Raw genomic sequence first — 72,089 nt, forward strand, 5'->3', positions numbered from 1 at the left:
ACTTCATGGTTTATTGTTAGTTTAGGCAACATTAAAAATTAACACACAGCCACACAAAAGCTCTTAGATTCTGAATTGCAAGCATTAAATTGCAAATGATAAACAAAAAAATTTTCCTTTCCTTCAAATTGCCTGCAATACTCTCTTAAAGTCTGAGCTTCATTGTCATCTCAAGACTCTCTTTGTTCCTAGTGAGCCTCATCTGTAGGTTTGATTGGTTTGTTTTTTTTCACATGGTAAATTTTTGTTATCTATTTTCTAATAAATCTTCGTTTATGACATTCACTATCCCGTAACAGCAACTTTTAGAGTCTTTTATTTTAACACTCAGTTATTTTACAGTTAATCACTGAATTGACCTCAAAGGGATCCAAAATATCCTGTTTCATGCACCGCCACTTCATTCAGTCTTTTATAACTGTAAAATCAATATACAGTTACAGTACTCAAAGTACTGAAGGATGTACACACAGTACACATTACACACCCTCCTACAATATGTTGTCAATCAGAGCAACCATGTCAGAGATGTCACTTTTGCTTTTTTTCCCCTTTATCACAAAGTACATAAAATCAAGTGCACTGTTGTGACAGATGCATACTGACTCGTTTCTGATTTCCCAACTTTTCATTTAGTGTGTTAAAATATTGACGTATTTTTATTCCAGAAGATTGATATTTTCTTCTTAAACTGTTGCTCAAGGCCAAGAGGCCCTGAGGGGTTGTGGAGTGATACTCTCATATGTCTTTATTGGCCCATGATTTACATTTTTCAGTCTTCTAAACTTCCTTCAGATGGTCACCTTTGTGATGAACTGACTCTTAATTAGCATTAGGATAAAAGAAGCAAACAAGCATGCCTGAACACTGAAACCTGCATGTCCCACACTCTTCATTTTCTCAGCATGCTCATTAGATGTATTTTGGACCACTTTCACTTGCTCTTTTGAAAACAAGTCCCAGGAATAGGCAATTGATTCCTGAAACATGTTACATGAGTAATACTGCACCAAGCCTGGGTCTCTTGTCTGTACATACTCCTCCAGTACAATCACCAAGTTTTGTACCTTCATTCACCTTGACAGACCTCCAAGCCATGCTCTAGAGTATGCATTGTGTACTTTCACAATATTATCAGACCAATACTCTGAAGAGTTGCAAAGAAGCTGTCAGGTGTTTTGAATTAAAATCCCTTGAAATAATACTTTTCTCCTACGGTTACAGGGTATTCCCTGAAGAAGATGCTGTACTGGTTTTGCTTGAAATAGCTTTAGTTTTCTCCATAGTGGTTAGCATGGGGCTGTGTTTTTTATTTGTCCTGAAAACAATGTAGACAACCCAGGGATGTTTTTGTTACTGCTGAGTGGTGCTTACACATTAACAAGGTCTTTTCTGCTTTTCATACTGCCCTGCCAGTGAGTAGGCTGGGGGTGCATGAGGAATTGAGAGGGGACACAGCTGGGGCATCTGGGATATCCCAGCTGACCAAAGGGATATTGCACACCATATGGCATCATGCTCAGCATATAAAGCTGAGGGAAGAAGAAGGAAGGGGAGACATATTTGGAGTCAAGGCTTTTGCTTTCCCAAGTCACCATCACATGTGATGGAGTCCTGCTTTCTTGAAGATGGCTGAACACCTCCCTACCTGTGGGAAGTGGGGCATGAAATCCTTGTTTGGCTTTGTTAGCACATGCAGCTTTTACTTTGCCTGTTAAACAATCTTTATCTCAGCCCACGACTTTTCTCCCTTTTGCTCTTCCAATTGTTTCCCCCATCCTGCTGGGGCTAAATGAGTGAGCAGAGGTGTGATGCTTAGTTGTCAGCTGGGGTTAAACCATGACAGACAACCAAAGCCAAATGCAGTGCTGAGGACATGACTAATATGCTATGGGTGGGAGTTAACCCCTGGCAGAATGGACATGAGACACGAGACAGTCTGTGCCATATGACCTATGGCAAACATTTCTTCCTTCCTTTTGTTTCATAGCCTAGATGCAAAACTTAGGTATGTTCTCAGGGTTCAAAGATGACTTTCAAGTTTTTGTTTTAATTTGTTTTGTTTTCTTTTAAGTTAGAAGTAGGTATCACAAGATTTCATTCCTCTGACATAAACCACAATTACTGAAAAGAGTCGATCATGTTAATAATAAATTTTCTCTTTGTATTAAGATACCATGTTTGTATAATATTAACTTGTCTAATACAAACCATTCATATCCAATATTTATTTGTTGGAGCTTTGGTAAACTTTCCCATTGTCTTGAACTCTAAGTGAGCTACAAATATTGCTTCTCACTGACTATCTTTTAGCCACACATTGCTTATTAGTTTCCTTTTTTAATCTTTTTTTTTACCTTCACTACTTTTGTGATTGCCCGTATAATATTACTTCATACAGTATTTAATGTGAATACCATTGCCAGTTTCCCTGATCATCTAGCTGAGCAATCTTTCAGAATAAATTATTTTAAAAATCTAATTGTTTTTTACTGGGTACCTCCATACATCACATATTCAGTGGCTACATATTCAGAAGCTGTGAATTTCTCCCTGCTTGAGTTCATTTTTTTTTTTTCATAAACACATCTAAATTTTTATTACTAGTACTCTCAAGAATGTTACTTTAAAAATATTCCTGCCCATGACAGTGGAGTTGAAACTAGATGATCTTTAAGGTCCCTTCCAACTGAAACCATGATATGATTCTATGATGCTGTGATTATAAATAATCACCTTCTCAACTGTCCTCTGGGACAGGCATATTATTATTTTTATTTTTATCTGAAAGAGAAGAAACATGAGGTACTTGGAGGATAAGAAAAATTGCCTCTAGTCAAAGAGTATTTGAAAGGGAAAGACACAAAACCACTTGAATATTTAGTATTTAATTTTTTTCTCTCCAGGGGCACAACATCATCTACACTGTACTGCTAAACTTTCAAAGAATCATTTTTAACTGTGCAAAGTGAGTATGATAGGATTGTAAAGCTATATCTGCAAAAACCTATCTACAAACAAAAAGAGTGACCTCAAAATAAATTTATTTTAAATGAGTATGAAAATGTGGTCCTACAGTTTATATTTAATTACTGTAACGTTTGTCATGGAAAATTGATTGTCCATGCGAGACAAGTGAACATGGTTGAAGGTGTCTATACGGGTTCATGTGGAACTTAAGAAATTTACTTTCAGGGAAGTTAAATGTATATGGACGAGCACATATAAAACATTCACATGATTAGTCCCAGTCCAGGCTTGTCTACACATCATAGAACTTGCTTTGGTTTTGATCCTTCTTTTCACATAAGGAAGTTAGGGAGCCAATTCTATGAACTAAACTAGGAAAGCAGTACAGATGATGTTTCCCTGTAAAATAAGCCTGAAAGGTCACGTAGACCACAGCTGTAGATGAATTAATTCCATATCAGCTCTGATTTTCTGCTTATGTTCTCCAAGATCTCCCCTACCAACTGTCTTGGCAACACAATCCAGGCCAATCTTACAGGTAGACTGGTTTTCCTAACATAAATTTTAATTTTTTCCTGCTTTAGCTTTTATTTTCCTGCTGCTGATGGATAAAGAGAAAGGACTATTATCTTTGCAACAGTCTTCTATTTCCCCTTTTTCGCCTAATCAAACAACTGTAACTCTTTCAAACTTTTCTGAGGTATTGCATCTTTGAAATGTCTTCTCTTACTTGTTGTTCTCCTAAGTCACTGCTTGATTTTCAGCCTTCTTGAGACTGAATTTCTGAATAAATAAGATTTTATTTGGGTTGTCCATAGCAGGGGACCAACCTACCTGTCTTTGCCTGAATTTGCATAAGGTATTGGAAATGAGCAGAAGAGATATAAGGTAAAGAGACTTATTTTTACAGATAAAAGGGGAAAAAAAACCACATAGAAAAATATGCAGGTGGTCTTCAAAAGAGCAATAAAAGAGGGTTGTCTTATATCCCATTCACCAAAAGTGTTGAAGTTTTCCATTAGGTAGAAATATTTGCAAAATATAAGGCCTAGAGCAACCAAAAACATGGCACAGGAATTCAGAAGGATTAACCATTTGTATAAAACAGAGGAACAAAAAATTTTTTAAAATATAAATTCTTTCCTATTCTTTATGATATTTTATACAGTCTTTTGCACTATTAATATTAAAATTAAAATAAAAAATTATTACATCATTTATTAGTACTGAGGGATTAAATAAATCACATTGCTACTCCCTTGCTTTGTCAGCCTAGGTTCATTTCCAAGGCTTTCCAAAGCTATTCTTCTCCGTGGTAACAGCAAACCAAGCTGGAATGTCTGAAAAGTTTTCAAACAGTAATGATTCTACCATTTCTGATCCAGTAAACTTTTTTTCAGTGAACAGTTTCAAGTCCAGATAATTTTATCTGAAGGGGAAAAACAGATTGGTAGAGTACATATGTCATTTGCCTCCTTCTTCTTAATCATCATAACTGTATAATGACTTCTTTTTACTAAAAGCAGCTGCAGCTTTCTTCCTTTCTATCTGGAAGAGTTAATGTCCATAGTAAAGGAAAATATCTTAAGCAGGGAGATTTCCAGGGTTTGTGATTTGCATTTTATCTTGAACTTTATTAATTCCTTTTGCAGAAACAAATTTTCACACACCTTTCCAGTCATGCAGGGTATTAGTGTATAAAGATTATTTAACTTATATCATATTCTTTTATGAGATTGGAATATGAAGACGTAGTAAAAATCCGTATATTACCAAAATTCTTTTTGGTAACAAAAGCCAAGAGGTAAAAAGTTTTTAGACTAAATTAATCCCCATATAATTATGATCAAGTTTAATGAAGAAAATTTAGATTGAGCCATAAATATTAGGCACGTAAGCTGCGAGAATAAACTCAGACCAGAATCACGTTAAATACACTTGAACAAACAATAATCTTAACACAAAGGTAATATCAAGAATTAAACAGTACTGAAGCAATAATTTTATTGGTTTTTTTTTGTAAACTGTATGACTTTAAATACCCTGGAAACTCTTATAGCTACTGATAAAGTATTATTTCCCAAGACAAGAAGTTCTTGCTTCAGCTTATTACCATAGGTAAAGCAATATATGGCACTCATATTTATCAAAAGTAAACTAATATTAGGTATATTACCATTATCTTAATATATATTTTCTTCATAGCTCAAAATATGCATTTTTCTATATCTTTCAGAAATATTTTTGAAACACACATGATTTGCCATTAAAAGTCTATCCTTTAAATATCTAATTTCTATTCCCTCAGGCTTGTGGATCAGAAGGAAGCACTTCCTAAAATACTTATGAGAATAATAGAAATAGCAATGCCCACCTTGTTTCTGCCTGATCTGAATATCTAGAGATAGTCACAATGTTAATCCATATGCAAAAGTATAAAAAGGGAAAGTTTCTTTCAGAGGACTCTCTAAATACCATCATGTCAAAACTCAGTGATCTGTGAAGCTTGTATTCACTGACTTGGGTTTTCTGAGTGTGAGAGCTTCCCATCTACCTCATTTAGAGGGAAACAGAAGTTTAAGAGGTACCAAACAGGCCCCAAACCAGAAAAGAGTCATAAAAATTTATTTACTTTTGTTGCTGCAACTGTCTAGACTTCCTACCACTTAAGAGCCGTCTTCTGAGGTGCCATGTGGGAAGTGTTACAGCGTGTAGATATTCTCCAAGGAGTTTTTTTAGTTCTACAGTTGACTGCATTGGCTTCCTGAGGACTGAGAAAAAATACTATATATTTGCAAATGGTATCAACTCCAATTTTGATGTTATTAGAAGCTATTCCAAGAGACAGTCTCTTGCAGATTTGTACAAGTACTTGTACTAGTACTTGTGGTACTCTATAAATAGAGTACCACAAGAGCCAGAATCACTCTCAGAATTCTACATTGCAGGGACCTAAATCCCTTCAAGAAGTTAGGCATACTCCCTGGTCCGTGTTCAACAGTGCATGCTCTGCTAAACATAGTTAGCAGAGGATGTAAACTTTTATACCCTTGCCTTCATTCTCTTAAAATGGATCATGTGAACTAACAGTTGATTCCAATGTGATTTAAGTATCAGACGTATGATAAAAACAAGCATTGCAGGGCAGCTGGAAGGAAGTGTTGCAAAACTGACCAAACCAAGAGGATAACATTTTTCTTAAATTACTTTGGTTAAATATATGCGTAAAGGATAAGCCTGTGTAAACCATTTCTGACAAAAAAACCAAGGTCCCAGGTACATACTGCAATCTCAAAAAAAAATGGTGCAATAAAATTAACAGTAAAAACCCAACCAATATTGCATTTCTTAGGTTTGAAATGCACTTACTGCTCATTATTCACAGAGACCAGACTGTCTTTATTGAAATCAAAGACTCAGACAGTGTCTGCAGATCACTTATTTAATTTGTTCTGAAATATAGAAGCCTTGAAATAATACTAACAGTGAATTTCAAGTAAACTTTTTTTATATGGAATCAATGTTTCCAAGACTGAAGGTATAGAATAGTATTAAATAAAATTTAAAACCCCTAATATTACTCAAATGAGTATTTTTTAGAATTATATATGTGGATTATATAGATTTCCAACAATACTTAATTGAGACCTGAAGGATCTATTTTCATGAACTGCCTGACATTTTTAAAATCTTACTTTTCTCTAAAGTTGGCTTGAGATAAGGCTGGCTGCTCCTGCCTCTTTGTGTAATCACATAAGTGAATTTAACCCTGGAAGGGAACAGCCATCTGTGTCTTGGTATGATTGTGTGGGAGGACACAATACTTGTTCTTCCACATAGCTGGTGCATTGTTGAGCCTCTTAAAGGTCATTTCCAAAGCAACGCTGGGGACTGACCTCTCAAGACCAGCGCCTAGATGACTGTGGGTTATGAAAATTAAAATGAGTCAATGCTGCTGTATCATCTCAGTTTTTGTCAGAAAAAAATCCCAGACTTGGGAAAGCCCCACCTTCCATCCATGTTTAACTCAAAGCTGCTCAGTTGATTTCCTACCTATTTAATCACTAAAGAGAAAAACACGAAGGCCACCAGTGATGGCATGAAGTTGGTCTCATCCATTATCCTTCCCTGCCATGCCAGTGGCCAGATCTAGTGTGTGGCAGCACCACAGAGCAGCTCACCTCTCTGCAGTGTTATTTGCTGATCCCACATCTCCAGCCTCCTCCCTTCATATGCATAAATTGCTTCCAAGTTTCATGGGGCAGACACTGATCTCTTCACTGTGGTGATCAGTGACATGAGTGACAGGAGCTTATGGAATGGCCTCAAGTTGTGTCAGGGGAGGTTTAGGTTGGATGTTAGAAAAAGCTTCTTCACCCAGAGGGTGGTTGGGCACTGGAACAGGGTCCCCAGGGAAGTGATCACAGTAGCAGGCCTAACAGAGTTCAAGGAGCATCTGGATGATACTCTCAGACACATGGTGTGACTCTTGGGAATGGTCCTGTGTAGGGCTAAGGGTGGGACTTGATGACCCTTGTGGGTCCCTTCCAACTCAGCATATTCTGTGGTTCTGTGATACCCCTTTCCTCAAGCTCCAGCTACACACGGGAACAGAGTTACAAGTATTTTAAGAAAGGGAGAGAATATAGCAAAAACATTGTGTTATTTTCTTGTGAATTCATATGTGTAACAATCCTTAATGAAAGGAGGCTTTGAGTAGGAGGGAAGCTAGCAGAGAATACAGACAGAAAAGTCCTGAGAAACTGGATGGACAGAAGACTGAGTGGGAGTTTCCTCTATGATTATGGTAATTAACAAGCAACAGACTTTATTGCCAGCTCTTATCTTATCCAGACATCCTCCTTCATACACTGTACCTCCATCAGGCAGAGTTCAGACTGCAAATTTTCTGAAGATCCCTTGACTCAGATTGCTTTCTAGCAAACCGCGAACTAAATTAGAAGCAGCAGCTATCTTTGTAATGGAATATCAATATAATATGCAGCTCAATTTTGACTGCAGCATTTCCCTGCTCTTCCCCCACCAAAAGCAACCTATTTCTTTTTTCCTTTTCACAAGAGGGAATTGCTTTATGGTTTCTGTCTCATGTTGCACAAGAAGCAAAGGTTATAAAGGTACCTTCACTATAAAGGTATCATCTAGAGTGGCTGATAAAAGCATAAATATTCATTCTATGGATGTGAGACTGTTATCAATTATTTTACATCATATGAAAACTGTGACATATACTTGTTGATTGGAGTGAGTAGTATGCTGAACAGTCACTTTGGCAACAAGAGGGTGGGACAGAGTGAGAGTACACAATGCCAACAAGAAAAAGTGTTGGTCCCAAAAACACAGGAGCAGCTTACTTGTTCCGCTGTTGTGGTTTTGTTGAACTGAAATGATGACAAACATAAACAACTCATTGGTGTTCAGGAAAAAAGCTAATAAATTTTGGATGCATGTGAATTTTTTTTAGACATGAACACCTATTAATGCATTTAAGCAAGTCTGTAGTCCAATTTTTTTTGTATGCTTGTGTTAAGTGACTGAAAAATATCTTAGAGAAGACTTTTGAAACCACACAATCTTTTGCTGTTTCCTCTGCAGCAAGTCTACTACAGACGATCACATGTCCACTGCGCTGCGTGAAATTTAAAGTCTAGGTTCAATCATTAAAGCATGAAATAGAAATCATAAAGTTACTTTTTGTGCAATTTTCATGCAACTCTTTTGATGGAATAGCTATAGAGATATTTGTAATTGGTAGTTCTGTTTTATTCATTTAGCACAGATAAGTGAAAAAAAGCTAAAAGATACTTTTCCTTTGCTGACTCTCTAGATTTAACTCTCTTTTCTGTTCAGCCATCTCTCTCTATATAAGTATTTAAAGAACTCCATGAAACCTCAAATCCTTATAAAAGTTTTTAGACCCCGTGGGTCACAATCTAAAGTCAACTTTTACAGCTACTCATCATTTCCAGCAAGACTCAGGAAACCTATTCGAAAATCCCAGGCAGAAATGAAATTGAATGTTTGGATTTTTTCACAACAGACAAAATTGTCTGTATCCAGCTTTTCAGAGTAGTTGTGCATAAAGTTACTTACACCTGCAACTCACGGAATAAGTTCATTACCTCAACTTTGTCTAAAAATCTGAATTCTCTCAGGCATAGTGTAACCATCTGGAACTATTCTCAATGTGAAAGCTGCATATAGCAATTAAATTAGTATCTTTTTTTATGATATCACCAGCTTGCAATAGGAAACTGGCATTTTTTCTTTATCATGGGCTTTGTATTTCCACTTCGATGTCATAGGATTTGCAAAGGCAAATAAATACTGGATTACAGTTCTAGCAGGCTTTTATGTAGTTTTTTACTTATGTTTAATGTTTCAACAAATTCCCAAATGTTTGAAATTTGACAAATCTGTGTGTCAACAGAAAAGGATTTCCTTTGTGGCACCGTTGTGACTCTGGAGGAAAAGAGACCTTCCCTTGCAGTGTTCTGCTATGGCTTGGCTAAGGATCCTTATTTTGGCAATAGACAAAAACTTTTCACTAGTCATACCCATGAAGGAGTTTGAATTCATGGAAGTCTGGGAAGAAGTACCTGCTGAATCATGAAAGTTTTCTCTGAAATCTTACCATTTAGGAGCTAGGAGAATTTAAAATAGAGTTCTACGGAATTAAATGATTTCTCTTTACTAACATTCTCTTGAAACCTGCTAGACTACTAGGGATAAAAAAGATCAGGTAAGACTATGAAAGTTGGAGAAAGTCCTTCAGAGCAGTCCCAAGCTTTTGGGGTTATTTTGTAGATTTCTCTCAATTTTAAACAATTTATATGTTGTATGGGTCATTCTGACAAAAATACAGTAAATGAAAAAAAAAAAAAAAGAATAAAGAAACAAAAAACCACCAGAAGTTCTACGTGACAGAAGGAAAAGGAAAGTACAAAAGACACTACTCGTGGTTCTTTATTTTTTTCTGTAACTGAAATTTTGGCAATAGGAATGACTTTGATTACAAAGAGAGCAAGCCCTACTGTCTTTTTTAGAAAGTCCCTGCATATTCTCATTCACTGAAATTTAATAAGTATTTCTATTCCCAGGAAGAATGGAAAAATAATTATTTAAGGAGAAATTAGACTATTATTCTGCCACATTGCACCTTAAGTTTAGGAGGGGAGGTCAAGGGGACGCAGCTCTGAAAACTAACACATCTCACAGAGCTGCACTGTATATCCCTGCGGGGGCCGTAGTGTGAGGGCAAGTCACAGATACTTCTTGAAATTTCCCTTGGATCATCTAGCAGGTTTCTGCATTGGGTTTGTCATTACCTTTCTCAATACAGGAAAATCCTACTGTATTACCAGATCATTATTCTCTGAACCAAAATTACAGGTTTCCCAAATGAAGAGAAAGTTATGGATTGCTTGATCAGTAAAAATATTTACCATCTGCATTAGTTTATTTAGGCAGCAAGGTCTGCAGTTAGTTGTCTTGGACAGCAAAGATTCGTAGGATATTTATATAAAAATATTTATATAAATATTTATATAAATAATATTAAATTTTGTAAAACTGCCTTCTACAGACTTCAGTCTTCACTGAAGTACATTTTGTTTCATGTTTTTTATACCATCAAGTTTATGTGTAAAATATATCTCAAAATACTTTACTATTTGTGTTAACATTGACATATACCTGAAATATCTACAAGATATAAATATACATAGATTCTTTGGCTGTGATTTCAAAAGTAATTAAATTTTCCTGATTTTTTTCTTTTCTTTTTTTTTTATATATAAATAATTATCTCTTAACACATTTACCACCAATATATTAGTTATGGATAAGTATTTTCTGTATTACCAAAGTTCACAATATTAAAAGCCACTATAATGAGGCCTCAATTACTTTGGAAATTATAATATCCCTCTACACACTTGGAAGACTAAACAGGAGGAAGCATTGCATTGCACCTTGTTTCCAATACCATTTTAAAGTATTTTTGTTGTTGTTATTTATTCCTGAGCAGTGAGTATATGAAGGTCAACATATTCTCTAAGTCATTGGAATGTTCTCTAAAACCGATTTTGCTATCTTAATGAATTAAAAAGAGACTGAAGAGAAAGTAGGGCATCTCATTTTAGGTCCAACAGTGGTTTAGAGCACTCATTATAAAGCCATCCAAAACAAGATTATCTTTCATATAAGGCTATCGTATTTTGGACAAAAATGTATTTAGCCTCTTATTACTGAAGTTTTCTGTCAGTGTTTTAAACCGTGAAAATAGAAAGAAGGGGAAAATAATCTGTGAACAGTTGCATATTTCAATTATTATTAAGAAAAACCTATGTTATCCTAGAGAATCTTGAACAGTTGAGTTTCCTGTTTGAAGGGGAATTTGTATTTCTGAAATATGATAAGTTCTGAATACATAAAAATCCTGTGTGCTTCCAATTTATTTTTATATTACTAGAACATATATTACATAAACTTAGCAACAATTATCCAAGTCTTTCCTGACAAGTCAGCATTCAGACACTGAGACATTTATTTATTCAAGGAAGAGGTCTCCTAACCAGACTTGTTGTTTGTAGATGTTATTACAAGAATAGGAACTTCTTTAAATCAAAGACAGCCATTTTATTCAAGACCTTTGTCCCAAACGTCAGTAGTTAGAATCAAGGAAACTTCTCTCACAGTACTGCTATTGCTGCAGCTTTTTTGTTGATGTTGCAGGACTTTGCATATCTGTGAAAGCACAATATGTAAGGACTTCATCCTGCTGCCTGATGAATGTGGAGCTCTTTGTAGGGAAAGAACTTTTGCCCAAAATGCTTTACAGACCCAGCACTCCCTCATGCATGGATTTGGAAGCTGTGACGCAACTCCCAGCCAAGACAATAAAAGGTCAGTGATCGGTCTGAAGGAAGCAATCCCACTCACTAGATAACCAAGCTGTTCAGTTGAGGCATGGGTAGGATATATTCTGCATTAGAACATTTGCCCTTTTCATTCAAAAATTAGAACCATTTCCTTTTCCATTGCGGCTCAATGGGTTTTGAGATGGGATCTGAGAACAGTCACAGGCTGTGGGCTGGCAGAGTCACATCATTGTAACTATTTTATTACAAAGATTTTACAAAATTTCTAGCCAACATAATACACTGACAAGTTCTGCTAGATCTGTATACCTGCAATTCCTCTTCTCCTCACAACCCCATGGTTTCTGCTGGCAGATGGAATGGACTTGTCACAATGATGAACAGTGTCCTTTTACTTACCACAGTAGAGTAGGTGCAGTACCAGCAGCCACCAAAGGTCTTCCTCAGGAAAATATGAACTGCTGGAGCAGACTGGCACAGGCACTGCTCACTCCCTTACTTGTAGAGGGGTGGGTACAAGTTCATGTTGTGGCTTAGGCCAGGCTGGCTGCACTTATGCTAATGGTAATTACAGAGCTGCAGACTGGTAACAGAGTTAAAAAAGACTAATAAAAAACCTGAGAACTATAAAAAAGAAATTTATAAAAACTGGTAACAAGGCAGTGGCTTGAAAGGAAGACCAAAAATGTAGGTCTGACTTTTGATATTTATAAGAAAAAAGTTTGCTCTTAGGGTGGAATAATATTGCACATCTGTGAGCTAGAAGCTCTCTCCAGTCCCCCTCTGGAACAGTTTTTGGGTTAATTTTCAGACTATGCTGGGTCCTGCTGCAGCTTCATATTTCTTCTGAAAATAATAAACAATCCTATGAGACCACTGAAAACATTGAGGAGGAGATGAAGCTGGAGTTTGATGGGGTAGAAGGTCATGTTATCAGTGGTTGCAAGTGTCACAAGCTGACCTGTTTGAAAATCTGATTGAAAAAGATCAATTTAAAACTGATATTTGTGATGAGAGACAGCTTCCAAAGTCCTACCACCAGAAGGGAGAAGACACAGATATGAAGGATCAGGGAGTCGGTTGCAAGGCCCCTGAGGGAAGTGAAGTCTTGGATATCAGAATGCAGAAATGATGAGGTCAAGAGCTATGAAGAGGTGTGATGCTGCAGAGGAGGAAAAAGAATCATGTATAAACAGATTGCAGAGGGATTGCCCTTCTGACTAACATTTGTTCCCTGATGCCTGATTTATTACAAAGACAAGAGTTAAAGAGTAGCAATATATTTCCCACTAAATTTCAAAATAAATTCTTGTTCAAGCTAGAGTATGGCTTGCATTGGTAAATTAGGACCTAGAGGCAAGGTCCTTAATTATTAATTGTTTTTCTGGTGCAATATGAGGAACATGTGCTACAACTGTTTACCTCCACTGAACAAGTGGGCAAACACAGAATTAGGAAAAGGGTCTTCCTGTTGTTCACATTTTTTATTTTAGGACTATATTCCCTGTATTTCTGTTCCATAATTCAATCAATTTTTACACATTTACTACTGATTGGGAGGCAGCAATGCCCTGGTATTTCATTGGCAGACTAGTTAGTTGAGGAGAAATAAAATTGTATTTCAGCTACAGGCATAAGTCTTCTCTGCATTCTCCCACCACCACCGCTTTAAATTCCTTGATGTTTATTAATGTTCTCTGCTTTGAAGTAAGCTATTTGAAAATATAATAAATAATATACTGCTTTTTATATATCAAGTAATTTACATTCATGATTTCCCACAGAGCTGTAATGTCACGGTATTTTTCAAAAATACAGAGATACAAGATTCTAAAGTATTTGCAGAGGTGATCCGAAGTAGCATTGTATTATGTCCCTCAGTTTCTCTGCTTAATGCCAGTACTCAGAACGACAAGCTTTCACAGTAGGGGGTACAAAAAGTCTTAGGGATTTAAACATAGCTTAAGATTCAATAAAAACTGCCATACAATAGTCAGTAAACACTTTTTCTAAAAAAAGACAACATTTCAGGTACCTATCTTAAGTATCAAGCAAGTAAGCAAGAAAGAAAATTTGCTAATACCAACACAAAAAAAAAGAATGTGGCAGAGATTTGAATAAATGAAATTCCACATCTGAAGACCCATGTCTCTTTTGACAGTTCAGTTAACATTAAGCAACACAGATGTAATTTATGATAGTTATACAGCCTGGCAATGTGAACAGAACAATCAACATGAGAAATGTCGACTGATAAGTGTTTGCAAAGTCCACACCAAATCTAATTCTCTGGATTCTGTTCTGTAGGTTTTTAAGCAGTTAGCACCCCACATCAATAAAACCCATGAGATACTTTGCACATTAATGCCCAATTTTTCCTCTATGTGAGATTTAATTTTATTCCTCTGCATTTTTTATTGAGTAGAGCCAGTAAAAGAAAAAAGACACAACTAATAACATGCTGTATATGTAGCCACACCTTTAATCTTTCTGTTTTGCTAAATATCAAGTAAAATTCCGTTAGAATGATCACTAAGTAGACAGACATTAAGTATTATACCTGCCCCAGACATACAAAATCTTTACTATTCCAATAAATTTTAAGAGACAAATTTTAAATTTCTCTTCTTGCTTTTCACTGAATCTAGATTCAGTAACTAACATTTTTTATTCCAATAAAGCTTCAGAGTTTTGAAAAATTACTTCTGGGCTTGTCCAGCTATTTTCTTCCTTTCCTGCACTGCATAGCTGGGTATCTACATCACAGGTAAAATGTGCCAGGATGCACATTCTTTATCTTCCACACCTACAACAGCAGTCTGTCATGCACACACAGGAGGCAACAGGAATATTGCAATGCTAACAAGCAGTGTTAGAGAAAAATGCAGTATTTGTGCCCTTTCACACCTTCTCTACCTTTTCCTTTCTAGCTTTATCGCTTAACTGAGAAGATAGGCATGTGTCCAAGTTGTAAAAAATTCCAGATTTAAATATTTCCAGTGGCATTTACTCAGCAGGGGAAGGTCCCTAGAATTGTCTTTATAAACAAACATTAATGTACTTCTCTGTTAATACAAATTTGAGTAATTCAAATGCTGGCACAGTATTGTAATAGGCTTTTTTGTCTTTCTTCCTGCATTTCTGTCTGTTCGGTATTTTGTATGCCTAACCATGAAAAATCATTTCTAAATTTGTTTGATCTGTATTAAGACTTTGTAAGGTCACGCTTGATTTAACACAATTTATTGTGACTCTTCCTGCTGAGTTTAATCATAGCAAGATGCAGATTTCTTTCTGCTAGTGGTAAAATTCAGCACAATCAGATTTGTCCCAGGCTTTGTACATCTGTTTTGCTAATCTATACTCTGCATAGTGACAAATACAAACCATGTAAGTCATAAATTTTGCTGACTCCAGTGGATATATGTGAAACACCTGAAGTGCTGCATGACAGACAAAAGTCAAAGGAGTTTTTAAAGCCTAAGATGGTGTATTCGTTCTATAATTATTTATATGCTAATGATTACCAGCCTCTGAAGACTTGAAAGGAGTTGAAGAGATTTATTCAGGTCCCCGCAGGATTAAACACACAGCCAGATCCTCATTCCTTTTGTTTTGTGCTCCTCTGGAAGCACTGACAGCCAGAAAGTCTGTTAAGTTGGACTGGTCACGATTTGGTGGGAGATGTATCAGCCCTTGGAGCTAAAGTTTCTCTGTAACACTTTGCAAAACCACAGGACTTTGTTTAAATTTTGATACTGATCAGACTAGCATAGAAATATCTGCGGGAATCATGTAGCAACAGGCAATTCAGATCAGGATGGGCCTTATATCCACTGTTTGATTGAAACAAGCAACATTTCTATTTTCTCAGTGGATTTGTTTCACGCCTAGTAACTATCCTATTTGTAATATTCACAGCTATAGATATAACCATGCTTCAGCTTCAAATTGAATGAAATTGAATAGTTGAATATTGAATTAAAGTTCAGATAACTGAGATCCGCTTTATCATGTGACCCGTGAAAAATATCTGAATGAGGAGCAAAACAAAAGACAATACTTTTTAACCAAATATAAGAAACTCCTCAAAAACTTCAGATTTATTTTTTCTTTCTTTTTTTTTCTTCCATATTTACTAGTTAATTTCTTTCCTATTATTCTCTATGAGATTTTGATGTTCACTTGACAAGATCAGTTTTGTCATGATGTCAATCACTAACATTGTAACTTTTATTAAAAACTAGAAGATTTGTGATGTAGGATCTCTCTTAAGAATTATTTCAGACTAAGTATCTGTCCCACTTCCTTCACAGAATGATAACTGCTGATGATAACAAGGGTAGAGCAATTATTATTGAACCCTTTTTATAATCTGGAATGTCTGTTATTACTATTCTGTATCACTCTAAAATATGCAGCAGTACTTGCTAAATAAAACTGAATTATTTAGTATAATTTATGAGATCTCTACAAAATTTATACTTCTAATGAACACTGAGGACAATTTATACATCCTCCTTGATTCTGTCTACCGCTTTATTAATCTCTTTACATCCAGGTTTTATGGGCCTCAGAGTTTGTGACATCAAAGATTAGTGGGTGTTTTATCTACAGGTTTTCTGTCAATAAATAATGAAAAACAATATGCTTGCATGAATGCAGCTTTCAATTATTCCTTCATACACAATAATTTTTCTTTTGTTTACCCCATGCAGTTTGCATCTATTAGGTTTTTATGTAAGCCTGAGGGTATTAAGTAACATTTTGTGGTTTTCTTTCCCCTTGTATTATCATCATCTACTAATTATCTACACACTTGCTGTTACACATAGTGTCCTCTCCCTCCCACATGTACACAGAGACACATGCTAAACTTCTTAAAACATCTTGTTTCAGCATTTCAACATTATATGACAGATGCCTTTCCTGTAACACCCTGGGATTGCTGTCTTCCTTACAGCTATAAAATCATTGGGTTTCTTGATCAAAATTCTTATATAGTGCTTGCCTTTTAGAATAAGTTTCTTTTAAACACTACTCCTTTTGGTATGAAAGTAAAGGAGACTAAAATACCAGCTTTGGAAATGTATCCACAAAAATCTAAAGTGTAGTTCCTCTAGCATATGCTTGTGAATAGGTAAATGAAGATGTTGAGAGTACTCTGTGGGCCAACTGAAAAATATCAAATGTCAAAAGAAAACTCTTTTTTTAATCCATTTTCTATTAGTTCAAACTGATATGGTAATTTTTTATCCAATATTGCCTAAAGAGATTGTACATTTTACACAGAGTTCAGAACTACCTCAGGCAATTCATGATTTTGTCCAAATTATTTTCTGTGGAAAAAATAAAATACTGCATTGGAGGATGTTTAGACTCAAAAACCCTTTCATTTTCTTAAACCAAATCGCAACATTCCCTCTGAGATCACATAGAATTTCTTCTTGACTGAACTGCTGGTCCTTTGTGGTTTGGGTGGATCGTCTCTTCGCTGCAGGTCTGGCCACATCCTTTGCCAGGTGGGTGCCTCACTCTTCCCTTGTGCTCAACTGATGTCGTGTCACAGGTCATGAGTTTGGCTCACGAGCCTGGCACAGGGGCAGCATTATGTGCTATAGACTTCACAGGAGAACAAAAGTTGAGGAGATAACAATTTATTGGAGAAGAGTTTAATGACAGGTGAAGTTCAATGATTTTTTTTCTTAAGTTTAAGCAGACAACTGAACAACCAAAGTTATCATTTCAGTTCCTAAAGAGCTGACTTAGCCTTTATAGGAAGCAATGAAATGAGATGTTAGAGAACAATTTTGGGAAACTTTCATGTTTTCCATCATTATTTGGAATAAAAACAAGAGGCAGTAAGGATTCCATGCAGTAAGGATTCTCTTTTTTTTTTTTTCTTGTACTCCTTGATGTTGATTTTTTCAGATATTTCCAAAAGAAAAGGGTTCTACTTTTAAAATTAAGTTTTTTGGTTACCTTTCATTTGAAAATGTGTTCTTACTTCCCAGTAAAATATTTATTGGAGTTTTTAAGAAAAAAGAAGTATCAGGACACATATGTGTTGCAAATATAGATATGTAGGTGTAAATGTTATGTAAATTGGGGGGGTTGGAATTGGATGAACTTTAAGGTCCCTTCCAATGCAAGACTTTCTATGATTCTGTGATTAATTCATGTATTGAAAATTTACTGTTGAAACAGGAAAAAAAGTTCAGGACTGATTTCTCTAGAGTAATCTACCTTATGTTAAAATTTTTCTTTAAGTCTTTTAAAAGAAAATGCTGTCAACCCTTATATTATCTAAAATTTAATTCTATTTGACTAACCATCTAAACTGCTTTGCACTTACCTGAAATTTCTATGAAAAAGTCAAGAAGAAAGCCTTGCAAGATATTTTTTTAAAATTTATTTTCCTGAGAGTTATAGAAGGATTTTTAATTGTGTCACTTTTAGAAATAACACAATCTTAAAGAAACACAACCAAAACCAAACCAAACCAAAGAAACCATAACTGAAGTTCATGACTGTCATGTTCAGGGGTGCGTGTGTCTTCATTTTCATTTTAGTTTTCAATTTCACTTTCATTTTCATTTTCTTTTTCTCTGGAGATGACATGGGAAAAGAAATTCAGAGCTAGACAATCTTTTCAGAGTTATCCATTCTGCGAATGGTACGCCTATAACTATCTGTCCTAACACTTTCCTTGAAATTTTGGAATCTGGGGAGTAACCACCACCCTCCTTGCTTTTAGTTTGACAAATTATGAATCCAAAGAAGTCAATAAAATATGAGTTAGACTATATAATCTCACCCATATATAAGCAATAAAACCTACTCCTTTCTAGATGGATCAAAACTAGCTTCATGAAAGATCTAAGCATATCTAAGTGTCAATTCTATATCAGGAGGAATCTTTAACTTTTCAGATTTTCAAAAGAGCTGTTGGAGTGTTGGGACCTACCTGCTGATAACAGTGTACAAGGACCAAACCTCAGCTGGTGTGAGTTGATACAGTTCTGTGGAAATTACTTTACACCATCACAGGCTTGCCCTGGTTGTTCAAGCAGTGTGTCCAATGAGAGGATGATCCTGCCCTGATAAATCTGACAGTGCAGCATGTCCTGAAATAAATTGAAAAATAGAATCGGTGTAGTTTATTAGTTCTGAAGTGGAGAGAAACTTCAATGGAAATACATACAGCAGCTTGCTAATGATCAGAATCACTGGATGTTAGGAATTTGCTTGAAGCTAGCAATACTTTCACAATATGATAGTGATTAGTTTTGTTGCTTGCTAATGTTTTGTTGTTTTGTATTTAAACTGATTCAATTTTTACAGTAGCAATGAACCATGTTTCTATAAAACACTTCTGTTGCAAAAGCTATGAGATATGGCTAAAGGAAAAATCTGATATTTCACTGCCTGAAGAAATAGAATATTTGATTTGTTCTACACCAATGTTTTAACACATGAAAACGTATGTATTTGAGGAACAGATTTGTTCTGAATGAAGCTCAAAAGGCAGTTTGTATGACTTGCATGACTATTTATCTAAGAGAAATGAACTTTTTGTCATAGAGAGAGAGCAACTGGCAAAGGCTGATATACCAATAGATAACAGAAAAAACAGATAGGTGTTTAACGCTGTGAAGGTATCTTCACAAAGTCATAGAATGGTTTGGGTTGGAAGAGACCTTTCCAAATCATCTAGTCCAACTTACACTGCAATCAGCAGGGACATCTTTCAGTAGACCAGATTGTTCAAAGCACCATCCAGTTTGGTCTTGAATATTTTCAATGACAGGACATCAGTATCTTCTCTGGGCAACCTGTTCTAGTGCTTCATTACCCTCATCATAGAAAAATGTATTCTTATGTTCAATCTAAAGTTACCATTTCTCAATTTAAACCCATTTCCCTTATCCTGTCACTACAGGCCTTGGTAAAAAATCTTTCTCTGTCTTTCTTTAAGCCCCCTGTATACATTTAAAGGCTGCAATAGAGTATCCCAGAGCCTTGTCTTCTCCAAACTGGAAAACCTCACCTCTCTCAGCCTTTCCTCATAGAAGAAGTGTTCCAGGCTTCTGACCATTTTTATGGTTCTCCTCTGGACCCACTCTAAAAGATCCATGTCTTTCCTGTGGGCCCCAAACATACATGCAGTACTCCAAGTGGGGCTTCACAAGAACAGCGAAAAATCAGCTCCACTGACCTGCAAGCCATGGTGCTTTTGATGCAGCCCAGGGTACAACTCGCTTTCTGAGCTGCAAGTGCACATTGCCAGGTCATGCCCACTCTCTTATCGACCAAAGCCCTCAAGTCCTTCTCTGTAGGCCTGCTCTCAATTCATTCACCCCTCAACCTGTATTGATACCGGAGATTGCCCTGACCTATGTGCAGAACCTTACACTTGGCCTTGTTGAAGGTCTCATCTCATGAGGTTCACATGGGATCACTCTTCAAGCCTGTCAAGATCCTCCTGGATGACATTCTTTCCCTCTAGGAAATCAACTTCACCATTCAGCTTGATGTTGCCTGCAAACTTGCTGAGGGTGCTCTCAATCCCACTGTTTATGTTGTTGATGAAGATATTAGTATTGATCCCAGCACAGACCTTGAGAAACACTACTGGTTATCCATTTTCACTTGGACATTGAGCCATTGACTATAACTCTTTGTATGCATCCAGCCAGCCAGTTCCTTATTCACCTAACAGTACATCTCTCAAACCCATCTCTCTCCAATTTAGTGGTCGGGGTGCTGAGGGAAACTGTAGCAGAAGTCTAGGCAGATGAGACCCGTAGCTCTTTCCTTGTCCACTGATGCAGTCACTCTATTGTAGAGGGCCACTAGATTATTCAGGCTTGATTTTCCATTGGTGAAGCCACGTTGGCTGTCTCTAATCACCTCTCTGTCTTTCATATGTTTAGGCATGTCTTCAAGCAGGATCTGTTCCATGTTCCTACTGGGCATGGAAGGCTGGCTGGTCAATAGTTCTCACTGTCCTCCTTTTTTATCTTTTTGTCCCTGTGATTATCTTGGCCACTAACTGGCAAGTATTATATGTCTGATTACGATATTGGTTGTATAAGATGAAATGCAGAGAACAGTTAATAGTGGAACTGAAGATACTTTCTTTCAGTTTATCTGACACCTTTATATCCACTGAAGAGGGTTTACTGATAGTACAACTCCTAAACATTGCTAAACACACTTTCTTTGATAAAAAAACCCGAGGAGGTCCTGAAATGGATCAGAGAGCTGAAAAGTTATTAAGTTTGAATGATCATGACTTGTTCATATATTATATCTAGAGAGAGAGAGAGAAAGTATGCATATTTATTCTTCACATGAACTTGATCGCACACCAGCACGCATTTGCCGTTTAAAAGCGTTGTTTTCACAAGACTGGGAACAACTATGAGAAAGAACAGGAACGTAAAGAGACTGCAGTAAATGTCTGTTTGACAATGGTTTGATACATATTTCAACTTCAGTCTTTAACAGGAGAAAATAATGTTGAACTGTGTAAAAAATATAATTCTTTTGACAGGACTTTAAAGTAGCCGTAATAAGAACTAAACTAAACAACAAATGTGTAATATAGGTGTCCTAGTTAGGACAACTGAGACCAGTTCATCATGGCATGGGTGTAACCCAAAACTGTGTATTCTATAGCCTTCCATGCCATTTCCCAGAAACTGTTGTTAATAGACTATTCCCACCCTCTGCCCATAGAGCTGACTCCTCAGGCTATAAACTAGGTGTTAAGAGGCCTGTGAGATAGGAGGATGCTCTTGTCCTCACACCCTTTGTGGAACTCCCCGCCCTGAGGGAAGCACTGAGCATTTCTGCCTGAACTGGAGGATATATAATCTTGGAGTCTTAGAACATTTTTCAACCCCTCGTGGGATCCAGAGGAAGACTGCAGCTCATCGCTCTCAACCAGACTTAGACCATCACTGGACTGCAATCACCACTTTTGACCAGACTGCAACAGCTCTCCCACCAGCAGGTTCTTCCCCTCTCCCTTTACTTTGGACTCAAGTGGGGCCCAAGGAACACCACTTTGTTCATGCCCCAGGGTACTGGGTTATACATTTGGGTTTTGTGGGTTAAGACCAATTGTTTGTTTGTATGATTGTACTTACTGTATTATTTTAGTAAATTGTTATTCTGACTTATAATCTCTCCTTGAGTTGAGTTCATTTCCCCTGCTGGTTAACTCTTAAACCAGCACAATAGGTAATATGAGACATTTTTTAATGTATATCCTAAAAATGTTACTTATTCAGTAAAAAACTGCAAATGATAGAAGCACTGGGGAGCTCAGTGCAATTATAGCGTTTTCACATGTGTATATGATACCCAAACCTATCCAGAAATAGTGAGCTCATATAATCTACAGGTCTTTTAAGCATATGAATGATCTCAGAGTAGGTGTTTTTGTTAGACACCTTAGTATATAGTACAGGGCAGTAAGGAAGGTGTCAGATTAGATGAAGCTGGGACAAGTTTCCCTGTGTATTTCATATATATATTTTTAGTAGCAGGTGTGTTCAGAAACACAGTTTGTATTGTGATTTTGTACATAATCTTCAGTTAAATGTGCTAGTTTAACAAACAGAAAGACAAGGGTAGCTTAGAGTCTGTAAATACCTGTTAGGAAAGAAATAGTTGACGGCTGAAAGTTCTACAATCATTTAGAAAAAAATACAGTTTCTTGTGCCTGAAAAGTGAAGGAAGATAAATGCAGTAACAGGGCACCTGCTCTTGTTTTGCTTGTTTGTTTGTTTTTTAATCCATAGAATACTCTTCCCTAGACAATACAGATGGTAGGCTTTCTTGGAGATATCTCTCTATTTGCAGATACTCAGTAATGTAACCCATCATGGGCTGCGTTCTGTCACCCTTTCCAGAAGGAGCCATCTGTAAGCAAAGCCCGGACTTCAAATTGTCCAGGTGCCTTGTTAACATATTTGCTGTTCCTGTCCAAAATACCCTTTGTCTAATGGACTCATAGCACCTTGAATTCAGCTGCAGACTTTGTAAATATCTATCTTTATTGATTCTATCTCAATCAGACGTAGAAAAATTTTTGTATCTGGCTTGTCCATACCCAGAAGTACCTGTTAGATTGCTGAGACACACTTGTTTTAAGGCATATCACAGACAGAACGTTTGCTTTTGCAAAGCTAACATACTTTTTATTGCATTACGTTTAAGCAGATATTCTCTGCACAGGAACTAAATACCTCCATGAATTCCCCCTGAAGGCTATCTTCCTCTACACAGGAAGCAAAGGTATGTGCCTATTCCTTAGAAAGACAGCTGCTTTACCATTTTAAAGTGTTGGTGAGGGACTGAGATTTTTTAGTTCACTGCATATGTGGAAAAACACACAGCAGAGATAACAGTCATTGTGCAGGTCTCTGTGCTTTTGTTACTCCTAAATGGTGTGGTTTGTATTAAAAGCCACATAAAGAATGTCACAAGAAGGAGTAAACACACTATTTCTCACTTTATCCACAATTGTTGTCCCCAGGGGCACAGAGCCCTGATCTTACAGGACTCATGATTGTGTTTAGGGACAAGGAAAAACTGCAGGAGACTTTTGCTTTTTCTAACATTTTTGCTTTATATTGCTGTCTTTTCAGCAATGTTATATGATACTTCAAAGAAATATTAAAGCATAGGTACATAGAGTAAGAGTTTGAGATGGCATCTTAAAATTACTATAAAGATAGCAAATAGCTATAATGAGGCAGATTTATGTGTGGTTTGCTCTGTACCTTTGCGTAGCATAATTGCATACAAAAAATTTACTTGTGTTATGTGACCATGATGTGCCTGAGGCTCTCCCAAGAGTTAAGTTTTTAACACAAGATGAAATTACAATGAACCAATGCCACATTGTCTAGGAGAGCTCTGTTCACAAAACTAGTGCTTCAAATACCATTATCATCTTAGCAGCAGGTCACAAGAGGCGTATTATTGTTTCATAGGATTTTATTTTTTAGGCAGTTGAAGCAAAAATTTAAGCAGAGATATTTTTGGTTTGGTTTGTGTTGGGCTTTTTTCTTTTGCTGTGAAAAATAAATTCTTATTTGATTTGCTAAAATATATATACTCCCACCCCTTCCCCCCTCAAAAAGTGACTATGTTTTTTCAAGGAAAATAACTTCATCTTTTCTTTAAAAAATGTTATTGTAAATTTTTATCTTACTCTAATTAACCTCTGTTAAGATTATTAAGTTGGTCGACAGTGTATCTATCATAACCAAATTACTTGAAGGAGTTGTATGTTAACAGAAAGAAAAATTAATATGAACTGCCCATTTTAGAAAGTGTTCCTTTAAACAGATGTGAACTAAGTCCTCAGAGAAATGTACTTTCAGTTCTTTTTACTGCAGCTTGCTCTACTCATGTTGTTACCCCATATTTCTCTTTTCTTGTCTAATCTGAAATCATTCTAGTCTCCCCTAAAATCACTCAATCAGCTCATGAAGCCACAAGCAGATGTAATCAAGAGTGTAATAAAAAGCGGAGTAAAACCTGTGGGGAAGTGTGTGACAGAAGCCTTAAACAAAGGAAGCAGTACACAATAATAAAAAAATGAAATTAAAGGAACAAGGGAGAAATGGTACAGAGCAGAGAAGGCAAGGAAATGTGTGGTTGCCTCTATTTTTGCCTGTAAATTAAGACTAAGCTACAGAAAGACATGCTTGGGGATTAGAGGCTATAATTTCAGTGCCTTGTCAATATGAGTGTGCAAAACCACTGGAGAATAATTTAATGAGTAGGATATCTCCAGGTTCTGATCTCTTCCACCTTAAAATACACTCAAGTATTATCATACAAGAAGCTATTTAGCCTCAGTTGATGGTACTTCATGTGAAGCAGTACTGAGCCCTTTAAAAAATCTCCTTCTGTCTGGAGAGCAATTGATGGAACCCCTTTTTTTTCAACTGCATTCTGAGGCAGTGGTGTGGGAAGAGAATCATAAGAAAGTACGGTGAAATGGAGAGTGACTTTTTATTATTGCTGGTCTTGCCATGCCATGACAAATGGGCAACTGAATAAAAAAGATTTTTTTTGGCTGTCTCACTCTCAAACTTGTGCAAAATTTTACGGTGATAAGATCTTGAGCAAAAACCCCCATTTCTAAAATTTATATTATTAGTACTAATAACTTGCTATTAGAAAAACAGCTTCTATACACAGTTATTGGTAGATCATTCTCTGATTCAGTAGCAAAACCTACTTGATCAAAACCATATTTCAATAAATACAATATCAGCCATTTTTATTTGACAGGTTTTGCTAGACATCATTTTATGGTGGCATTACACCACAATGGTGAGAAATGAGCTCTCAAATTTAGTAAAAAAAGTAGAACAACAAATATCCCAAGAGTTTTTTGGAGGTGGCAGAGAGAGATAGCTGGCCTGCCATATACTACACATGGGCAGTGACAATGGCAGAAAGAAATATTGCCAAAATACTTCAACTAAAAAAAGCCTTCAAGTATCCATATATGTGTCCCTCGATGGCTAGAATGAAATTCATCCAAGATGAGGTAGGTGAAAAGAAGGTTATGTATCATTGCTGTGGGAAATAACAGCTAGAGTAAGTACTTTTTAAATAATATATTTTAATATTTCCTGGCTGAAGGATAAAATAGTAAGCAGAACATAAAAATTCTTATGCAATAGAACTCCCCGGATTCTCAGGTGATGTTAAAAAATTTGAACTCTGTGGGGAGTTATGGCTACTTGGCTTGCTGCTTCTATCAAACTGTATTGCATGGCCATTTGAGGAATAGTTTCTTAAAGTTGCCTGTGAGAGTTCTATGCATTAAAACCATTAGTGTCTACCAAGATCTGAGTTTATACTCTACACTGTATTAAAAATGTTCTTCTAAATGGCCACAAATCCACATTGTGTCCATAGGGCCCAACATATAAAGTCAATATAATACTATGAGAGCAATAATGGTTTAAATCAAGGTGTATTGGTTCAGCATATATTCCACTTACTTGTTTGTACAGCTGATTACACTATAGTGTATCTTGCTTGAGCCAAACCCATAAAACACATATACTAGGAAAGGTGTTATAGTGTAGCCTGGTATTTAATGCACAGATCTTGTTCTCACAGCTGTTCTTAACAAGACCATTCAGACACTCTGTGTCTCACTGTGCCTCTGCTCCCTTTACCCCACAGTCAGATTTTGTTCATGGTAGCCCTTCCAAATATGTCCAGTTCTATAGAGAAACAACTGAAAATCATTTTCAGAAAAATAAAATCCATCATGGAAATCTTCCTTATAAATGCAAAATTAGTTTTTGAAGAGTATAAAATATTGACATATAGGATGATTTGCTATATGCCAGATGCTTTTTTTTTTAAATTTTATTTCTCTAATATCCTTAAAATTGGGTTACAAACTGTTACCCCTACAGTTTAATGTTACCCCTAAAATGGGTAATAGTGTCCCTTTATCAACTTCTTTCAAGATAAAAATTTAAAACAAATGTTCTTTTAAATTATTTGGATTACAGATAATGAAAACAGTAGCATAGTTACATTATTATCCAATATCAGTAACAATACCATAGGCCTTCATCTTTCACTTCCTGCAATTTTGTGTCAGAATAACTTAATTGAAGGACAAGTAAGATGTCTGGAGAGTGCTGGTTTTGAGGTTAAAGGCTTTACAAAAACATTAGTAAAACTAATGGCAGACATGCTGTATTGGTTTAGCTCTGACAAGGTGATGTCAAAGTCCCAGAAGTGTTCAGGGTCAGATATTTGTGATAAAAATGCTTCATCCAAAATTCAAGTTCATCCTTATGCAAAAAAAAAAAATCAGTGAGAAGCCAAGGAAGATACTTTTACAGGCAGATCCTAATACAAGCTGCAGGGCTGAGAAGGTCCTGCCCACACACACATTGCAAAATGCTACAGGCTGTCTCTCGGGAAATGAATAATTAAAAACTTTTCTAAGTTCACCCCATCAAGATACAAAATCGTTAAATAACTATAGCTTCTTTCATTTCTTCAGAAGAAAAGGATTGGTAATACAGTTTATTTTTGAGACTAATCAACTGTTGATTCAGGATAGTTCATATAGCTTCATATACAGTAAATGACAGTATATAATTTTTACTCTGAAGCAAATAAAACAGTTAGTATGGTAATTCCATTATTTCTGTCTATAATTACTGGCCACTGTGGTTACTATCTAAAAAAAAGTAAATCATAATTTGCCAGCAATTGCTGTATCACAGTATCTGTGAGACTATAGTTATTTCCTATTCTAAGGACTGAGAAACATTATATTTCAGATATCATGATCTAGTAAATGTTTCCAACAGGTGACTTTCTGATAGCAATCTGTATATTCCTAAAAATGCAAATAGCTGTTAGAATCAACCATTTAAATCATATAACAAATTGAGGATAGCAAACCCAAAAAGTTTAATCTTTTCCAGCTTGTAATGCAGAGCCAAATAAGCTGCTGAATGTGCCTCTTTGGAGGCAATTCTTTCTGAAAGCTCCCTGCTGAATCTGTGCAGCTGACTGACTTTGGGCTTTAGCTACTCTTAGGAGTCATTCACCACAAGCTGCCAAAACCTTCTATGGTTTTTTGGGCTGCCCCACCACTTTGCTTCCAAGCTCAAAAAAAAAAAAAAGAAAAACAAACTTCTATCAAACCTGACCTCAAAAAAAAAAAATCACTTCTATCAAACCTGACCAAGATCTAGAGATAGATACTCAAATCAGTCTTTCAGAGAACTTATTCTATATAATTGTTTTCGTCAAATAATCTTCTTTTCACTATTCCTTGTACATCTGAGTGACAGAGGATGTAGAGATCTGCCATTAACTAATGACTCTCAGAAAAAACTAACCATTGCTTGAAAGGCATCAAAATAAGACTGAAACAAAACAGAACTTGAGATCTCTATGAAATGCAGTTTCTGAATCAGCTAATTACACTTTGAAAGACAGCCATTAACCCCTGGTAAAGGGTCTTTATAATCTCAACAGTCCATGTCTTAGAGAAGTGTTTCTGAACCTTTTTAAATTCAAGGGCCACTTAACCTTTCTGCAAAAAAATCTAAGCATTGCTTTTTAGAGTCTCACCACAGTCTCATACATTCATTTACAACAGTTAAATCCTGTTCATTTATTATTTTCATTTTTATAATTTACCTTCCCTGTTTGTCAGCCTGTTTGGATTGTTAACTTATGGTTTGTCTGTCATTTTTTCTTTTTTTTTTTTTTTAAATCTTTTCCAATCATTTTGTAGGTCAAAAGAACTCTATTACTAACCTATTACTAACATACTAATAACCACAGGATCTAGTGAATATGGGAAATTGCCAATTAAGAAAGGAATTAGTTTTGTTTAAATCTATTTTTGAATTTCAGGCAACAAATTAAAATATTTTGTAGAAACAAAATTTAAATTTTCTATAGAAGACAATTTTTTGGTTTGGTTTTCCAAAAGGTTAAAAAATGAGCACATTTTACAAGTTCCACAGTATATTGCAGACAGAAAGAAGCCAATATGCCTATATGCTAGTTTGTTTGTTTTCTTACAGTAGATTGTCCATAAATAATGTAGTTTAACTTCTGAGTAGATAAGTTAGCCAAGCTGGAGTTCCAGGTAGCTTCTAGTGTTCAAAATTGCTTTTCTAAATGAACTCTGTTACCCGTTGTCCAACTGTGCATGGATAGGTATTCAGTCATATAACAGCTGCTGCTGTCATCAAGCTTTCAAAAACAAGAAATGAAATTATTAGGAAAGAGAGATGGCAATCCACTGCATTGTTCAACAATAACAGCTCAAAAGAAGACTAATGACTATTGGCAAAAGTTGTGATCATTGTCTTTCTATGATTACTTTCTAGATGTTTTAGTGAACATTGTCTTCTAACAATGTTTCAAATATCTTACTGTAGACACTTGTGATGGGTTGACCCTGGTTGACTGTCAGGCACCCACCAAGCTGTTCCATTGCTTCCCCTTCTCAACAGGACAGAGAGACAAAAAGGGACAAAAGGCTTGTGAGTCAAGATAAGGACAGGGATATATCACCCAGTTACCATTACAGGCAAAACAAACTTGACTTGGGGAAAGTACTTTAATTTATTGCCAATCCATGAGAGTAGGATAATGAGAAACCTAAAAACACCTTGCCTCCATCACTTCTTTTTCCCAGATTAAATGTCACTCCCAATTTTTCTACCTCCTGTGCCAGAGCAGTGCAGGGGAACAGGGAATGGGAGTTTCAGTCAGTTCATAACTCTTTCTCTGCTGCTCATTCCACTTTACATTCTTTCCCATCTTCAGTATGGGATCTCTCCCACAGGAGGCAGTTGGAACTTCTCCAACAGGAGTTCTTCCCAGGGGCTGAAGTTCTTCACAAGCTGCTCCAGCATGGGTTTCATTCTCCATGGAACTACAAGTCCTGCTAGGAGCCTGCACCAGCATGGCCTCCTCTCCCCACAGGGCCACAGGTCCTGCAAGGAGCCTGTTCCAGTACAGGTTGTCTCCAAGATCACAGCTTCATTCAGGACACATCCAGATGCTGCAGTGTGGGGTCCTCCACAGGCTGCAAGTGGATCTCTGTGTCACTGTGGATCTCCATGGGCTCCAGGAAGACAGCCTGCCTCACCATGGTCTTTACTACAGGTTGCAGGGGAATCTGCAATCCCAGAGGTGCTACCACCATTATGGATGGGCTTGGCCTTGGCCAGCAGCGGGTTCCTCTAGGAAATGGCTGGCATTGGCTCTATTGGACAACAAGGGCAGCTTCTGGTGTCTTCTCACAGAAGCCACTGCTGCAGTCCCCACTTCTCCCTGCTCCCAAAAGAAATACAAGCTTCAAAAGTTGAAGGGAAAATATATCTGTGCCCCATAAAACTGCCCAGAACTTGGTAAGAGAGTGAGTTGAACGTAGAAATAGCATGTGTGTAAACAACAGTGTATTACAAACATCCATTAATGTATCACATCAGGATAAGAGCAAGATTAGGGCCCCATTGAACAAAATTTATAGAGACACTGATGCTCTAACAAGAGTTCTAACCCGATACAACAGAAACATATTTTGCTGGGAGTGTTATTGTCATTATTTTGAACAGGAATCAAGGAGATTTCCCAACATTTTGGCAGATTCATAAAGCTACCGTTTAAGAGAGGAGTCATGTCCCATGACTATGGCAGTGTTCTCAGAGGAGACAAAGGATGCTGGATCCCTTCCTGTCTGCAGGTAACAAAAACACCCTATGCTTATTGACAGGTCTCAGACACCTGGTACATCTCATACAGCTAAACACTTCCTCCCAAAAGATGATGGCATACTCAGACCAATCTGGAGGCCATTCTGTCACTCACACATGGTTCCCTTGTTGTGTGGGACCGTACTAGCTGGTCTAGGCCAAAACGCTAATGAGGTATATGGCAACACTTGAACAGCACAGGTAATGCTGAGCATCAAGCCCATGTCCTCACCCTGTATAGCTTGCAAGGATAAACATAACCACAAAATCTACGACAGACCTCGGGAATAAAAGAGGTCTCCTAAAGTCTCTACAACCACATTTACCTATGAGCACATAGCGGTCATGGTCATGTGTGCATCTACTGCAGATGGCCTCATTGCCAGAGAAATTAGGCTCCACTGGTAATGACAGACTGATGAATTCATCCCCAAAATAGTTCCTGGGCTGTGTCCAGCTCACCCAAAACCCCAAACCTAAAGCGAGAGTTTCAACAACCTCTGTGCAGCAAAATAATTAACTAAAGGAAAGGATTTGATTGGTTCTAAACAATAATAAAACTATAAAGTAAAAGAATTATCATGAGGATTTCATGGAATCACTATAGTATCAAAGAACTGTGTCAAAAATTAAACTGAGGCATTGCAATCACGTTTCCCCAGGATCAGAAAGGTAGACTGTAAAGTTTCCTGCTTCACAAGTCCTATGGGAAAATTAACGTCAGGGTGAAATGATCTGTTCAAAGCAATTATTTTGCACTTAATCCCCAGAAATCACTTGGAGACTCAGAATAATGGCTACTAAGCCCTTTGGCATGTGGCCACAATCCACGAAAATATAACATAACTCTGGAGAAGGAGTATCTTCTCCTCATTGTGCAACTTCAGAACTGTTAAAACCTTTTGAAAGACCCCTCCCAGAGTACAAACCATTTGCAGAAGGGATATATCAGGCACGGAAATTCAGTTTGCAGACGTGAAAAGAAATGACTCCTCTATCTGTGTCTGATGCATGTGTTTCATATTTATATCTGCAAAGAAAAAGAAATTCTTCTGGTAGGGTTTCCTGACAAATAACAGATATACTATTACATAACTAACATTCAAGCCCAGGTTTTGGTTGGTAATTGAAGGATTGCTTGTCCTGGAGATTAAGTAATTTTTATTACATTCAGATGGTTCAGTGCAACTCACTTTACAACCTGTGCATCTCCAATTGTGGCAAGTTTAATCCCAACGCATATTTGTCAAATAATTTAAAAGGGGGTTGGTATGGGATTTCTCTCCTTAGTGTCTTCAAAATTGCCAGTCTTAAAAATAGTTTGAGAGTGATGCATGTTCAAGCTACATCCAGTGAAAGCCAATGAAGAATTAAATATTCTGCAACTGATCTCTATCTTATTAAATCAGTATGTGTTTTTATATATTGATTTAAATTGAGAAGTCAAAACAGTGGAAATTTATTTTAAATATAAAACAGGAGCAAAGTTATTTATAGTAAGAACGAGAGGAAAATATAGTTAATAAGAAATCCCTAGTGTTCATCTTAGTTCTTTAATCTACTGGTTGCCTTCCAGACAGATCTGACATGCTTTTAGATTAACATTTCATAAAAGCACATAGTTTTTTATTGAGTGTGATGAAAACTTCAGCCCCCAAATAAAAATTGTTGATAGATGTCAAAAATAGACATTTAGCACTAAATATGATTTTTTAAATGCTGTAATACTCCGTTTACAAAAAAAAAATATTTCCACGTTCTAATAAAATCAGATTCTAGCCAACTCTAACACTGACTATAATTTACTAAAAGAAAAATCTGTGTCTTAAGCTAAAACAGGACAAAGACTGAAACAATTCATCTGGAATGCACTGGGTGGCAATATTAATAATAAAATTGCTTTTGGAGCCATAAAATATTTCTCCATGCAATCAGAAATTTTGGTGGTATCGGGTTGAATTTCTGGCCTTTGTGAAATGAAAATATCAATGCCATTGACTCCAGTGGAGCTGCTAATTTGGCTTCCAGGAAAGACTATAGCTTACATTTCTTTAAAGCATATGGGCTATATTTACATTAAATTAAATGTGTCAATTAACATTGTGGCAATGAAGGTACTCTTTTAATAACATTCAGATTAAAATATTAAGTTTTCTTAATATTTTTATTTTTCTTCATCCCATTATGTAAAGGCAAGCCCTACTGCTGAAAATGTAGCTCATGAGCACATTTGGATTTGCTTTCTGCAAAATCTGCCACTGAGGATGAGCATCATTTCCAATAACTTGCAAACTATGGATATTTTCGACCCTTCTCTCCAAAATATCTGCAGACTATTTCAGACTGTTTTGTGCAATGACTTTCATTAAAAGCAAATAAAATAATGCTAAACTTTGGATAGTGATATTACCTTTGTTTTCACATACTGTCACCTTTATTTGTCTTGTTAACACAGTCAGAACTACTGTTAGCCTGACTTTTCATTTTGTGGGGGAGGCATTACAGCCATTCACCAGAGCTCCCTCTTGCATGTCGTGAATGACACATCTGCAGACTCCACAAGTTAATAAATATAGGTTTAGCAGCTTCAACTTCCCAGGCAAGGTGTGTGGAGCACAGACAGTGAATCACAACGAAATTCTGGTCTGCCCAATGCAGCAAATGCAGTAAAGACTGTCTCTCCTGAGAGGCCCAGAGCTGAACTGTAGCTGTCTGGAGTGGGGTAATGTCAAAAACATAGGTGTCTCCTTGAGGACTTGAATGAAACTGAAAGAGGTTTTTTGGGATCTGAAATTTGGACACGTTATTCATATTGCAGTTAAATGATTAACTCCTACTTGTGTACAGCACTTGAGACTGTGCTTCCTATAACCTTCTAGTAATTCCTTTCTTATGGGAAAACAGATTTAAATACAAAACTTTGCGTAGGAATAATACATTTAAATGGAGTGTGAACTGACTTCATGTGCCTATGAGACAATTTGGCTGTAATTCTCAAATCTCATTGTCTCTTATCTGAAAAACAACTTATTTGAACAGAAGTTGATTTAAGGGCATCTTTTATACATGACAAATTATTAAATCCTCTGGTTTCATATTAAACATGAATTATTTGGAAAGTCCTGATTATCCATTCAAGCTGTCACTGTTCAAAGTGAGTTTATTATGTTCTTGCTGATTTGCTTGTGTAGCTTTCTTTTTCCTTTTTTTGTTTCCCTTTTTGTTTATTGTCTGTGTTGATGGAAAACCAGAAAACATTCAGTCAGTTAGCATGGGAAGTATTACGGGTAACTTGTTTTAAAGGCATGACATATTCTATGATAGTCCTATTTTGCTTCACAGATAAAACAGCTCTATTGTGAAGTGTGTGCAGGGAGGATTTGAGGAAAATTTTAAATACAGAACATTATTTTGTCTATTTCACCATTTGCTGAAGTAAAGCTGTTGCAGTTTGGTCTACACATGGCTAAGTTGGGAAAGGTGCTATATCATGAAGTTCTTATGAAAGTCAAATAAATTTCTTCTTTTCCTGGGGCTCTCATGTCAAAACATATGTAGAACCATGCAGACACAACTTTCTTTAATATAAATGCTATTAATATTTCATAAGCCCTATGTACAGTTACAGGTTAAAATATTAAAGTAATGCTCCAAGAGAAGTAGGAAGTTGAGCTGTAAGTAGAGAGGATGCAAACGATACTGTGTAAATATATACGAGAAAAAAACCCAATACTTTTCTGAGGTCACCTAGATTTCTATCAGGCAAATAGATTTGAAAAGCAAATTTCAAGGTCATTCACCCCGACATCAGTCATTGTCATAGTACAGACTACCTAATAGACATTGTTCACTGATGGACCTTTATCTCTCTGAAGTTTTCCCAGCCCCTTTCAAAGTTAAAATGCTCCCCATTATTTATCAAACATGGGAAGAATAGTCATATGGATCAGAGATATCAAGCAAGGCCTATCAATAATGTTTATTTCCACCTGAGCATACAATATTCATTTGCAGTGCACGATTAGAAGATCACCAATCCACATGTCAGGGGACATACCACCTGTTTCTTGCCTTTGTTGTTGTTCTTCTCTTGTCCTATATTTTTGTTTCTATCAGATCACATCTAGGGCCCAATGGGTGATTAGTTTATGAGAATCTCAATGTTATTAGAAGCAAAATGCAGCACACAGTAGGAACAAGACCAAAGACAAATTTTATTCAGCCTTCATGCTATGTTATATTCTCCTTCAAAATTCCAATGAAAGGTATAACCAAAAAACATACAAAGGTATATTGCCTTTGAAGCAAATCGTGAACTGCTTCCTTCAGCACTAAAATCTTTCTAGAAAATGTCTTTTTCAGTAGTGATCCACTGAGAGAGACCTATATCTAATGTGATGGTTTTAGGTTATGCCAGGAATATTACTGTTGCTTTAAATAAAAAGAGAAGGCAGTTGTGTTCCCTCCTGGGAAGTCTACAGACAACATTTTAAACAGTATGGTACAACTTTCTAGCAAGTCTGTAGACTACACAATAATTCATGGGGGGAGGGGGGGCGGGAAGTACATCAATAAACCTAAATTTCTAATTATTTATTCGGTTTTGCAATCTGAATCTAAACATTAAGGTTGATTCTTTCATTGGTTACATCAATGTGTTACAGGGCTGGCTCTACAAAGAAACAGGCTAATTCACGTCAGAAATGAAGGTGATATGGAACTTCACATGGTAACTACATAGATATTTTCTAGTTTCCCATTCCTCTCATGCCTTTCTTTCTTTAAAAAAAGAGCAAAGATTCCACTAAGATTAATCAATTCTGCCACTGATTTCAACAGCTTTGAAAGAATACCTTATCAGGGATTGCCAGGTTGGACTGTTCTTTCCTTCTCTGGAACTGGTGGCAGCAGGGAAAAAGCAGTACTTCCCGGGTGCCTGGAACCCTCCCTTGAACCCAGCAATAGTTACAGCTCGCAGGTTTCGGCAACAGTTAGGATTCTCCCAACTCCTAAGAGAAGGCAGGATGGTGGCTGCTACCTCTCTATGCCCGACCGAAAAAACACACGGTCAAAGGTGGTGGGAGTTCTGGTTCCTTCCTGGCAGGATCTTCCTCTTTTGCCCCCGCTATGTGGCTCTGGTGAAGGGGAGTGGTTTATTCTTAAAGAAACAGTTTCTACAAAACAATGTTGGAAAAAGGGAATAAAGTACAAAATCTGCTTTAACCATGATGGAAGATAACTGAGATTTTCAGCTTATCTCAGTATGGACAGAATTTTGCTAACCTGGTTTCCCTCAAAGCTGGATGTTACTGTGTGTGATTTATAAAAACACCATTTTTTAGAAATTGTCTTTTTAAAAATTTAAACCAAAAAACAGATGTGTCTAAAAAATCTCCTAAAGTTGAACTGAGATGACTGAAAACAAGCCCTGGATGACATAGCAATCTGACACATTAATAGGATACAGGATACTTGACCTCTGTTTGAATTTCTCTGCTGGCGTATTGAATTCATAATCACTCTTTCTTGGATTTGGATATAGAACTTCCTTTTCCTAGGTGTTGTGTGTTGATGATATCAACAGATGCAGAAAAAATGCCAAGGCTGCAAGAAATTAAATGGGCATTAGCATGTTAAGATCCAGCTTTAAAAGGCCACTTAAACAATGAGCAAATCATGGATATATTGTCTACACTTAAAATATTCTCACTTTGAAAAGGATTTTATATATCATACAGAAGTTTTTAGATTCCTTGGAAGAAAATCTAAAGTCTACATATAAATTAAGGCAGCTGTGGGGACTGGTTTATAAGAAATATTATGCTTTTTATTTTAATATATTTTTTAAATGTTTTAAACTCTTCTGAAACTTAAGCTCATTTAACAGGCTTCTTAGATTCTTTAATGGTTGTACATTTAGATTTAATTAGTAGAAGAAACTTCTTGCATAATATCCAAAAGTTATCTGATATTTTCATAGTATATCTGGAAAATTGCGTCGGTTTCCACTATTATTTTTTAAATTAAACTTTTTGGCACCTAATGTATTAATCCTGTAAATGCTATCAAAGATCTGTGTTTTCTGGAGAGTTAAAACTTGAAAATCTATAAATCTAATTAAGAACTTAAAGTTTCTGGAATTCTCATCAAGACTACTTCCTGTACAATAAACAGTAAAAAATAAGTAATACCAAGTTGAAATATGAGATTTTAAAAAAAAATCAGTTGCAATAAAAAATGTTATATCCCTAAGTTCTCAAAAACATGTAACAAAAGTCTTTCTGATTTGAGATATATTCATACCATGAAAGTATTCTGTAGGTTTGTTAATGCAGAAACTTTTAACCTTTACATACACACTGAACAAGAAACAGTTTAAATTGAGAGTAGTATGTAATTTAGCTTAACTGCACATTTGTAAATTCACTGAGTCCAGTCCAGACGAGGGGTAAAAGGAGAATATTTTCATTCATTCTCCAGTAGTTCATTTGTTTCCCACCATCAAAAGACAGCTCAAATATACCAGAACAGATCCAGGACACAATACTACATTTCAAATCCCCATTTATTCTTAAAACCTAAACTGTTACAAATACGTACTTTTCAGCATCTCATGCGATGACATTATGAAGTCTAGTTGTGAAGGTGCAAGTCCCCAAGAACTTAGTATACAGAGCGCAGTATAAATTGTATGTAATTTCAAGATGTTACTGTACTTATGAGAGGTGGATAAATGCAAATTCAGAAATAGCACCTGCCATTTCCTCATTCCTCTTACTTCCTGTAATTTCTTATGTTATTCCAAAGGCAGACTGAGGATTTATCATTAAAGTCAAGATTTCAGAGCCACTGTCTGCTTACTGACCTATATAAGCACGTTCTTGTCAATGAAAATATTTATACCCATGTCCACCCATCTTCAGTATATATAAAGATAGTATGAGCAATGCACACAAGATTCTGAGGACAATGTGGTTCATCCAGTCCTCATTCACACTAAATCTTGCAAGGAACTAAAGCTGCCAAGCTTCTATAATTACAGGTCCAAATGTTTGTGCATCTGGGCTCTTGCACATGTGTAGGAGTGCACCAGCTGTTCCCTTCCTCTGCATAATTTTCTCTTTTCCATTTTACCTTGTGAAGTAAGGCTTCCTAAGGCAGCTGATAGCAAAATTGGGATCAGACCAGGATGAACTTTATCACCTAGCTCAGAAGTGAGTATCTCAAATACATGTAGAGCTATGCCAAGCACCGTAAAAACTAGGATTTCTTCTTTAATCCTTCTGTTCACTTAGTGAGGCAGTAAGAGAGTAAGAACATGTGAAGGGCGAGCTAGAAATCACATCCAGTATGCAGTGGGTTAGATTGTTGTTATGGGCTTAGGGGATGATTGAAGAAGAGACAGGAGCACAGTCAAAAGCATTTGACACAGCCAAGTACAGCAGGATCAGAGCTGTGAAGCTGAAGAGTCTGTGCCATTCCTTGTAGTGTAAAAGCTGGATAAACAGGTGGGTCTCCTAAGTGAAGATGTGGCAATAACAGCAATATATTGAGAGGTTTGTACAAGGAGCTTGCTAGCAAACTGGAGCTAGTGATGAAATTGATTCATAAAAAAGCTTGGCAGTTATATTAATCTTTAAAAAGTCCTTTATAATACCTGCTTAATTAAGCTTCGAGACCCCAAGTAAAGATGTTTTTTAACAGTTTAAAAAGAAAGCAAAGCAAAAACCCCAAAGGGACAGAGTCACTAAAACACATACTTACAGGGATAAAGTCAGGGTCTGCATGACTTTCAGACTTCTGCTTTTCAGATGCAACTTGTGCAGCTATTTTTCACTTTGTGTTTATCACAGGGAATTTTTATTAGTTTAGTTAGGAACCACCCTAAAAGTAATCAAATCAGAGGAATATTTTTAGATATTTGTCTGTGTGTCAATTACAGGGTATCCTTTTTCTACAAGGCAGGCCATAAAGTGAATGGTCTTCCATAGGAACCTGTTGACCTTACTGTTTAGGAAAAACTAAGTGTGAAAGGAAAGATTTCTAATGTGTTCTCAGTGTCATTGAATCTGGACTTCTATTGGATTAAGTGGAGAACAGAAAGACTCAATATAATGCTGCCTGCCATACCATGAGGCACAAATGTTTCAGAGAGATGTTCACTTAGGAGGGGGCTTAGACTAGGGAATTAGGATTTTGGAGGTCTCAAACCATGACAGGGACTTAATGACTTAAACTATGAATTGAAATGAAGGAATTAGTAGGCCCCAGAATCACCTCGTAACAGGAAATGACAAATAACATAAACAGTTGAAATTATAGACAAAAATGTAAGTAGGTAGAATGTAATTATTTAGGCAAACTGTGAAGTGTCCAGGCCACTGGAGCCAATGGGCAAACTGCTGGAAACCTTATATAAAATATAAGGCATGGGGGTAATTATACTTAGTATTCCTATCATATTTACATCTTCAAAACACGAAGTCAATGAACTGGCCATTATTAATTTTTCACAACTGTTCAATACAATGATTTACCAACTTGATCTGTAATATCACTTCAAAACCCCACTTTTCTGCCCATCACTCTCCTCAAAAATTGGCTAAAGGTTTAAACAAGGGAAAGAAAATCTTTGTCACAAAGCTTACTGGATTTTACTTCCTTCTTCTTGGAAATTAGAGTTCCTGTCTTTCAGTAATCTGAAATTTTGGACACAAATAATGTGCTTCAGCATGGAAAAAAACCTCAAATCTCCAATCTCCAGACAGACTTAAAAAGAAATACAAACAACCCAAACTGAAAAGTATTTCTTTCAAAATTATAACATAGAATGTTTCATTTAGACCTGAAATTCCAAAATTCCTGGTTCAGTCTTTTTTCTCTAAGATTTCTGAGCTGTCGGAATGGACAAATTTTGATTGCCCCTGTCAAGAGCAAAGTCCAGATGTCAGAAAAAAAAATGCACTGATGCTGTTAGTAACTGTGCTGAAACTCAACTTGGCTTTAAGTCCTTGTTGCAGCTGATTCTGACTACAGGGTAGTGCTTGGGCACAAGGGACTCTCTATCTGTTCTTTTATCTCCAGATTTCCCCATCAGCAGATGTAGCTGGCTTATCCTGGATTCAGAAGCCTGATCATGATTCAGCATGCAGGAAGCGTGAGCAATCAGGGACAGTGGCTCATAAGCACGCTTGAAGGCTAAAATTAAAATATAAAATACTCAGACTTGCAAGGGATCAGAAAGTTTCCAGATCCATGCTGAGAAAGTTGGAAAGGCATCTTTCCAGGTCCAGCCCTGGGCGGAGAAAGAATTTGCTACACTGGACCCATAAATCTACTGGGCTACTCTGAGCTGGATGCCCTTGAGCTCTGTCTCAGAGCTTTCCTTCCACAGAAAAACTGGAGTGTATATCTGAGGATTTTTGAGAGACTGTCATTCTCTGACAGTAAATTTGTCTCAGGAAAATTCTGACCAACTCTAATTTTACCTGAAATTCTTTTGGTTCTATCAATATCTAATTCACGATATCACAAAGACCGAATCTTTATGGGATGTATAATTTTAAGACCTTTTGTCTACATTTGGAAGTAGACACTATTTAAGAAGGAGTTTGTAAAATGCATTATGCATGTATGCATCTTTCTTAGCTGTACAAATTGATCTCCAGAGTTTGCCATAAAATGCTAAAATGCAAAGAACTAGAAACATGAAAGAGTACATGGAGAATAATTATTATGCTTCATTAATATAATAAGATAGTAAAGGAATAACATTAGTTTGTATTGGTTGGTTAATATTTGTACAATTCTTTGAATATATAACATGCTCCATATAAGCATTAAATTATTATTAATATTAGGCTGTTGAATTTCAAATTAGGCTGTGTTGTACTGCTTTTACTTGCCGGCTACTATGGAAATGGATACAAGCCTAAGAGGATGAGCAGTAGATCAATCAGATCAAATCAAATCAAATCAAACCAAATCAAATCAAATCAAATCAAGTCAAATCAAATCAAGACTAAACCTTAACGAGCATTGCTGAATCTATTTTGCAGATGGCAGTAATGCTTATGCACCTGCTGCTGTAATATTTATTGAAACACTTCCTTCTGACTTCAGATATTTTTTACTTTTCTATAATATGAATGGACCAACAGTGAACCTACTACATTTTTATATTGATGCTAAGGTACTATACTCACGGCATTTCTATCTATTTGCACCCAATTTTGCATTCTTTACCAACAACTTATTATTCCAAGTGCTGGTTTTGTAGAAAGTCATGAGATCTTCATTCTATCAGTGTGTTTAGAATGAATACTTAAATTTTTTGCTGATGTCCTGATTACATAGACTATGATTGGCCTACTTCATATGAGCATCAGATGAAAATTATGAGTCTGCCCTTTTAAGACAGCTCACAGTATTTGCAAATACTCATCACTGAGTTAAATTTTATGTAGTATATAAAGTTTATATGAATATATATGATATGCACATCAGTGTAATGCTGATAATGCAGTCACATTTACAAGGTGACTTGTCTAGAGCTTTGCAGAATCAAGCCAGGTTCCTTTCATAATGCACCTGGCTAATCTAAAAATCAGAAGTGATGTTCTTTTTGGGATAGGCTATTATTGTAGTGCAGATAAATACACAAAAGAGAAAATCAGAGAGAAAAATCACAGCAACAGATATGGAGAAGTGGGGAAAAAAAGACAGAAAAAAGCGAAAAAAAAGAGCTCTTTTGAAAGATCTGGGAAAGAACTCGTGAAAAATTTTGATGTTCATGCTGATGATTTTATAGTGCTTGATTTCCTCAAGTGCAGTGTAAAGCAGTGTTTCTCAGGCCTCACATAAGAAGTATCAAAGTAACCCAGCTTCATCATTATCTTTTCCTCCCAACTAAAATAACTCACAGGACCACAGATTTTGACTAGCCATTCAGTTTGAAAAAACTGTATATCCTTTGAATTGTGATTTCTACATACAGAGTTCAGAGTGCTGCAGTCATTTCTTCTCTGTTTAGTATCATTGTATATTATCAGAGTGGAGGGTGATCTTCATCTGAACAAACTACTGAAAAAACTTGATTTTGCTGCATTCCCACTAATGTGTCAAATAGTAGCTAAGAAAGAAGTAGAACATATTATTGTTAAGCAGAAACCTTTATCAATAATACTTAGGGCTGCAGTGCAACAGGAAAGCCGAAAGGAGTCCATGGGCTCAGGAAAAAAAATCACTCCTAAACAAAAACCGATCTCTACTCACTTCCTACCAGAATTGACACTTTTGCTCATCACATCTGAATGAAATGTTAGCAGTTCCTCAGCAACTAATGCCATGGAAATGGATTCACATGCCCTGTGGGTATGAATCTACAGCCCAGGATTAATTGGGTTCTTTTTATGAAGCGTAGACTTCTGTAAATAAGCCAAATATTTTAAATTAATTTGAAGTTGCTGATAAGTATCAGACTAATGTATTGGAAGATTATTTTTTTAACCTCCTGGTAACGCTGCTTTGAGCTTGCTTAGGCAGGAGCAGCATCCAGGGATGTATATTTGTTACTCATGCTCTTGAAATCTTTAGCCTGCCTGAGAGCCTGCCAAGGACTGGCAGAAAGCATTGCTCTGGGTAATGGCTGCTGTTATGCACTGGCCTCACTATTCTCTGACTTGGAAGAACTATTTTTTTGCTGAGTCCAGTGTACTCAGAGAAACACGCACTCTAATCCTGTCACTCATAAACTAGTTTGTACATATCATGTGTCATAGTAGTATTTTGTACAGATTTATTGAATTATTTTATAGTCTCTGTTGCTTTTCTAAGGGTATTTTATAGCAGCAGAATCTGAATTCTTTACACTCATTTCTAGATATCTTTAGCTGTATGACTCTATATTGGTATGCTTTGATCACTGAAGTATCAGTGAAACTTAAACATTGAAAATGGAGTTCATTTGCAGCTGGACCTACAAATTAGTTTTCCATTCAGCTTTAAAATAGGACAGATTAATGTTAAAATGAACTCCATTACAAAACTAGACTGAAATTCCGAAATCTCCCTCTCCAATGGTTAGAAGAAAGCAAGGCAATGGATTTGTTCAGACTCAGCACCTTATTTTTAAACAGTTAAATTAAGGAAAGGTTAATCTCTCCCTTGGTCCTTATCTGAGTAACTGGTGTAAAAAAAAAAAAAATCTCTTGGGTGTGATAAGCTTGACCTCAGCCTGTTCCTACCTGCCAGATCTAAGAATCGTTCTTGTGATCAACATTATTTTCTTTGGGCTCAAAGACCAAGAGGTGGCCTCAAATGACCTAACAGAAAAAATTCAGTAGTGTTGCATACACATTCTTCTTATTGAAAGGAAAGAATATTAGCAGTTGGTACTAATACTCTATTTAGGAAGACTGCAGTTGAGAGAATGCTGTAATGAGATTGGCTTTTTACATGAGAAATTGGTAGTACCTTCCTAAAATGCACCAGTGATCTCCAAGTTATATTTGTGCTTCAGAGATAAGCCAAATGCCATTATTCTGTCCTGCAGCAGTCTGTATTTTTAAAAAAGATGAAATAACCAACACTTGCATTTTTTACATCTGTGATATGAACCAATAACCCCATGAAATTGGATGAGCACTAACCTTCTGTGAAAAACGATTAGCCCTATGTTCTAAGATAAAAATAATAAAATATGAAAAGTTTTTGAAGGGCAAGAATTACTCCCCCTGAACTGAGAATTAGTTTTTTTTGTGGAATTATTGAGAAGACTTTTTTCCAGAAAAGTGTGGAATAGCAAGTAACTCTTTATTAAGATTTAATGAAATGAATGGAAAAGCTTCACTATAGGATACATTTCTCAAAAACAATGTGGTAGCTGAATCTTCTGTTTGTGCCTTTCATCTTGATCTTCAAAAATGGTGTGAATGCATGCAAGGCAGAATATGCCAGTGTTGCTATCAGGGAGACATTAAGCATGAAAGAATTTGTACTGAGTTTGATGCTTTAGCAGGTATAAGCATTAGTTCATTTCAAGTCTTGCTGTACCCCAAATAAAACCCTTGCATTTAAAATATTTTCAATTATTGTCCAGGCATATATAATTTTAATGTTTTTAACCCAAAAAATAATATTAGCTATAGACTACATTTGAATTTTCTAAGTAGAAACTTGAAACATATCCTTAAATCACATTTATATTTATGTTTTTCAATTATTTTTATTTTTTTTACAGTACATTTTCCTGGTTTTGTCATGTGTAATTAAAAAAAAAAAAACAAAAAAACAAAAAAAACCAAAGCTTTCAATGTCTTGGTTCTACTAATTTAGTCAGACTTAAAAGTACTTCCTTAAAGAAACTAAAGAGCATAATTGCAGATAAAGTTATTAGAAAGAAACAAGGTAAAGTTTTCAAAAACAGCTACCTGGTTTTGAAACTGAAATTCCATTTCGGAAATGAGACAGGGATTTGGGCATTTTTTACCTTTCACTGAACATCAACAGAATTTTAGCAATTCAATTTTTTCATCACTTTTGATAGTTTTATATATGCTTTAGGAGAAAGAATAAATTACAGGAAAAGGAAGACTCATTGATCTATTTTTCATTAAGTATTTGTTAGACTGACTATCTGAAAACAGAAGGTTGTTTAGTAACTTACAGGTTATTAATATTTTGGAAGATATATAAAAGATGAGGTGAGAAGAAAAATTAGTCAAATATCATATAAATTGCAGAAAATTTAAATCTTGAAAGTAAAAATGATGTGCTAAGGGGAAAGAGAAGACTGGAAGTCTCTCTGAATATCCGTAGCATCACAAGGGTCTGTTCCAACTCAGCATATTCTGTGATTCTGTGATATTGGGAAAGCAATCCTGGTAGCCTCTTGGTAGAATATCAGACTTCCCTAGGAGCTCTCCCAGTGACAGGCACCTCTGTATCCCTTAGCAGACCCAAGGCAGATGGGGCTTGGATGGAGTCCTGGAGCTTTTCCCCGTCTCATCTCTGTAAGGGAAGGATGCCTCTTGTTTTGGGACAAGGTCAAAGAGCCTGATAGAATTCAACTCATCCAAATCTTTATAGATGAATGTGTATGCATTTGTTCCAAATCCAAGACATTGTGGAATTCAGTTATCTCACTCTTTCCTTCAAATGCAGAGTTCTTATCTCTACCTGAATGCTTTTCTGATAAGTAAATTTATTTTTCCCATATATCCAATATTACTGGTACCATGACCCTGAAGAGAGTACTTGGAAACACCAGTAAGATTAATAATATTAAATGCATATTATAGAGGCTGGAAAATTAGAACAACAACAAAAAAAAGGCTGCTATCTGTATACAAAACATAAAATTGTCTGAGGACGGCAAAATGGGAGTGCTTTGATAAAAACCATCCATTAGGAACTTATTAAGATGTTTCCAATATGACTCTGTTTGCCCTTGAGTTTCAATTCTCTCAGGCTAGAAATAGGATAGTGAATGAGTTCATGTGCTCCAGACTGAAGGATATGATAGATGTCTTCCCATAGATAAAGTTCTCATACAGCTTCACAAGTTTCACCTTTATATTGAGTCCAGTGATTTTATTTATTGACTGGTATCCTTTTATTCTCAAATTAAATCAGGTATTTAACCCTGACTAACTCTGGACAGTGAATCTCTAAATGACCTCAAGGCAACAAAGGAAAACTACTTATACATATTATAATACAATGAGTAAAGACATAAATTCTCATGTTATACTCCACAGCCTGCTTTGATTTGCTGTTTGACCTTTCTGACAGTATAGCCTGTACAATTTGTCCATTTATTAAACCCATAACTGTATATAACAGTGAAAAATTACACAGAGACATACCAGCCAATCACATCAGTTAGCCTGGATTCCAAAGAAAATTTAGCAAAGTCTTGACTTTACTAAATTCTGTCTATGACCATATACACTATTCCTCTGATTAATTTCAGTGGTGTAGTACACTAATGGTAATGGACAGTTTCTGATATCTTAATGTGAACAAACATGCAAAGCTAGTTGAATGTGATGGAACATTGACTTGGTCAAATCTGTGAATTCAATATACCTAGAACTTGCCCTTTATGTGACCTCCTCTAGACAAGCTCTAATATTGGCTTTTAAACTGGAAAAGACAGGTTTCATTGGAATATAACATTAAAGGAGAGAAAATTCGGAATGAGTGTCTAGCAATAAAAAGTTTATTAAGAGTTCTTCCTTGAAACAATGTCTTGCGTATAGTCTTGGGTTGAACTAGTTCAGAGATATTTTGGGCTGCAGCAAACTTTGCTTATTTCTCTGTGGTCTTCTGCTGCCTCCATGATCTGACTGCCTGATCCTTGCTCCTTTCTGCCATTTCTCTTCCCCCCTCTGTTTGAGCTGAAGGTTGTCAGGCTCTAGTCATGTTTTCTTTTCCCCTGGGTATCCTGCAGACCAGAAACCTCCCTCAGACATGCTCATCATCAGTATCCCCTTCCTCTTTGTCTTTACAGAAGGGCTAACATCAGAAGAGATGAAACTTGAACGTTCATTGCATGGAATTTTACAAATAGTGTGGATACCCTGTGCTTTCACAGGTTGTACCCTAAAAACTCACCACTGACCTCATGAACTGGCCAGATGCTCTCTGCCATGATCATATCCTCACTAGGAAGAGGGAGAACAGCACTAGTGTTAGATGAGAAAACGAGGAAACCACTCTAACAGATCTGCCTATGGCAGAACTATTGAAATGATCACACTCTGTATATCACGAAGATGAAAGAATACTAGAAAAACAAACATGAGAGCATGCCTGCATATCCTAGAGAAGAGAAAAACTTCATTAAACTACTCTATTTCATTCTCTAGATGATAAAGTATATCAACACATTCTGGATATTAAGCTAAATATTATTTGTTTAATAGTCTGAAAGCACCTGTTAACCAACAATATTTATGATTTTACCATTCTACTTGACATAATGGTTATGAGAAGAAAACATGTTTCAATTGTTGTGGATTGTCTTCCATGATTCAGAAGAGAACAGTAAAACATATTTATATGATTTGATTAGCAGTAAAAGCAAAATGATAGAAATAACATTGCAGTCATTAATCAGAATCAAGTCCTTACTGTGCTAGGCACATTCCAAGCTGAGATGGGAAACATTATATCTTTACCACACAGGGAAATTCACCTCTGCATAGAAAGTTACAGGTCTATATATCATCTAAAGTCCACATAAATCCACCAGTTTTGTGTACATTTTCCAAATATGGTAACATTTTTTCATAAAGAAAACAAGATTACACAGGAGAAAAATTACTTCTGGGTTTTTTCCTCAAGTTGAATCTTACTTTTATTGCACACAAGGTTTAGAAAAAGTTTATGTATTTAAGTGCCATTTATTAAGTTCAATGTGGCAATAATAACTGAAATTTTATCATCTTTTCTGCAGGTTCTCGAGATGAACACAAGTAATTTTTCTGAAAATCTGATAGCTTGCTCTGAAATAAATGTGAGGAACCATTTATGAGCTGGGGTATAGCTAAATCCTAGTGCTTGAATGATTACACTGTGCTAGTTAAAAAGCAAAACAGTTTGAACAAACAGCAAATACCTCAGCTTCCTACACAAACAGAACAAGAGGTCTGTAAAACATCTAATTTTAGGTGTTTTCCTACCGTAAAAAGAATTTGATCTCTACCTTTAGGTTATAAAATCAGCCATTCTGGATCCAGCCTCTTCATAAAATTCATGACTTGAAAAATGGAAGACTGAATAATTCGTTGGAGGTTTCTTGCAATGCAACATCATAATATAACTTATACCAAGTCTAACAACTGTGCCACAAAGCAAAGTATGATGCATAGAAATGACTAAGTGCCATAGTTAAATTAATATTTCTACCTCTATGCATATGTAACTTACATTTACATAGATGCTAACATGAAAAAGATAAAAAAATGGCTAACTTCTAGATAGTTTCTATGACAAATATGAAGATGTACAAGCATCCCCAGTTCAACTGTTTTTAAGTTAGTGGTAAAAAGGAAGTGTTCCTAGAACAAGGACCATCTATCCTAGGTTTTGGGAAAGCTCAAGTTTGGGGTTAAGTGGTAAGTAAAGAAATTCCACATTTGTTCAAGAAGAATGTTGTTTTTTTACAACATCCTGCTCTGAGAGTCAAGAGTAGGAGCTGTTTAAAGTTTTTCAGAGCTGTGAAATGTTCGAAGTTTAACCTAAGAAAGATAAACTATCAGAGTGAAAATAAGGTGAGCGAAGAGAAATGAGGACTATAGTTTCCATGTGACTTAGAAATTTGTCACTTCTATCTCAATGCGTTTTATGATTCTTGACAGAATACAAGATAGCACTGCATATAGTAAAAGTATACAAACAGAAGTTTTGAGGTGGATAAGCTACAAGCTATGCAAATCTTCAAAAAAAAGTGCCAGTAAAAGTTTTATAACTTCACATTTGTTTTCTATGCATGCAGAACACATACCTTTCAAATATTTTATACATAGACACTTTTTGGGTTTTACATTGAAAAATAATAACTCATGACTTTAATATTTTGAAATCTTGGTCTCTTCAGGAAGCAGAATGTTCTGAGTCTCTGTGAGAAGATGAGAATGCAGATTCTAGCGATATAAAATGTCCTGCCTTTTTTTCCTGCACCTCTGGAAGAGATAAGATGTTAAAGCAGAAGGGATCCATTTGAACTGAAATATTATTGAAAAGGAAATTGATACCCCTTTTAAAAGATACTACACTGTTAATCACATGCCCAAAAGTCTTAAAATAAGGAAAATAAACACTGCAATTTCAAATTAAAAAGTTGTTGATTTTTTTTAAGAGTACATTGCTCTGCCTTTACTGCTATTCCATTTTCTTAAATATTATTTTATCAAGCTTTTTGCTGAAACTTTGAAACTAGCAAATTTTTAACCTATCTATTTCACTGTTTGGTAAGACTTGCATCCAGGAATGAAAGTTGTGAGGAGATTTGAGGTTTGCTTGCAGAATACTGGTTCATGTAGCCGAAATTTTAGAAAAGCAGGAAACATGACAACACGAAATAACAAATTCTCAAAGCTACAGATGTTCCATATTTTCTGAATGCAACCTGCAATTCTTTCCAAAGCACTAAATAAACTATTTTTTTGTTTTCTGTAGCCAAAGGCTCACAAATATTAGCAAGAACACTCAAACTACTTTTTAACAGATAAAGTTGATTCTGAAAACTCACAAGAAGCTAAACTAGAGAAAGTATTACTAGTTTCCAGTACCACATCAGAGAAACTACTAGCAGCACATCGTAATTAAATGTTGGCCTTTGGCATTAATTTTTCACATTATAACCAGATTTTGTAAAATGGAAGGTAACTTTTTTATAAAAAATGTAGATATGCTTTAAAAGAAGAAGAAAAGAGTGATCAGTTATCACCAAGCTGGAAGACAAATGCACAGGAGTTAAGAAAAAAGCCATTAAAAGTGACATGGGATCAGACAACCACTGGAGTTCAAAGTCTCATGTATTTGGTTGGCATCAGAAAAAACTTATATTTATCAGGTTCACCTGATTTATCAGTTACACCTTTACTATACATCTAAAAAACAGAACAGTAAACATAGCAACTTTTTCCCAATACTGCAACATATTATATATTAATGTTGATGCAGCCCATCCAAGTAATATATATGGTATGTGTGTTATAGGTAGATTAATAAAATTGTTTTTGCAAAGGTTTTTGGTATTATTAATATTATTGTTGTGTTACCAATTCATGACTTCTGAACTTACAGAAGTAGTGTAGCATTATTTTATTAATGCAGTTTAAAGGAGGAAATATTTGGAGATAAATGAAGCTGTAGAAATATCTCCTCACTGGAGATATTCAAGAACTGTGCAACGGATGACCCTTCTTGAGCAGTGATGTTAGACCAGATTACCCACTGTGGTCCCTTCCAACCTTTACCCATTCTGTGATTCTGTGATTTAGTGGCACACTTTTAGGCAGAGGTTCAACCAAGTGAACATCATTCAAATAAATAGTCTTCTCTCTTTTCCTTTGTCCTTACACAGCTTCTGAAGGTAAAGCAATTTTCAGGATATGCTCAGGATATCCACTTTTCCAATGTCTTGTTAATTGTATTTGACTGTACAGGGAAGTTCCTGCTGTGGAAGGCAGCGTGTGAAGGCCCTCCTGACATGCAAGAAGGGCATGACTATAGAGTCATGGGCAGACAATCCTAGATCTCAGCCGTCCTCACACATCCCCAGCAAGGCACCAACCAGCTCTGACTCCCAGACTGCACAGGCATGTCAGTGTGGGGGTCTCCTCTGACTGTGTCCCTGAGAGTCTGGACTTTCTCTTGTGCTAATTTGACTTCTCAGCTTCAGTACAGGTTGGTTGAAGATGCACATGGACAGAGCTAGAAGATTATTTGCAAAACAGTATTGAGCTGTCCCAGTTCAGTCGCCTGAAGACTTTATAGTTAATGGAGACTGGTAGCCTTTTCAGGGTAATCATTCAATGCAGGAACATAATTTAGATTTCCCAAATTGCATCCTGCACACTCCCCCCTGATACGCAGGAATGTGCTTCCTGTGCAGTAATTTTTCATGTAAGTAAGCCACAGTCACAGCCACAGTTAGTTCAAGGCATGCCCTCAGTTCTGGTTTAACAACGCAGTCTTGTTTGTAACAAACCTAAAGATACTGTGAAAGCCCTTACACATTAAACACAGCACTTTCCAGCCTTTAAATATCTACAAAATGAACTTTGCATCAGGTACTAATGTTCACAGAGAGAACCGGAAATTTGCCTTCCAAAGGAATGATCAGTAGCACTCTCTCCCCTTCAGCAAACTTCAAGTTCTAGTGCTTCAACCTTACAGTATTGCATCTAGTAAAAAAAAAAATAATATTTTTTTTTTTTTTTTTGGTGACTGAAATGACTGATTGTCAATGAACTTTTCACCCCGCAGGTGCACCCTGTTGGTGCACCTTGTTGGTGTAATACAGTACATAATGGTCTATGGGCACACACAAGCTTGCTCTGAGCTGACCAGAAATCCTGTGACCAACATTAGCAGAAACTTGACTTAGTAGGACTGAATTCTACTTCTTTGATTCCGCATCCATAGCAGAAGGAGAAGACCAAGTTCAAGACTATCTAAGGAACCTGAGGGTGCAAAAGTCCAGGGGACCTGATAAGGTTCATCCACAGCTCCAGAGGGAACTGGCAGAGGAAGTCTGCTGTCATATTTGAGAAGCCATGGAAATCCAAGTAAATAAGGAAGATTTGGGGAACTACAGGCCAGCAATTTTACCTTGGTGCCCAGAAAGATCATGGAGCAGATCTTCCTGGAAACCATGCTAAGGCACATGAAAAATAAGGAGTTGACTGATGATGGACAACGTGGCTTCACTAAGGGCAAATCATGTCTGACAAATTCGGTGGCCTTTTATGATGTAGTTACAGAAGTGATAGATGAGGGAAGAGTGACTAACACTATCTACCTGGACTTGTGCAAAGCATTTGACTATGTACCACATGATATTCTTGCCCCTAAACTGGAGAGACGTGTATTTCATGGATGGACCACTCAATGGATAAGGAATTGGCTGGATAGTCACATTGAAAGAGTTGCAATCAACAACCCAACATCCAAGTGGAAAGTAGTGACGAGTGACATTTCTCAGGGGTGGACGCTGGAATCGATGCTTTTTGGTATCTTTGTCATGAACATGGACAGTGGGATTGAGTGCACTCTCAACAAGTTTGACAACGACACCAAGCTGTGTGGTGCTGTTAACATGCTGGAGGGAAGGGACATCATCCAGAGAGACCTTAACTGGCTTAAGAGTGGACCTGTGTGAACCTCATGAAGTTCATCAAGGCCAAGTACAAGGTCCTGCACTTGGGTCAGGGCAATCCCAAGCACAAATACAGGCTGGGCAGAGAGTGTATCAAGAGCAGTCCTGAGGAGAAGGACTTGGAGGTGTTAGTGGATGGAAGATTAGATATGAACAGGCAGTTTGCACTCAATATCCAGAAAGCCAAATGCATCCTGGGCTCCATCAAAAGGAGTGTGGCCAGTAGATTGAGGGAGGTGATTCTGCCTCTCTAATCTGCTCTGGTGAAAGACCACCTAGACTACTGTGTCCAGCTCTGTGGTACCCAGAACTGCATGAACTATGTGGACCTGTTGGAGCAAGTCCAGAGAAGGGTCACAAAGATGATCAGAAAGCTCAAGCACCTTACAAAGACAGGCTGAGAGCATTGGAATTGTGCAGCCTGGAGAAGAGAAGGCTCAAGGAAGACTTTCTAGCAGCCTTCCAGTACCTGAAGGGCACCTACAAGATGGAGAGAGACTTTTTATAAAGGCATGTGGTGCCAGGAGAAGGAGAAATGGTTTTAAATTGAAAGAAAGTAGATTTAGATTCAATATTAGTGTAAGACCCCAGTCCCAACGTCTTGAATTGCACACAGCCACCTACTGATTGTCTGTGCAAATTACAGAGCACCTGTGCATATGAGTGCAGTGTACCACACTACTTATTAAGCAAAAAAAACACATCCTGCATTATCTCTGTGATTAATTGGACTAAACCTCCAGAGAGGTTTCCAATATGGATCATGTGCTACATGGTAAGTTTAACTCAGAGAGATATCTTGAAGGTAGGTTGTAAATGTGATAATTTATTGAAATGAGGCTGAAAGTCAAAAAAATGCAGATAAAATATGATAACTACTATAACCTTATAATTTATCGACTAACAAATTTTAACTGTTGAAGTCAGAAAAATTTACACTGGAAATTCTTAGTAAAACTATGTCTCAGGGTACTAGACAGTTACTATATGCTTTAGTCAGAATCTGCATTGAAATAATCTTACAGGTAAACAAAATCTAAATTAATTCTCCTTGATACATCTTAGGGAATTTTGTGATGCCTATTTGTCTTTTACACTGACACTGAAATAGATATAGTTGTCATTATTTACATCAATAAATCTATGCAAAGGATAAAGTAAAAACATAATTTGTAGATCTCTGTGTAAGTAAAAATGAGATTTATGCCAAAGAAAAACAGCTGTGTGTTTACCCATCCCCTCAGCTGCTTTGTCAGGGCTTCAGGGAGTCTAGTGTTGCTCATGTTCTGGAGATGCTCAGCCCTGACATGAATTTCAGCCACAGAAAACAAGAATTCAGTTTAGTGTTTGTTACACTGTAACACTAAAGGCTAACTCCCCAAATCCTCACACAGCACCACCCCTCAGGTAAGCACAATATATTTAAAAGATAAAAGATTACATAGAATTTTAACACTGAGGGGTAGGAGGAGAGGAAAACACCACCGAAATAATGGTATGGAGATAGGTAGAAGACTTGGGACTGGGAGCCAAGTAAAACGAATAGATTTAGAAGACTGGACTGGAAGGCAAACAATACCTATGGTCTAGTCCAAGGCTGCTTTTTAAAGTGAATGAAGCTATGAATACAAGAAGGGAAAGAAAAATTCAAAGGAAGATAAAAAAAAAAGAAAGATTAAATGTTGCAAAGTTAAATACTCAAGCTAAGTAGTCTACATGGACTGACATGCAGCAGAAAGAAAAGATTATATCAATTGACAAGGTCCTGAACAATCTCCCTCCTAACAATGGGAGTCTGAACTTAAGAAATGAAACCGAGAAAAGTAGAGAAATCTCGGTAAATGATCTGAAGAGTGCTACTTTAATGAGCTATAAGCACTTTTCATATAGTTTGATTTTAGCACATCAAATAGACAAGACATTTCAGTCTTTTTACCCAATAAGTGATATCCCCAGTTATAAAGTGTCAATTAAAAACTCACTTGAGCAAATCTGTTCATCTCTTTAGGAGTATTTTACCAAAAGCACACACGAACAAATTAGCCTCTTAGAGATATGTGAATGGGTGTTACTGTTTGAAGTCAGAGGACTAGAATAATAAAGAAAAATGAACAAAAGATGCCAAGTTATACATTTCAGGTATAAAGCATCATAGAAAATAACAAGAAACAATGATTTATCCTACACTGAGAACATCAAACATATCCTGTAATGTCCATGATTGCCTTTTTTTCTTCTGGTGAAGTTCAAGGACAATTGAGTAAGTGCATTGATTGACTTGTTGAATGATTGCTTTTTCTGGGTATATTTTCAAAAGCAAAATAAACCATGCCTGAGCAGCTAACAATTGATAATTGCTGCCTTTAATACACCAATGTTTATTTCTTTTTTAAAAAAAGTTTGGATGATTGTAATACAAAGTAGGATTGAACATTAAGAAAACATTTTTATTTCTTCTTAAGCAAGACAAAAATTACTTTATCTCTACGGAAAAAATAATTAATGTATCCAGTGTTTATCCTGAGACACTTGAAAGGGAATATTACTATTATTCTAGTAATAATTTCTGTGTTAATGTCCCTCTAAATAACTTGAAACTCGTGTAATTACCTCTTCAGTGTTTGTACCTCTCATATACTTTTTCACCATTTAAGCTACTTGTGAAAAACTTTGACAATAATGTTATGGGCACAGGGAAGGATAGGAGATGGTGAGAGTACATGAGATCATCAATTTCAATGAACAAGGACAGCCTGCCATTGCTGTCTTTTTGTCATCATTCTAAAATCTTAGTGGGTTTTTTTGTAGATTGTATCATCCAGCTGTCTAAAATGACATAAAATAAAATAGTAAGGTATAATAAGCTTACATTTATTAGTTTGTAGTTTGGTTCTTAAGCATAATACAGGACAAAGAGTATCTCGCAATTAAAAATTATCTGTTTTCAGAAAACATCTTTTAATCTTCTTTGGGAATATCTACTCTGGTGAATACTAACATGAAAACATGTTTTAAAATATGCATCTCAAAGTCTTGGAGTGGACATAAGGAAAGTAATGGTTCTGAAGAGTCATAAAAGCTCAGGTTTGTGTTTCCTTACATTTCCTTACCTAAACCCAGGATTGTTTATGGTTGTGCTGTTTCTGACAGATGTTGGGTTTCCCTCTCTTATTAAAGATATACCAGTAATGGAGATTCTACGCACGTCCAGGTCAGTTTAGTCCAGTATTCAACTACTTTTACTATTAGAAATCAAATTCTGAACTTCAATAAGAAATATTTAAACACATATTGTCATAAGATTCCAGCATGGAAACTGGACAACAAATAATTCCTCCCTGTTTTTTGTATCTCAAGAAAACTCACAAGACTCTTGTCAGTATTCTTTTTTCTGGAACAAGTAAATTAATTTCTTCAGTTTCTAATTTTGATCACATTTTCTGCACCGCATAAAATTTCATCAGTCTCTTCTGATCTTTCTCTTATTGGACCTGATCTGTAAGTAAATGTCCCTGTCCATGGCAAGGGGTGTTGGACTAGGTAATCTTTAAAGGTCCCTTCCAACCCAAATGATTCTATGCATCTGTGACTCTATGATAACATGCTCTCAGAAACTTAAGATACTATAACACAGGGAGTTAGAGCAAGTAATCAAGACCTGTTCATTTTTATACTGGAAGGTTATTACAAATGTTAGGGTGCATTCCTTTAATATAACTTTACAAACGGTCTGTCAGTGCTGAACTTCAGCAGCTCCAGTTTCTTTCCAAATCAGTTTCACCTTAGTAGGATAATTTCCCAGCCATTCCTTAGTATATAAGTTCTAACAGCAGGGTACTGCATGCAAGAAGCAGGACTTTCCCCCTCCCACAACTTACCACAGTGTGAGAGGGGTTTTCCAGACACAGCACAAGACTCAGTATGGGGGAAGGGAATTATATTACAATTATTACACAAATAAATATTCTAATACATTATATACACAATTCTAACTATCGCTCCTATGGTAAAACATTATTTACATTGGATCAAATCTCTTTTCCCTCCAATAAAAGTCCAGAAGGGAAGAAGGAAAGATCCTTTCCACTTTCAGGGCAGCAGTGTCTCTCCTCTCCAATGCAGCAGTCGTAGCTGGAGTTGTAGCTGGATCTCTCTCTCTCCATTACACACAAGGGGGTCTTCTCTCACCCCTCTTGGCTCTTTGGCTGTGAGCAAAGGTCTCTCTCCTGTGGACTGCGAGTGCCAGTACAAAGGCTCGCCTCACCACGTCATATCACAAAGTGCAGGGGCATCTTCGTGAAAGTCCCTTCCTCAGGAGATTCAAGTTCCTCCTGAGTCAGAATGTTTAGGGCAGCTTTCAGTTCAGTCTTTGCCCTAAGCGTTCTATCAGAGCTCCTTTGCTCTGTCTCAAAACTGCCAGTGTGGCAGCAGCAGCGGGGCAAGGCCACTTCCCCCGCATTCCGTCCGGCCATCCCAGTCCAGCTTCCAGGACGTCTTGAACTCTTACGTCCTCTCTCTCTGCTGCATGCTACATTTTAGGACTTCTATCAAGTAGAAGTCCACCTCCTTTCAGGAGGGTTCTCAAAGGGGTTTTGGGAGATTTGATTTAGTTCTTACCTCAAAACTGCCTCTGTTGAGCTTTCTCTCTCTCTCTCCATCAGACTGTCTGTGTCCCTCTGCTTAGGTACGTTTTTGCTGCTTGTTTCTTATCTTCTTGACCTTCTGCCACAGCTCTCCGTTCACTGCTGCTCCACTGCCGCTTTCAGTACCTCTGGCTGCCCACTCACAGCAAGGAAACTTCCCCCAGCTCTTAGTTACAGAGCTCGGTCCAGTTTAACACTGTTCCTGAGTTCCTGCAACCCCAGCTGGGGGCTGGGTGGTTTTGGCCCCCCAGCAGGGCTCCTAGACCCTCTCTCTCTCCTCGTGGTCTCAGAACATGGCCACTTCTCCTCCAACTACATCATCATCCTTCTTTTCTGGTGTGGTGTGCTATGTTTAAATTTTGCAGGGGCACTGATTGGGTCAGCCCCAAGAGACACCACCCCCTCGGGGGTTACTGGTTTTTTTTACTCCTGGGGGAAAAACACTATTTTTGGTCCCCACCACAGTATCTATATGGTATAAAGTGTTTTCAACCACTTATTTAGCTGTATTTTAAGGCAGTAAAGTTTCTTATAGTGTAAGAATATTTTAGAAAGTTATTTCTTTGATGGTTCTAATTTTGGGCTTCCATCAACTCTTGACTATCTTATACGTGTTTATTGTTTTTTTTGGTCCTGGACATTGCTTTTTACCTTTCACTTATTAAAGTGAATATCTTAAATTCTTTTGGTCATATAAGATAGGTTTGCTATCTACACACAGATCTTCCTGCCTTTAAAGCAGTTTAAATTGTGTTTTCTTGAACGTGATTGACTTAGTTACACATGATATTTTAAGTAGGGTTTTCCTTCTGTCTCACAAACCCGTCACACTCTATTTCTTACAATTAGAAAGTTCATTTTTTCAGAGATACATTATATAATGGCCTATGTTCTCTGTGATCTTTATTAACCCAGTTATGTTTCTTATTCCTCTGTTATTCTCAACTGATAATCCTCCAATTCATAGAGGAATCTTTTTTCATTAGTCTGCAAGTGCATGACTTTGCACCTTGCACTACTGTACTTTATCACATTACAATTGCTCCAGCTTTCAAGGTCATCCAAGTCCTTTGTCTGTCCTGAATACTTCCAACTCACCTTTACATTGACATCTAATAACTTTGTATCATCAGAAAATTGTATTAAAATATTTTTTGTGGATACCAAGATAATTAATGAAGATATTACATTAGCCAAATCTCAAATTTAATCTTTGAGGCACTACCTTAGTAATCTTTCTCCAGCCTGGTAATTGCTCTTTCACTGTAAGCAAGTGTCTTTTTTCCATAGGAACCAATTTTTTTGTCCACCTTATCTGTCTGCTCTAGAATAATAAGTAAATTCTGATGCAGTATCACATCTAAGACTTCTCTGAAGTAAATTAGTTCTGCTGCATCATTGTTCTCTAAAAACAGGAAAGCCCAGTATTTCACAAGAGCAGAAATCTAGCAAAGATCATACGCAACTTTCAGATAATTTGTGGTTCACCATATCCCTTTCTTCTTTTAATTCTATAGCTTTATTATCATCTCTAAAACATGTTTTAAAGACTAATGTACGTCTGTGATCAGAGAAATGAGCTTGCAGTTTCCTTAGAACACATTTTCCTTTCTTAAACATAAGCATCATATTCCCATTTGTCCAGTTATATGACGTTGATAATGATTTGACAAATTCGAATTTTGTGTAAAGTGGACTGGCAATTCCCTCACTAATCCAGAAAATCAGCTACCTGTCCCAGAGCAATGTCTGTTGTGATCACTTTTGTCTAGTGTGCACTAAAGTTTTTCTCACAGACAACTACATGAAAATCTTAATTCAGTTTTGGACTTGAATTTAGATATTTGCCTTTATTTTCTATCCCATCTTTGTTCTGCTTTACAAGTTTTCATTTCCCTCTCAAAGTGAAATCATCTTGAGTTTTGACAATTCCACTTTAGCCCTGTATTTTTTAACTCCAAAACCTTTCTTGCTGATGTAGAGCCCCAAACTCGACAAGTTTCTTAAAGGGGCTTAGGTATTTTATACCCTGAGGCAGGCATGAGGGATAAACACGACAACATTCTCAGGAGGTTAAACAACTAATTTTTACTGGTAAACTTTAGAAAATAAGGATACTTTGCAAATTTGAAAGCAAACATTCAATCAAAATAAAGAATTTCACAAAGCATTGACTTAGCAAACTCGAACCCATCCAAATTTAAGTTACCCAGGTTTCAAGAAGAAGGAATCAGGAAAAGAGAGAGAGAGAGAAAGAGGGAGAAAGAAAGGGGGGCAGAGAAGGATTAATAGTCATTGCTTGAATTTCTGCATGATCTCAGCTACTGTAAAATCCAAATTGTGGTCAGTGAACATGTGCATCTTTTGTGTGATTCCTTTTATCTGCTCTGGTCTCCAGGGCCACTGCCCCCAGGTGGGATTTTTGGTGTGCCAGTGGCTAATAGTCCATTCTGGACTAGAGGCTCCAGGGCTCAGTTGTAAGACTGTGTGCCATCCCTCCTATGCAGAACTTGACCTGCTCCCCACCACCCTCCTACTTAAGTTGTTTTGAGATAGTAATAATTTTTTCCAGTCTCTCACAGCCGATAGATGTTGACTTTGGTTCCTTCCAAGAGGTCTATATACTGTGCTATGGAAATAATTCCTAGAAGGCCAGGATGAAAATGATATATGGTTTAAACCTTGTCTTTAAATGATTGTTGAGCCTTGGGCACATTTTTGATCTCTAGTCCTTCTGGCCTCATAAACTACCTTTTTTTAACTTACTAGGTCAGGAACTGAGCCTCAGCCTCCTAAGTTCTAGTCCCACAGTCTGCAGTAACACTTTGCCATGCAAATGCTCCTGGTTTAGCAGCAGATGCTTCCCATGATTTAGCAAGTTTGTTGTGACAAAAATCAGGACACTCTCTAATCTCAGGATTAGAGATCAAGGAGTATAGATGAAACTCCTTTTTTACCCCAAGATTTCTCTTATAAGAAAATGATATATATGTATAGGTGTATTTGAATACAAGTCTTTGTGATGGTTTTGTTTTCTTTAATCTATACTTATCTCTTTTTTCCCCACCCCACAGCTCCCTCTGGTTTCCCATTTGAAGCTGTTCAAGACTTACAGGTTGCACACTGAATATTTCATTCTATACTGTTGGATTATTCTATGAGACAGGATAATTGTACAGACATAACTTTCCACTTTTTTTATATATTATAATGATGGGATTTGGAATTCAGATGTTCATGCTGTTCTCCATTATTTTCTTTTTCATTAAGTGGGACGGATCTTATCCTTCCTCCTCTTTAGGGCAGACTGGCTCAAGACAGCTGCTGTCAGAATGAATGACAAACGCTGTGCTTTCCCAGTTGTGTGGAGCTTACTTTTTTCTCTCTTATTTCCTCATTTTCCTTAATCTAAACGGAAGGTCAGTCATCCTAATAAAACACAATATGCTATGTTTATGGAAATAACACCACTCACACACAGAACCTGCAAAAATAATTTAGGCCACAGGAGTACTGCAAAGGGTATGAAACAAAATAAGACCTCAAATTGACCAAGATAAGGAAGGAGGAAGTAGTATAGAAGAAAAGGATGACTTAGGGAAACCTATGGTTTCCGACCTTTCTGTAAAACTATTTACATTTGAGATTGTAGTATATTCTTACAATCTGCTGTTGTTTCCTGCTTCCTGAACTAAGGGAATTCTGAGCCAGCCTGTCTGAAGTGTTAGCAACAATTGAAATTTTCCTCTGGGTATGTTTTTATCAGGAGTTAAAGACTTGGCTTGCTAAAATCAAAATTTAAGTTTTACTCCTGTATGTTCTCATCTAGGCCATGATGCACCTGGAGAGGACTAGCAGGGACATTTGTACATTAGATGTCAGTTAAATATGCATATATAGTATGCATGCATTAACATATTAGATTCCAAATCCTAAAACTTCATTTGGTTGTTGCTCATTAGTGGGTCCTGTGGAAAACCATAGTTCACCCTCTACAGGCAAAGGAGTGAGTGTTTCCATCACTAACAGAACTCATCCCGTTTGTTTTCGTAGTATTGGTACTAGCAAAATGGTCAGTTTGCTTTCATGGCATTGGTAACAACACCTATTGCTACTTCTTTCCCTGTCCAGGATGATGCATATCTGGAGGTATCTGGTAGCTGTTAAAGTGATTCTAGGTCTTGAAAGTGACACAAAAAATGGTTTAGAAAGGCCAGCCTGCGTAAGACTCCAAAACACATTGTGATGTAAATATCTTGCAGATATTAACTGGCTACTTGTAAATAAGAGTAACCATCAATTTCGAAAACAGATGGAGTTCACCATAACTGCTGCATTGATATCAGATTAGCCATGAAGGAATGGAGAGCTGACTCGCATGATGGTGCCATCCAGTCATCATGTCATCATGTGTCAGTGCTTTCATAGCAGCTTCTTTATGAGCTGCAGCCAGTGAAAATCTTCTTAATGCATGTTAGAGAAATTTGCTTCTGTCTTTAGAAAATTTATTGATAAAACATCCATTTTATAAAATGTACTAAGTGGCATCTGAAGACAGAGCTTTATTTATGTCACATTGTTAATATGATATCTGAAAAAAATGATACTTCTAAAGAACAAACTTTAAATGTTAACTATGTCCTTTTATAACATAAAAATCCTCATATTTGACCTTCCAGATGCTTTTAAACTGCTGACTGAATGCCAAAAAATATCTGAAAAAAATTTCAATCCAACTACTTTATGTTTATTTACATTTTCAACTTCATATTCTCAAAGAAAGTTAAATAATCAAGAGGATTAATATTAAGAATATGATCACACTGCTTTTAGTATTCTGTCATTAATATTTTCTAAATATTCTGAGTACTTGCAAAAAAAAAAAAGGATTTAACTGACTTTGGATGCATTCTTACTGAAAGCTGAAAAGGATATCAGTATTTGCATCCCCTTGCAAATTATATTTCTGCAGTGTCATCTATTCTGATGTGGCATAATTGAAATGAAATATCACAATATTCTATCCAGAATGTGTCATGAACCACAAAAAGCAGATGTCTTAAGGGAAAAATCCGAAAGGAGGAAGGAACTTATATTTTATGAAGGAATATATTTTACAGGAATAAAGAGAAATGCAGTTTGCTGACTGAAGATGAGAAGTAGAGAGTTGGAGACAGAAGTAGAAGTAGCTTAGATTTAGACAGTAAGATTTTAGAATTGGGAATAAGAAAATTGAAATTGTGCTGAAAAGAATGAATGTATGAACAAGAGAAGATTCGTCCAATGAACATGTCAAGATGAGTTCATCAAGATATCAAATAGAGAAGTCTACATAAAATAAAACCTTACCCGAGCCTCTTGAGAACAGGCAAGCTGCACTGTCCAAGCAGTTGCTCATCTTAGGTGCCCTCTGTAGGCTTCATAGTTGCCTCAAAGGAGATCTTGAGATATATATATGTGAATTATTTTCAGTCAATTCCTTGTAAAAATAAGAGGGGTTTTACCAAATGCATTTTTATGTGGTGGCTAAACAGATCTACTGAGCAAGCAAAACCAGCTTCTTCTAGTTGAATGCACATTTCATTAGAGGGCTGCTGCTAAAGAATCTATTATACATAAACTTTGAGTTAGTAAAAAGACCCTCTAACTTGGCTCTAAGCTCTGAAGTGTTCACTAACTTTAAAAGAGCTGTATCTAGCAGTATCTATTATTGTTGTATGTGGTTAGCTAATGTTCTGAATAAATAAAGACTCTTCTACCTGTATTGGCATTGAACGTTGCTAGCCAGAACTGTGATTTTATCTCTCAGCAAATCAATGTTCTGAAAAAATAAAATTTGAGAAGGAAGAGGAATATGTTACAAACAAATCACAGGTCTGTGTTTCATATGGGAAACACTTTTTGGTCAGGAAAAAGATTTCTTTTTCTTTTAGTGTTTCATTTCAGCATTTTTCACACTAATATTTCTGCTTGGCCTCAGAACCAAAGAAATATCATTATTCACACAACTGTGTGTGCAGTTGTCATCAAATATCCTTTATGTGACAGTGCACATTTTGTGTTAGTCAGTCAGCTTATAAGTACTCAAGGTTTATTCACGCAGCAATAACTCCAAGTACCAATCAACAATTCCCAAAAACTCTAGCTCCATTTGACAGATGATGACCTGAAGTCAGTATGATTCATGCTTTTGTGCCCACATAGCTCTAAGAAAGTAACATATGACACCCAAACATATGATTTGATATTTTGAGGAAATCCTCAGCAATATATTACTAGCACTGGTGGCAACAAACGAAAAAAAAAGGAACTTTTTCTTTGATTCCTATGAGTTTCATGACAGTCTATGACTGGTAGAGATGGAAAATTCCAGTCTTAGTTTTTTGAGATTAAGGTTTTTTAAAACTATTTTCACTCCTTCTTAGGAAACTGATTCTTCTTGAAATATTAAAGCAGTGGTTTAGAACTACATGAGTGATCACACAAACTCTCCATGTTTGAAATGTAACCAGTTACGAAAAAATAATATCAAGAAAATACTATACTAGTCATTTTAAAAATACAATATTTATTTTTTCCTCTGTAATAAAAACACACGCAAAGAAATCCTGAATTTGGATTTTTGTTTTAAAACAGTGTTTTAATTCTATTTAATTCTGCAATTTAATTCTATTAATTTCTTTATTTTGTGCTCATCACTGTACTCCAGAATTTCAACAGTCTGATAACACATTGATTCTTGATTTAGATAATTTTTACCTTACTGTGGTACCAATTGAGCAGACACAAGAAACACGGTGAAATTTGTCCATAAACAAATTTTTGTGGCAGTTTTGTTAACAATATCAACAAAAATCAAAATATGAACAACATGTAGACTCAGTTATGCTTCTTTTATGGGTAAATCAAAATATGCAGAAGAACATCATGAAACTAATCTACAATACCATTATAGTATGAAATATAATTTCTCTATAAATATAGAACTTTTATTTTACTCTCTGGGAACAATCAGATAGGAAAGAGCAATAAAGATAGTTCAGCCGACTTATATCAGTGAGATTAGGTAAATCCATAAATTCAGGTTCCATCGTTATAAAAAATTGCTTACCTACAGTTACCACATTAGAGTCTACGAGTTCAATATAATTTTCAATTTTAATATTTTTATATAGAGGGTTCTGTACTGACACACATCACTCATTTGTTGGCAGCAGTGTCTGCTGCACACAAACTTGTTGAAAACTGCCTTTAAACTGCAAACACCACTAAATTATAATTGTGTATTTATTGTGACCATCCTATCTTTGACACTTTCACATAGAGTGAAAAAGGGAAAAAAGCGTTTAAAGAACTTAAACCTTATTCCCATTGCTTTCACTTTCAAAGGCAGAAACACTTGCTGAAATGTATATTAAGCATATGCTATTGATCAGAGGTTGAAATAAAGATTCAACACCCAGGTGTTTAAGGCACTAGGCACAGTTACAGTAAAGTCTAGCAATTTGAAACCATGTTGCACAATATTTTGTCAAAAAACTTGCTGTGCCATCCTTTCTTTGCAGCTACCTTTTACGGAAGACAAAAAAGAACATATTTCATATTTAAGAATACCTGACCGATAGTTTAGCACTTGGAGAAGTTGGTTATGGTGACAAACACCTCTTTAAACCTTCTAACACTGTGATACTGAAACTTAGAACAAAATTGCAACAACTAATATCAGGAAACAATTCCCATTTTGTTCCCAAGGCTTCACATACCCATGGTGGTATTGCAAATACGTGGTAGGTTAGTTCCCTGGATTCACAGCTGCAGTTTTATTTTTCTATATATATGAGGTATTCCTGCAGGTAAAAAGAAACATGGAGATATAGCAAACCCGTGAAGTTCAGCTGTCTCTTATTATGTTTTAGATTTTGACTATTACCACATCAGCTTTGATATATGTTTATTTTCAATTAAATGAACCAATAAAAAGTTATTTTTGGTTTTATGTTTTATTAGATTTTATCAGATTTGCCCTTTAATGATACCCTATTTCTCCATAAAATCCTGAAGAAATTAAAACACTACTGAAGATAAATACTTAGAAGAACGGTAATACTTAGAGTTAATGTAGATTTACTCAATATTTCTAAAATCGGGATTTAAGTAGATTTCTCACTCTCATTAGAGTATGATTTATGGTCTTTAATTAATATTCCTCCTACCATGACATATTATAAAGGAAAAGGCAAAGGAACATCAGAAGAGCTCTCACTCAGAAAAATGATACCAACTGTCGACTACTACTTTAGAGTGAAATATCTCTAGTTTTTCCTAGTATTCATTAATTGGTCTTTCCATAAGTAGAGTATCTCAAAAATTTTTAACCATCAGACCTTGAGATATTTGCTGAGGCAGGTGTCTCTGACAGTAACTATATCTGTGATGCACAGACAAGGATAATGTTAGACTTCAAAATACCTCACCCATGACTCCTCACTATCTTTTGGGCAAGAGTAATTTTTAGGAAAAAATGTTGTAATAAAAAAAGACCCAATTCTTTTAGTAGAATGAGGAAGAGACCAAATCGCTTTGAATTAATTTGTGTTACATTATTGTTTCTTGAACACTCAAGTTCACCTGCAGAAGGACTGTACTTTTCAGACCACCTCAGGGAATTTGTGGATCTGTCCCCTGAAATTCTAACACTAGGCTCTTTTCTCTGGCTAACTTTGCTGCCATCACGCTCTGCCAAGAAGACAAACTTTATAGTAGCCCATCACACCTCAATTTAGTGATATACCAAATGCCCAAACTAAAACACTAGGACTCATCAGGCACTGGCAACAGCTGCTGACAGTAAAAAATGGCTCAACTCCATTGATTCTGAAGGAGTCACATTCTTTTATTCTGTCTCAATAATTTGCCTGAATGTCTTATATACTTCAGTTCTTCAGAAAGAGCTCGTCTTTGCTTATATAAAATAAATCATAGAGTCATTTTATTACATGTCTCCTTCCAGACAACATTAACTGACCACTCGAAAGCCCACGGAAGTATCTAGTAAAATAGTTCTTTAATGTAGCTTGTTCTCAATTTATATACAAAAAATAAAGATGAATGCCTGTTGTCGCTTTTCTCTGAAGTATTGTATATGGCTGAATGGAAAACAAGGTTTCCATCTTATGATAAATGTCAGAGTTCTGGCGTTTGTTTTCAGTTCCCGATGCGAACAAAACAGGTTTTCAAGAGTTTTGGGAAAGGCGGCCAATTTCAGAGGAACTGATACTCAGAGTATGCATGAAATTTTAGGTTCTAATCCATGCTTGGGGAAGAAAAGACTTAATGCCTTGTTTTCTATGTCCTAATTGAAAGCATTTAGCAACAACTTTCGCCAGGGCAATTTTTCTGTGGACCTTAGCTCACAAAATCTACCCTGGGTCTAAGAAATCTTTTCAGACAGACTTCAGTTGACATCAAGATAACTTTGTGAAATATGCTAGTGTGAAGGAATAAGGTTTTTTACAATAATTTTTTAAAAAATGATATTTCACCTCAAACACCATTCTGAGCCCTAAAAATGGTAGAGCCCCAGCTCCTGCCTAGTGTAAGCCTGGCAAAGGTGGCTTCAGCAACAGGTGATCATTCCAGGGACACACAACCGTACTCCTCAGAGAATGGGAATTCCCACTTCTCAACTGCAATTGGAATAGCACCTATGCCTACTGTCAGACTACGATCAAGCTTACAACTTGCAGTTATTAGCAGATAAAAGAAGGGGAACAAGCTAAATGCCTCCATGAGACATTCAGGTCGTCCACCTAAGATCTGCTGTGGCTGCTGTCTTTGTGGAGCAATAAAAAATGTTTGTATGGAGGTCTGGAACTGAGGTTAAGCTATAGATAGTCTAGTTTCTTTTCTTTTCTCTCACCAAAAATCTCTGGTTTTCTTTCACGTTCACCAAATTAACTTGTTAGGAAAAGGCATGTTTTTTTTTTCTTAGCACTCAATGCAAGTTCCTTTTTTAATCTTTTTTCTCATTGTATGTTTTCTTAATCATTAAGCGAAATGAGACATGAAGATTTCTCCTTTTTTCTTTTTTGTCATTACATTTTAGTTAAAAAGGAGAGAAATAAAATTAGAAACAGCCTTTTATAGTAGGATATAGTTTTTGATTAAACCGTAAGAATGGTTTAAGCAAATATCACTGTTAGAAGAAGAAATATTTCTTTAAGACTTCATTTCTCCTAATTTGCTAATTTTAGACAAAAATCATACTGAAATTAGTTAGTTAGTTTTAACTAACAATTGGGGCTACTAAGTATTGTGAGAAAATGGGAGAGATATTGATCCCTTGACCTTTTCAGGAGTTAGAAATAACACTCACTTGATTATATGTAGTATTCAGACCAAATAAAAGATGAAGGTGGAGTTGTTCTCACATGCCATCTCTTAATACTGTATCACAGGCAAAGCTTAGTTTTGGGTATAGCTTTGCTTGGTTTCCGGTTGGGTGTCTTACTGACACCACTGCTAACAAAACCCGTCATGATCACTTCGTCTTTCTAGTTAATCTGTAGAGGGCAAATGTAAGTCACGTAGACCAAATCTTGAGTCCTGGCTGAAACTGCAGTCTAGGCCAAGTCAAGGTCCCTGATAAAATAAGACTGCTTATTTACATAATATTGTCTTGAACAATTTAGTAACAAGAAAAGAATGTATAAGTAATTTTGTTTCACTGAATCATTATTGCATCTGTGACAAAAAATTCAGGCAAAAAATATTTGAGAAACCTGGCAACAAACTCACTGTAACAGATAATACTAACAGGAAACTCTCAGCTCAGCTTACAGCGTCATGAGGGAGCATTTGAGAATCAAACTTACTCTGGGTTTCTCCAGAAATTTAAAGTGTTTTTCTATTTTCAAGTGATTAATATATTTTTGGCAGGAACATCCAGTTGTCAATAGGTAATATATGTTTTCACAACAAACCATAATACATGCAAAACTTTTAAAGGAAATTATCAGTCTGACTTATATATATCACTTTAAAAAAAGTCTTCCATAGATATTTAAACTTCAGTTATGTACAGGAAAAAAACCCAACCAAACAACCCAAACCAAAACAAATCCAAACCACAAAAACCTCCAAACTATAAAGAATGATTATGGAAAAATCAAGACCCAGACTACTGGTGATATTTCAGTCTTTGGTTTAGAATTTGCAGGAGGCTTCAAGTAGATATTTATTGACCCTTGTGGATCTCAGTGAGAGGTCAATAATAGGGCTTTAATGACAGAATTTAGGTGGCACTCGCTATCTTGAAGAAGATTTACTTTTAGCTGTCTTCCACTGGGACAGAGTAGCATCTTTCCTGGATCTCTGTGTTTACTTAAACCTTGAAAAAAGAAAGTTGCTGTGCATCCTGAGTCATCTGAATTTCCCAAAAGGACCAATAACATTTATTATCCCTCAGTCACAGGGCTCCAGGTTACTGGAGTCATTTGGAATAAAAGACTTCCTTTAGCACCTCCTGTGGACAGGTCAGAGTGGAAAGGAAGGAAACAACATTCAGGACCAATTTAATCCTGGATGGTGGATTAACCACATTAAAGAAGAACTGACAACTGACTCACCAGAGAGTGGAGCACATCTCTGCTTCTGCTGCTGCTACTTTACAAGTTGACCTCCACCCCAGCTCTTTTTACAGCAGCAGGTTTGACAGATGAGTGATAATGAGAGTCCAGATAGCGCACAGAACAGACCTCTGTTTGAGCTGCACAAAAGCTAGTCATCATGTAGCACTTGCCGGGCAACTCTCAAAGGATGTTGCACTTTCAGTCCTTTGATCATTTTCATTTTTTAAACAGAGCAAGCAGAGTAAGGCTGGGACACTTTCAAAAGCATAAGCTGTGCCCTGCTTCACTCTTCCCTTTTTCCTCACTCCTCTTTCCTCACTACTGCCCTTTGCGAGACAGATTGCATATATTAAACTTTGATAAATGACAAATAAATCCTGCTGTTCAAAGAATGACTGTGGAGTTGAATTCACTTCTGCAGCAATATCAAACTGTCTGTCAGATAATTTATCAACAATAACTCCAGAAGAAATTTTATACAGCTCGTACATATGCACACACCAGCACATTAAAGACACACACACCTAATTAGAAAAGATATTACTCTAATGTGTCTCTTGTTTATTTTTTCATGCCATAGAGAACTGACTCTTTTGTCAACTTCCTAGTATTTAGAGATCTATACCACACTTTCACATCTTGCAGAGGAAATATTCATGTTGTGCATGACTCCTTTCCTTTCTTTGGTAGACTGAACACTTATCTTTTCCAAAGGGTGGCATCATTTTCTTTCTGGACTCAATCTATGTAGCAGTTTACATTTTGAAGCAGTGTGTAAACTTTAATTCTTACAGTGTCCTCATGAGAACTGTGAGGAAACTTTAGCTCTGTTTTTCAGATAGGGAAGCAGAGCTTTCACACACACTCGAATCAAGTTGTAGTGGCTCAGTAAATTATTGCCCATCAGCTGATCGCTGGTAATAATGTGAGCTCCCTTGAGCTCCTCTTATAATTACTTAAATTTCAGTAAAAGAGAATTAGATCAGGATACCGTTACTTTAGATATGGCATAAACTAAAAGTACGGTGCCTGCATGCAATTGCAGACATCCAGCTGTCATTATGTGATCCCATCCACACATATTTAAAGAATGAAGTATGTAAACAGTTTTGAACAGCAGTATCCACCTGTTTAGCTCAACTCACTGTTGGGAAAAGTCCAACATAAATTGCTGGACCTTGTACTGAAAATGCTGAATATCTGCATACTTCATGTTTTGCTGTAAGAGAGCTCTTGAAGAGAGATGGCAACAAAACTGTACTATCTTAAGCCACTGTAGCAGTTTGAGCCTAGAATAGATACCAAGCGATCCAGCTTTACCCAAAACCATAAAATTAATTATTACTAAAGACAGAATGAGAGCTAACCTCTTGATTTAATATTTCTGTGCAAAAAAACATCTTCTATACAATTCAAGGTGTTACAAAGAGGCACAGGGCATGTTTTCTGATTTTCTGCAAGTAAATGAACAAAACTTTCAAAAGTATAACTGAGATTTCCTCTCTACCATATTTTTTTTCTGTAGAGAGGAAAATAAATCTGCTCCATTAAATTATTTTATAATTTATACAGCTACTTTAAAGTAGATGGTAAAAGGTTGGTACAGTTTTATTTCTGGAAATGATAACAAATATACAAATTTGACCTTCTAAATAGTGATTTGTTACATGAAGAAAATGACATTCTAGTTTACAGAATTTTGTATATAAAAATCTATTTTTATGTTGTAGCTTCTATAGCCCATAGGCCTATCCATACATAATTTTCACAGTAAAGCATTACCACCACAGCTAATACGTGATATACAAAACCAATAAAGAATTATTAAATAAGGTAGCATATTATAATGACTACATCTTACAAACACATGCTTAAACAAGAGAGTAAGTACTGTGAATTGTTGGAATAAGTGAAAAGAAGGTGAGGAAAGGTTCCATGACTTTATCTGCAAGGATGTGTACCAGAATATAGAGAACAGAATGAGATTTAGATTCTGACTTGCAGAAAAATATGAAATGAACTGATCTGTATTTATAAGCATGCAAAACACACATAGAGGATAGAATGTACTGCATATATTTTACAGTCTAATAAATAAAGACATAGGGGAGCCAGGCATTGCTTCACTATAAAAGATGTTGAGGATAGATGTCATAAGGCATTTGTAGAACACCATGTAAGGGGCAGAACATTTTTATGCAACTGAAAATTAAATGCCTTCTAAAAGGACAGGGCAACCCTACAGCAAATTGACCCTTAGACAACTGTTACCAAAACATTCCAGTTGATGAAATCGTGCCAACATTAGAGTCAGCAAAGCAGTCAGAGGTAGAACTCACCAGAACTATGTCTATGTTTTTTTTTTCTGCTGTTTTATTTTTGTCAAGGTTACTTTCAAGGAAATGCATGTAGTATAAATAGGCAAAGAGTAGATTATAATTTTATGAAAGAGAAACAGGTGTAAATAAAAGAGACTGTAATAGAACACACCAGAATATTAAAGATATATACACGTGCATTAAAATAGCAGGAAGAGGTGTTAAAGAAATAGCACTAGGACTCAAGTAAGATTCTTAATAGAGTTTAAAATAGTGAGGATGCTATTTTTATGGGGTTTTAGTTTTTTTGTTTGTTTGTTTTTGTGGGTTTTTTTCCTCCAGCTAAAGGATAAGGTAAAATCTGAATTTACACAAGATAGATTTTGCAAGACTTATTCAATAATGTTCTCTGCAAAATTTTTGGATTTTTTTTCTAGATCATGAATTGTGATAGATATGATATATTTGGATTTCATTAAGATGCTTAATAAGTCCATATTAGAAATTATTGTTTAATATAGACGAAGTTTTCTTTAGAACTGTATAGTATGAAATAACCTATTTATTGGTTTTCAGGAGGAACCTGTACAAAATGAGTAGGAAAAAGTTCTATAGTCTAACATAATATGAAAGAGAATAAGGATGTCAGAGAAGGAAGAAGGAAAATTCTTCAAGAAAAGTAATACAGAAGGAAAGAAACCTGATAAGAAAATTTACAAATACATGTATTTATTAGTTAAGAATTTCTGTGAACAGCAGAAACCATCTGTTGGAAGAGTCATAAGAGGAAATCCTGTCATACTTGTCAATATCATATATGTGGAAAAAACCCCAAGTGTGATTGCAAAATGAATGAAACTGATATGTAAGGTGACTCTGTTGTAGACAGAGTAAAGATTTAATACAGTTTGAGAGAACAGTGAGATAATTCAGAATTCTGAATATAAACTTTGGTCATCCATGAAGGGAATCTTTGTTTCTTCATTCATTAAAGTTGCTAAAGGGCAAAGAATTTTACTATGCTGGTTGGCAGATTGTGGAACCAATTATATAAGATAACACTAAAGATATTTATATATGCATAAGTTCAAAGAAGCATATGTTTGCTTTCCCTGTAAAGCATGGTGGGTGGATGTGAGTCAACTTCAGTCAGACGATCTGGTCAACTTTAATTCTTCTTGTGTTTACTAACGCAGATTTCAAGTTTCTGACTACATATTGCTCTTTTCACAGAACTCCTGCTTCATTCAGGGCACACAGGAAATAGTGGCACTGAATGAGCAATTACAGCATTAAAAATGGTTTCTGTCCTCAGTGAGGATGCCTTACCATGTATTATTTACAACTCACCCTTCAAGCTTCTGCACTAAATACAGAACTATTCACTTCCACCTAGAGTTCTCCACTGTATATTAATTCAAATGAATATTTCACAAAGGTCAGTCAATTTATTTTTTATAAGACCCTATCGATAGATTTCATGTATTTTAGAGACTAAGTTGCAGGAAAATAAGAAACACCTATCAGTTACATGAGAAAATGCTGGAGTTTGCACTCAGATCCCAAAATATAACTATAACCACAAAACTTCCTGCTTTGTGGAACACATCTAAGATTTCTAACCAAAAAATCAACAGTCCTCTGTCTAATATCCTTAGCTATTATAAGACTATGATTAATTCCATGCCACAGTCTCCATTCATCTTGAATGAGGCACAACTCCTGTGGAAGATTACATGATTACATGATTACATCTGATTACATGATAAAGAACTAAAGTACATACACAGAAGAAGGTTGTACAAAAAAATCGAACCAGCAAACTTGTTCCACCATTTCCTAACTTGAGTGTTTCCTGTAGAAATGTAATAATCATAAAATATGTATATAGTTTATCTGAATCTCAACTGGTGTTCAGATGAACATTTTTTGCTTTCCCTGAAGTGGAAGGAATATTTCCTTCCTCAATGGTTTCATAGTAGCATTGTATTTAGAATCCTTTTATTAACTGAGTATAGATTGATGCATTCAAGTATGAGAAAACTATTTAAATTCTAAGAAAGGACTGGGCAACTCATCAAATAGAATATACATTAATAGTACTTTTTCATTAATTAACACTCAAAGTCTCAACTAATCCTTGGAGGTCAAAACTCATTTCCATGGGGAAACTAGCTGAGGCCTAAGTATTAAGGATGACTAAGCTTTAGTGCTACATAATGTTATTAGTAAAGACATCAAATTCAGATACAGTATTTTTTCCAGATATATCCAACTGACATTTAGCATGAATGATGGATAAATGAGACTGATCGATATCTTATGTCAAAACTGTTTCTCTGTGTATAATTGGTTTTACTATACAAGGTTTTTTCACAAAGTGTATAGTTTTCATAGAAAGCATGAGGATATTTTTTGGAACAAATTAATATA

General features: G+C 36.2%; 1 long non-coding RNA gene across 1 annotated transcript; it reads right to left on the reverse strand.

The window, feature by feature from the left end:
* Positions 1-18,388: 18,388 nt before the first annotated feature.
* Positions 18,389-35,145, reverse strand: LOC113995950. The gene is made up of 4 exons (XR_005563433.1): positions 35,026-35,145; positions 31,102-31,202; positions 18,838-18,997; positions 18,389-18,478 (listed from the first exon to the last, which is right to left on the reverse strand). It is a non-coding gene; the product is annotated as an uncharacterized LOC113995950 (long non-coding RNA).
* Between the last annotated feature and the right edge of the window lie 36,944 nt (positions 35,146-72,089).

The sequence above is a fragment of the Pipra filicauda genome, unplaced genomic scaffold (assembly GCF_003945595.2).
Source record: "Pipra filicauda isolate LSUMZ 115617 unplaced genomic scaffold, ASM394559v2 scaffold20_size4479445_pilon, whole genome shotgun sequence".
Classification (NCBI taxonomy): Eukaryota; Metazoa; Chordata; class Aves; order Passeriformes; family Pipridae; genus Pipra; species Pipra filicauda.